Here is a 56,526-nt window from a genome sequence, read left to right as displayed (position 1 = left end):
TAATTACTTCTACCACCGACTTCCACGAATTTTTATAGTGAATTTAACACTGTAGCTTTAGAAACTTTAGAAATGCTCTGTGAAAGATTTTGGCTAATAATTAGACATGCACAGGAAATGTAATGCAACGATGTAGCCACAATGGCTGATCAAAATAGCCTACTCAGACCGAAAAGGGCCTTACAAAGACTTTGCAGTTCTGTTGGGATTCAAAGTAACAATTGGAACTTTGAACAGGTGATGACCCTTTAAAGCACAAAGGGAATTATCTAAGTATATATTTTGTTTGGACATAAAACAGATGAAAATAAGAGAAATGATATGAGTGTGAGTGATTTACAGTACAAATAAAAATGCTGATGCATGTATGATTGATGGAAACCAACTTCACTGCTGACATGATGTCTTGTAAAGTTAAGATTTTTGTAGAGGATGCTGCTTAGCTTGAGAGTTGGTAGTGATGATGGTTGTATAGTCTGTACATCAAAGCCAACACTTATTAAGCATGCCCATATCCCATAGCTCTGTGAGTCGGTGTTTAGGAACAACAGTGTTAACATGTTGATGTCAGTAACATAATACCGTGTTCCTTGTGATTTTTCATGTTTGCTAACGTGCTAAATAGTAAAACACACAGAGTACAGCAGCAACTGATGAGAATTTTAGAACTTAGAGAAATATTTGGTTATAAACCTGGTTGATAACCAAGAGAGCACTGCAATATTAAAAGTTAAGGGGTCACCAGAGTTATAACAGTTATCCTGAGAGGGACATCTCTCAGGATAACTTTTGTGCAGACCTTCAAAAAGATGTTAAAATATTTCATAGCATTAATGATGTGTGCAGTACAACTCCACAATAGGGAGCCATGAATTGTTCCAAAGGTAAAATATTTCATGGGACCCCCTGGTGGTGCTCAAAGAAACTTCAAGGGAACTGCGAAATTAGAAATATTCATCCTTTGGGCACCATCGGCATGTTTAGAATCCCAGGGCAATCCATCTAATAGCTGTTGAGGTAGTTCAGTCAGAACCAAAGCGGTGGGCTGACTAATTGACCGGCCGACCAATACCACCAAAATTGGCATCCCTGGGGCAAAAATAAAAAAAAAAAAAAAAAAAAAACTTCAGCGAAATTTAAGTTTGATAAAATATTTCCAACATCCCTGAACAGAGTGGAAAAATTGGATGGGCCTGATTTACATGAAGCAGTTACTCAGATACTCATCAGAGACTGGTGTAATATTAGGCTTCCTGTCAGGCCCACTGCTCATTTGGAGCCTAATAAACTTTTAGAAAGTCCTGCTTTTCCATATTTTAGTCCTTGAATCATTCAGGGATCTTCCTATCTCAGATGGCACCACTGTTTTTGCTACTGACATATGTGTACATTCACCACATGTTGCCTATTAGCATTCTATTAGCACCACGTGTGTGTTATGTGTGTTCCCTTGTGTCTGGTGATCTGCAGCACAAGGACAGAGGTATAGGCACGACATTCATTTGTTTTCTTTTTATTAAAGACTAATGCAGAGAATCAGATTTTACAGGGCCATATCATAACCAAAAGAAACAAAAGAAAACATTTACAGAAGGTTCACCATTTCTTCTACATCCATCAGAACCCTTTGTCAGTATCCTGGAACTACCAACATATGTACTGTATGTGGGTATGTGAGCTTGTGTGCGTTTTGTAAGTCCGTGTCGTCGTTTTTTTTCGTGTCCATATGTATACAGTCTCTCTAATTTCTCTTACCCTAATCAACGTTTGTGCTTTAGAAAATTAGTTTTTTTTTTACATTTCAGTGAAAATCAGAACATATTTTGCTTGATAAAAATACAAGAAAAACTCCAGTAGGTATCTAGGAATAACCAAAGACTCAATGTTGAAAAGCAAGTGCTGCTGAGAACTGCAATGGACCTTGCATCAAACATAATGAAAGAAATGACTGATGTGCCTACAAATGTGATATTTACATGTATGCTCTGCTTATGAGTGTGAAGGTAAAAGTTGGAAGCTCATGATTGCACTGTGCCTCATATTTTTTTATTCACATTCTCTCTCTGGAGCATTAAATGTAGCAAAATCAGACCCAGCTCCAAAATGTTTGTAAATGCTCTACAGCGTTTGTTTTATCCGGCTTGGAGTACAAGATTGGGGCTTTAGCAAAGATACTTGAAACAGAAAAGTAGAAAATTCACGTTTACTCTGTCAAAGTCAAAACTACGCCTGGTGCTCCCTGTAATATCGCTGAGCTTTGGAGAGCGAAAGATAAACAAAATTATCCATTTAACAAAGTAACACTGTCACCTCTTTTCATTCTTGTAATGACAAACAAGCTCAAGAACTGAACGGAAATATTATTAACAAGGTGATCTTGTTACAGTTTTGCTCCTGGTATTTTCAGCTCAATCACTTTATTGCATGTCTCTGGAGAAAAAGTGCAATCAACAACGAAAGCCATTTTCCCTTCAACCACCGACAAATCCAAAGCGCAAACAAAAGAGATAATCCACTGTTTTCTTTGATGTCACCCTGTATAGCCATGGTTGGGGGGGGGAAGCTAATGGGTGCACAGCTGATAGAAAAGCTAAGCTTTTTTTCATTCTTTTTTTTATAATAACTTGTAAATCTGAAGCACAATGGTCAGGGAGAGAAGGTCAATGATGTGGTTCAAAGCTGTCCTTGCATAGCACGAAGCTGACTACATAAATGTAATGTTATTGTTCTTCTAAATGTGCAAAATGCATAACAATAGGTTGATAATACAAACAATATTCATCATCATCTTAGCTAATATCTTCATTAATAGAATCAAATACTGTATGCATTATGTATTTTACATATGTATATATATTTTTCTTCATGATAATAAACATACATACAATAGTTTAGAGTTCAAATATCTTTATACAACTCTTCACCCTGAACTTTGCAGTTCCTTGACCCTCTGCTTGTAGGTTAAGTGGCTGTGAACAGTTGACTGCTTGCATATGCTTGAAAAGATGTCTGCCATTAGGGGGTAAATTCAGTATTGGTCATTATGGTATGCAAATAATAACAATAGCAACAACCACCAGTCTCTTTTTCAGTTCCCTCTGGTAATAGCACAATCCATTCACCCCAGCGCACAAACATGCAGAGTACTGTATGGTTCTAGTATGCCTTTTGGCCTGTTCAGTGCCCTGTAAAACATATTCAACAAAGCACACTGAGAATCAATAATGCGATGCAGTGCACCCTCACTCTTGAATCTTTGCCAAGCAAGGTTAGAGTGGGAGCCAGAGGCTTCAGAACCCAGGGTGGACACACAATGCAATGCCTGTTGTCTTTAACCAAATCTAAACAGAAGAGGTTAAATTTCCATGTACAGCATACAGATGAAACTACAAGTAGAGAGGGGTCAGTGTAAAGCTACAATGGATGTCACCCCCAGACTGAGTGCCAGGTTCAGGTCCTAAGAAAAGCCCTTGCTAATTAATATTGCTACATTAACATAATTTAAAATGGACTGTTTAGAAACTTAACATGCCACGTCAGAGAAGAAGCAATTTTCCCTAATGTTTGTGTGTTTTTCTAAGAAGAAAACTAAAAAGAAAGAAGCAAGCAATGTTTAAGACAAAAAACAAAACAAAAGCATACTTTTCACATTTGCGTTAGTTTCTGTTGTTTTTTCTCGGAAGAGGGATTGACATCATGCTACAAAAATATATTCATCTTCATCACTATCATAGAACTACAAGACAAGTCCTCTGTGCGAAACACAGCGCCGGCTAAAGTAAGATTACAGTGCCACTTCAACTCAACATCTCCTTTCTCTTTGTCTCTTTCTGTCTCTGTCCCTGTCTTTCGCTGTTGCTCACCAACAAGCAGCAACAAATGAGTCCAAACGGGCATGTGATACTGAAGGCAGTGTAGCTGGTACTTTCTGAGTGTTATGTCTCAATTTTCAACTGAATGGAGATGGGGTACTATGGTAAACACGGTCAGGGGACACAGTGGGATGGAAAATACAGATGCGCCGTCAATCAACAAAGTAATAGCCATCACAGCTTCAACTCTGAAAATGGAAAAGGCACTTCTCCTCCGTCTCAGTGTGCCCCAACCCCTTTACTTTTAACTGACGCTAACTGAACTTTCCTGTAAATGGTGTTTTTGGCAACTGAAGGCCCCACCATAAATACTCGAAAATGCCAAAAGACCAAACAAAACTAAGTAAACAATGAGTGTTTTAATTCTAAATGTAAAATGCACTCCAGGATTTGAGATGATTTGTACATTCTTGCTCGTAACTAGCCAATCTCAGTTTATACCATTGATTTTGTTGTTGCTGTTGTTGCCGTCGGTGTGTGCACGAACACACGATTGAATAATATTTTACTTCATTGTGAAAGCAGCTTTGAATGGAACGTTAACTTGGCGAGAAACAGTCACTTAAGCATGAGTTAGACCATTATATACTCTTTTTTTTTGTAGAAAGTATCATAAAGAGAACAAAAATAATTTAAATAAAAAAGTTTACCTTTCCATGTATTCAATTAACATACCCTTTAGTTACACTTTGCAAAGCTTAAACATAATATTGACATCTCTAACACCTGATAATATTTACAATGCTGTGAAAGGAAATTAATACATTTTCAATGTTGAGCACAGAGATGATTGGATTTTTGTATTTTTTTTGTCAATCCCTAAATAAATAGTGTGTCCACTGAGACATGTTTTATTGCTATTGCAGAAACCCTAACATATTTTGAAGAATGACATAATTAATCTCATAAAACATCTACAGAGAATGGAAGATATTTTTCGAAAGAGACTGAGTGTAGCATTTTGCTGCTGATTTCAAATAAACTAAGCCACCAGTCAATGTTGATCTGTATTTTGAATAAATAAACATAAATAATAAGATGCCCTGCCCATGCATATACACAAGTGCCTTTTACTGTGATTCTATGTTCAAATGAAATCAAAAAAAAAGAAAAGAAAATGAAAGAAACATAGAAACAAAAGCCCCTTAACAAGTTTGGGCTATGTGCAGTTGTAGAATAGCATTCTCTTGGCTATATATTTATAGTAGCATTTTCTTAGTAGCATCAACCCAGACCTGAACAACACCCTCTCAAAAGTTTGTATTGTTATCATCCTTTTTTTTTCTGTATTTTGTTTTTTCAAAATCTTCCAAATTTAGGTAAACATAGAAGCAATGCAACAACTGGGAATTCAAACCTGCATGGACACCATGTTTGTCTGAAAATAAACACAGTTTTTTTTTTAAAGAGGAATAAGAAAGAAAATGAAATAATTACAGGTATATATTTTTTTAAAAGGAATGAAACATGGATTAGTGTGGCATCCCCTGCAATTTGGGCTTCTTATTCAAGTAGGTCGCCCAGTAGACCAAGTTAAAGGTTCCAAAGAGCAGAGGGAAGGCTATTCTGGCAATCCTGTCTATCTTGCTCACACTGTTAAAGGTCTTCTTGGCCTCTGGAGGCTTGGGCTTTGGCTCCTCCTTGGGCTCAGTTGGGGGTGGCGGGGGCGCTTTTGGCGATTGTGGCCAATCCAGGGTCCTGGCAATATTGGGGGCGAAGGCTGTAGCAGTGGCAGCTGGGTAGGCTGTGGTGTTGTTCTTCTTGAGGAGGGACTCCTTCTTCTTCTTTTGCTGGTTGTATTTGTTGGAGAAAGAATTGGGAAAAGCAAAAGTGTCAAAGCTTGAACTGGGACTTGCATGCCTGTTTTCAGTGCTTGTTTGAGGCTACATATTGTGTGTTATTGCACAGATACTGATGCTAATGTGTCATACATTAATATTAGGGTGTTTTTTTTTTCAAAAATAGCTGGGTATAGTTTGCTGCTGCTAACTGCAGCACAGAGACAAGTAGAGCAGAAAGCACAAGATGAACACTAAACTATTAATGCTCATGTCATGTTACTCAAATTGCATTTTCTGTTAGATGAGCTGGCGACAACAACTAAATGCTCCCTGCCTGATCCAGTGCCATCAGAAGCAAAGTGCTGTCCTAATGCCAAAAAGAGGCTGTTGGAAAGAAAAATCTATATATGTAATTCTATGTTATCCTCAGTGACTGGTGTGATGAAGGTTCCTTCTACCCCTGGAAACACAGATTTGCCTTCATACTGACAGCAATCATCGCAGTCATGTTCCATATCATCGCCTAACAAACCATATTATGTCAAACTGAGGGCCTCCTTAGGAATAAGACAAGAATACTAAGGGGTTTCAAATACCTTCTCTGGCACCACACTTTTTCCGTCCCAGGCATAACCCCTCTTGGTGAAGTAGTTGACCGTGGCAAACTCAATGAGGGCCGAGAAGACGAAGGCGTAGCAGACGGCGATGAACCAGTCCATAGCTGTGGCATAGGCCACTTTAGGGAGAGAGTTCCTGGCACTGATACTGAGTGTGGTCATGGTCAGGACAGTGGTCACTCCTGCAGGGACATACACAGACAAGATGGATTATGTGAAGTCAGATCAATTCTCAGATGGTTCAGGTGCTGTCAGGATTAATTATTATTCTTAGTTTCTTCAATCAACATTTTAACAAGCAAGTCATTAAGAACAAATTCTGATTCATGATGAAGCCCTGGTAAAGTCATTTGTCATGTATGTGTGTGCCATGCATGAATAGACATTATGTGAAGTATCCTGGTATTATTAATGATATCGACGAAGAAGAATGAAACCTTAAGTATAGTGCTGAGCAATGAAAGTATTCTGGTATAACCATAAGCTTACTCTAGATATGATGCCAGAGTACACAATAGTATTACTGCATGGCGAGTTCCTTTTTTCTTAGATCAAATGAGCAAGCATTTCATTCACATTAATCTATGTGAGCAGCTGATGCAGTCTTGCAGGTTGTGCTTTTAATAGTCTCAGAAAGGCGGAGGTTTCTACAGATGCAGCTGGTAGATGCAGCCCTCGGAGATACTGCTGACGAGTAATAGCTGGAAAAAATAGATTTTCGCTCTAAATTCGACCTGCACACCAGTGCACAAGCAGTTACAAGAAATGAGCCATGCAAAAACTGTAAATTAAGACAGCTGTTGCATATTTTTAATCCAAAATTCCTCATACTAAGGAGTGTACTACTACTGAAGCCTGTGATGAGACACTGTGGAGAGAGAGAGGAACTGGGTCAGAGCAGATCTAACAGTGTGGTGCTCATCACAGAACAGGCTACTGCAGATGTTTACACACCGAATAACATCAGCCCAAGCAGCAGAAAGAATCCACTGATTCAGTTTATCAGCTGGCTTGTAGAGGGACTATAAAATATGCAGTAAGGACCCTCCCACACACATGCTCTGTGTGGAGGGATGTTTATGTACAAACATGTACTGTACATACACACTTTGATGTATAAGACATCCACAGAAATGTGTTGTCATTGATTTTTTTCTCTGTAGGTGTCATCATAAACTGCAAAAAACCATTAAAAAAAACAGTAATCAGTGCTCTCTGATCTTGATGGCTGTAATCTGTTATGTTGAATTTTCATCACTATGCAATATGTTAATTAATAACCACAGCCCAGACAAACTAAGGAATATCAAGGAAAGTGAAGTAAAATCTTGTCTTTAAATGACAAACGAAGTCCAGGGTTAGATAATGGAGCCATGCTTTGTCTTTCAATGCAAACGTGCAGTTAGCATCTTTTACTCGGCACCAGTGGGGTCTGTTTAGGCCAACCTGAAGCTTTGTGTGTGTTCTGACCACAAGAACTGCCCCCAAAACTCTGTCAGGGCTGTTTTAGAAAATGCAATTACTTCAGGGTAGATATTTCAGAGCAACCCTCTAAAAAACTATGAACAGTGATTGGCTAAACTTGGAGGAGACAATGCTGACTGGTTTACACAAGAGGACAACAAATGCCTTTGTTTTGCCCTCTGATGTACTCTTGAGTAGCAGTCTTCTCACCTCGGACATGACAATCCACAAAGTAAATTCGCCGTATACGCTAAGGTAACAAAATAAAAATCTATTGAGTTAACAACTAATTTTGAATGCAGTCTACAAAAAGTTCCATTAAAGTAGTGTTTATTTGTATATTTAAAATATATTTAATTGTGATATATTGCATAGTGTCGCTGTTGTGTCCACCAGCTCCACAATGGAAAAACAGCTGGTGCTGAGTTATTGCATGTGTCCTGAAATGATACTGTTTCCCTTCACAATTATAAATTATTTTTTTACTTCCTCCTCAGTCTTGATGAAGTGTTAGGCGATGAATCACGGACTGCTCATCCTCCCACTCGCTTTTCACATGCTTTTGCCATTGCTGACTGGGTGCTGTGACATGAACCATAAAGGATGATTGTTATGTTCTCATTACTCATAGCCAAATAAATGACTGGTCATTAGCCATAACTGAACAAGACACCTCTGATGGATCTACTAGATCTGCATAGAACGCGACGTGCACGGTCATACATTTCTAGGGTTCATTATGGCGCTAAAGGGAATAACAAATAAGTAGGTCATACTTATTTATTCTGAGATAATTTATTGTTCAGATTTGTTCCTTTGCCCCAGATAGATCAATAATTTGTTTCATTGGATTAGTACGGGCACGAATGATCAAGAGTAACCTCCTCATCCTACATGATGTAACTGCAGTCATGCTGTCCAAACAAAAAACAAATAATGGCTTCATGTAAAAGTGGCGATATTCTATTCCAATTTTGTGTAGGAACACAACTCAGCCGCCCACGTGGGATGGATTCAGATGGAGAGGGAGAACATGATTAAAGGTAGCTACAGTTGAATGCAGGCGCTGAGATGTACTGTATTATAGCAATATTTATGCTAGAGTAATTATATTAATACGGGATTGTACAGAATTTACATATGGCCATATTCAGCACTGCTAACTAGGCCATCATATGTTGTGTTGATTCTGCATGGCAACAGGAGATCTGAAAATAATTAGTGATGGAATATTAATTCCAGATTTTCATGTCCTCCCATTTCAAAACCGAATTGTGTTCAAATATAGATAATTTTTTGTGAGCAAAGTAACATTTCTATAAAATACATGCGCTATTTTAGCATCTACGTTTACTTGTTGTTACTCAAGAACTGAGGAAAAATACCCTGCAACAAATGAGATCAAGTAAAGGATGATAGTGCTCTAATGTAGAAAACTGTTGTTCTGCATAATTAATGTGAATTAATGTATTAAAGACTATGTTAAGCCAGCTACAAACCCATAAATTAATAAATGGTAAAAGAGATTGTTCTGTTTCTTTAAAGGGAGGTTTGTCAGTGTATTAAATGCAGTACATGGTGGCTGGCCCCAAATTTTAAGAATCACAAATGCAATGAGGACTTTCATAAAACGAACCAATACACTACTGTGGTCAGTAGTAGCAAGAATTGTATCTTAGCTGTCTTCAAAAAAAAAGCCCACCTAAAAACTAAGTATCACTTTGAGTACATGCAGTATTTAGAATATTTCCACCTCTTAACCGTGCCTTTAGACAGCCTTTTCTGTTGAGGACCTCCGGCCGTTTTATTGCTTTTTCATAGTTACCAAATTGTCCACAGTCCCAACAGTAATTTTAGCTCACAGTACACAAAAATTGTCTTTTCTTGGTCTACCATACTCCAAAGTCAGATCCAAAAAAACACATTAAATCATCAGTGTTGCACAGTGGCACAAATGCACTAAACAGTGTAGGCAGCAGTGGACCAGAAACACCAGTACTCTGTAAGATAAAGTTACTGTTTTTGTCAACGGAGTCTGGTGGCTTTGAAGGAGAGCACAGATCGATTCAGTTCCTTGTTGAAAAGGGCTGCCTGACAGCAAGGTAAAGCAGTGAAATATTTTAGATATAGCACGATATAGATTTTTTTTTTTTTGGTAGGCCATTTATTTTAGACGGCTAAAAACATTTTGCCGCTGACCCTGTTCACTGAGGTTTTTGCTTTACTTCTATACTTGTACTGCTGTCTTTCACCCAACTGGGGGGTGTCATCCACCATGTAATGTACTGAATGCATTGATGATGCATATGTACCACATGCAACACGACTTGCATGAAACTGAACTGTCACTTAGAGAAGCTTTCTAAGACCCCCTCCCTGCAACATTTTACTCGGCTATAAAACCCTTACAACATTGGATTTAAACACCGCCAGTATATGTAAATTGTTGGTTCGAATTAGATAATAATTCAAATGCAAATACAAACGCGAAGAATCAACACATGCGGCGCGTTACATGAATGTTTAATCTGACTGGAAGCAGCGGCTCGGTGTCACAGTTGAAATTGTTTCAAGTTTGAGAACGAGCGTCTTGAAATTTGCAGCAGAGTGTAACTCTTACATCAAGGTGTCATTGCTTATCTGGTGGGTGCCAGAACATTCTCCACTGGAGGACAGCCAGTGCAAAGTGATTTTGCCAGCAATCATGTGTACTTATGGACACAGCAGGTGCTTGAGCACAAAAGAGCAGCACCTCACATCCACTGCGTCTGAACTGAGAGTACAGAGGCAAAATGGAGGGAAGGAATATAAATGAGTGTTTAAAGGGACAAGGGAATGGCAAGATGACACAGATACATGTGTAGGGGGAAGCATGGAGGGCTATATACATGCCTGAAGTTATGCAGAAAGGAACTGAGGAAGGTGAGGGGATATAGATGAAATGGATGGCAACAGTATGGTGTCGATCTGTCCTCTACTTTGTTTGCCAGGAAATCAGTTAATTTTGTGGGGGAGGACGAAGGCAGCACCACTGGGTATTACACAAGTCCTCACAAAAGCGCCCTGATGCTCAGTATCATATACTTTACTGTGTTTGACAAGCTCTGTTGTCATGGAAACAAGTCTTCCTCCAATGTCTTAATACAGCGGGAGATGCAGGCGAAAGAAAAGCAAACCATTTGTTATTAAAATGACGGGTGATGCATGGATTTGACCAGCATAAACTGATGGTTTGTGTGCATAAACTAATGCATTGTTTACAATCATCTGCATTTATGTGCAAAGGCGTGTGTGTGAGATTACACTAACAAGGTCGACTAGGTGTTTCCTACCTCCAAGAGAGAAAAAAACAAGACTCCCTTTTGAGTCAGTGATGGGCCTACTTAGGAATCATTTAGAACACTAGCAAGTTGATTCATTAGAACATGACTCCAGAGCTGGTTTTAAATGACTCTATTTGACATGTTGTAACTAATAGACTTGAGGCTTTGAAGGCTGTTAATGAACAAAGTCACTGATCTGGAAAGTTCTAACTGGATTAATAGTGGTGTAACTCAGTTGTTGAGAGTTCCTTCCACTCAATTTAGCTCAGTGTGCACAAGCGCTGACACTTGATTTATATGATACATATCTTCTAACAAGCTTTTCGCCTTTGTTTGGGACTCACTTCCAAATACTCACACACACATAGAGAGTACTGGTGAAAAATGACAAGCTAGAGGAAGATGTGAAAGAAAATTTGGGGAAAGTCAATTAGAGATTTAAGGTGATGAATCACAAAGTTAGGAGGTGGGAGGGCTGTCACCGCTCCCTCATGCATAGAAAAGTTTGATATAACTACACACAAAGGCAAACAGTTCAAAAGAACATTTTTTGGAAAATGTGGGGCCGATAATGTCCACTTGGTTAATAGCTTTCTGCCAGAACAAGGTAACGCTTATAGAAATTTGATTTAATGTCTATCAGAGTAATCAGCCTGATAGACTTTCAGCTCTGTTGCCTGTAAGTGGCTGCAAATCAGAAAATAAATTGTTCCAGGCATGGCTAAAAATAAATTAATAGGCGCTTTGAGCTCAAGTTTTTCTTTGTGCCAAAGGTCAAACGATTTTTCAGCATGAGGTGCAACGTCATTGCTTATCATTATTATTGATCCCTCTGTCAATTTATTATTTGCTCTTTTCCAACTTTCACCCTTGATTGACAACCCTTGAATGGCAGGCTTCGGCTAATCGGGCCGATCTCAAGCGAGTGAGTATGATGTACTGCTCAGCCGCTGCAGCAGAGCCAAGCCACAGACAAATCTCTGTAGGGGAGAGTGAACCTTCAGGAAAATATCGCTCGCTCTACTGTCATGCTCCCTGGTTCAAGGCAGAAATTTGCCTCTAACAATGTTTTGACTGAGTAGGCAACCAATCAAACATGACAATCAAAATGTGGGACAAGGTCAAAAATCCATTGTGAAGTGGGACGCCTGCTCACTCAAAGAACACACAGCCCTTTGTGTGCCACTCACACCCTATTTCTAGGCCGGGTCCTGAGGAGACCTTGCAGCAAAGTTGGTTTTAACGAACTGTTTTATGAGCCATTCATTTGCATGCACAACTACACCTCAACAAGGACAGTACAGACAACGCTCGTCACACATTTGCAAAGTTTGAAAATGCAAGCCTTAAAAGACTTCTAAAACCCCTCCAGTGTAACATTTAGAAAATTGGAAAAAGACAGCATTCGTGAACTTACAATGTCATGGCAGTTTGCTATAATTTTACTGCACTGACATCACAGGAAGACGAGAAGGTGGAAGGGTTGGAGTACAACCACAGATAGCCGACATAAGAGACAAATGCTTGGTTGAGGTTGGGGGGGAAGGACATTAAAGTAATATTGATATATTGAATGTCAACGTGTCCCAGATTGAGTTTTGTTGACTTCATCAGTGTTTCATTTGGTTCTGTATTTAACCATGACCACTGTTTTCTATTGCAAATTGTAACCAAATATATTGAATTATTTAGAGGACAATTAATCTAAATATTTTGTCAAATTGTGTGTATGTTTGTGTCCATGCATGTTCAGCTCATGCAGTGGGAGCAACTAGGATGGTAAATCTGGCACATGCTAACTATCAGACTGGGTAAATATCAACACTCCTTCTTTAGATACTACATTTAAAAAGGAAGCAAATAAAATGCACTTGATTAACATTTTGCTGTTGTATTGATTTTTAGCATTCCAAGATCATAATGTTCAGAGCAACAGTCTGACTTTTGGTTTAGAAACTATTTGCTGATCCAACTAAGTTGCATGTAAATTAAATATTTTAAGGCTTCATGCTTATTAATTAGTATTTTAGTCACAATAGTTCTGTTTCTAACTCATTACGAGGATCAGTTGTATCTTTTTATTAATAGACTGAAGAATGCACCAGTATTGAATCTTGTAAATCTGATGAATGAGATTGATTGCAGTGTTGGGAGTTGTCAAACAACTTTTTATTTTCACATTCCTTCAACCAGTCCCAGGGGTGAAGCTGTCTGTGTGTGATGTCTATCCCCACAGTGCTGCAGTTCCTCATTTATTCATGCCTTATCAATAACTGAAGCCTCAGGGAAGCCTGACTCAGAAACACATTACGTTCAGCATCACTATGTCACCTCTCATTTACATAAATGAAGAAATAAATTGACATGTTGATTGGCGGCTGAGTTAAATGACTGTGCCAGCACCGCAGCTGTGAGATTTGTGCCACACACACACTCAGACACACATGCATACAGTCCGTAGCACCACTGCCTACAATGTTGTCAGCTAGTAATCATGAATTTATGAGCACCCACTGGCACACAACCAGCATGTGCATGTATAGCAAACAAACCGCATGCACCGTGCGAGCCTGTGTACGCACACACTCAAACTCCAGTGCACACACCCACTCGCACACAAGGTGTTATTCCTTAATGAGCAGATACATTAAACAGCATCATGGGAAAACCAATAAATACCCAGCCAATCGCTCTTAAAGAGGAGCAAAGGAAGCAAGCTAATCTTCTGAGCACTGCTGTCCCTGACAGCTTAGAAACAGCGAAAGAGAGGAAGGGAGGGAGGAAGTGAGGGAGAGAAACACCATATCAACGCCATCAGTGGCTCTTTCCTTTTGGTTTTCATTTGGACGGCAAATAAATAAATTGCCAACAGTTTTCCACTACACCGAACTAGCTATAAACTAATCAGGCTCTTAATCGGCACAGTGATAAATAAGATAACTCTACCCACTGCTGTGTTTTTAAATTGCCTATTCATCTACAGGGCAGGCTTTAGGAAAAAGATTTAGTGCAGAGGCTGTGCTTCATAGACACATAATGTAATTTAAACGGGGCTTTCAATGCTGCATTTGCTCATGTTTATGTTGTTTCTGTGTCAGCTTTGGACATCTGTGTTGGAAACATAAACCTGATCACATCTGCAGTAATAAGAACACACACAGTATTACAGTAGCTGCTTCCTGGTGTTGGTGTGGCATTTGATGGATTGTGTTGCTGTTCTGAAATGAAACCAAGCTGTGAATGGGTGTCTGCAGGAGCAATGACTAAAGTGCATTTGCACAGTTTAGTCATTTCTCCTACAGTAAATAAAATACCGAAAAACAAATGTTGTACTCTGAAACCCTTATCAGACACGGAATATGTAACCTTACAGACTTTGTACTGTCTTTAGTGCAAATGCACCTTCTAGCTTTGTTCCAATATAACCTAAAACAAGACTGCAGAGAGAGCTGTCATGCTCACATAATATTTGGCGCCTGGTGCATGGGAGGGAATAGTGGTACAGTCGGAGTGGGAATTAAAATGTGTTGAAATGAAGGAAGATAAAAGCTTTCTGTGCATCACTGCTAAAAAATTATTTTCCCTTTGGATATTCTTTTATGATGAAAATTCAATTAATTGCCAATGTGGGCACAACTCTCATTCTTGTTTCTTACAGTGAAGCTGCTAAATAAAAATTCTCATTAATTTCCTAATTAAAATTGAATTTACTTTGTAATGGCTGACATATGACTAATTGACATTTTCGCACATGTGGCATCAGAAGAATTTTGCTGAAAAACATCATGCATTCATCCATGGCATTATTGAAGATCAAAAATATATGGAGGCGGTGCTTGTAAGAAAGTCATTTGGGTTGTGTGGTTTGTTGGACTTTGTTTTTTTTATATTAAATATGAGCGTTAGAGGTTCAGTGATGCATTTATTTGTACTCTTTTTTTCCCTAATTTGTCTGCATTTATTCTCATTGTTTAACTCCACAAAAGGGGTGTCAACATTTTATGAGATAGATGCATATTTTAGTCTTGCAGCCAAATATTTTAATATTTATTGATTTGTACTCTTAATCTTACAACAGAACAACATGTGCAGTCAATTTAAGAGTACTCGGGTGTGTAAATGATAAATTACATTTAATTCAGACTTGTCCCTTATTACACATTTCATGACATTTGGTGTAGCAATGTCACCGTTGTGACTCTTAGATGCTTATTCAGACAGACTGCAATGTACATAATCAGGTATACTACCAACACTGTCTCAGAAAAATTATGTTTCTATACCACCAAATTGCAATCTCATTTACATTTTGGAATCGGCATATTTTTCCAGTTGAAGGTGTAAGCGTGATGGAATTGTTTCCAGATTCAAAGACCCACAAAGTCCATGTCAGGAGTTTAAAATAAAGGATAAGGTGTTCATCCAATACAGAACTTTAACCAAGGAGACTGGTGTTTGCTGTTGGTGAGATACAGGCTCCAAAATAACATTGTTAGATTGAGGAAAATGTCATGGATTGGGTTAGAAATGGGCCTGATTACAACATATTTAAAGCTTCTCCTCTATTTCCTGAGTTACCGTGGTAACAAGCCCTGCTCCATCTAATCTATAATTTGTTGAGTGAAAATGAGCAAAAGTAAAGCAGTAAAATAAATGGCAAAGATATGTTGATAGACACATATTTGTCATACACCACAAACAAACTTAATGTGGGCTAAAATATGCTTCCCTTACAACATAATTGAGTCAAATATTTGAGTTGCATAGCGTTCTGAAACTGTACCTAACAAACACGGAGATGCTTGTGTCAAAAGTGCCTTCTATATGCATCTCATGTTAACTGAATGTATGAAGCACATTACAAGCACTAGCTGAAAATAATCAGTAATCAGCATTATAAAGACACAAAAAGACATATGACAACAGAAATGCTGAAAAAAACAATTTCCCAATGCAAAGCAAACATTTTGAGCACTGCGTCCACAGAAGACATTAGCCTCTAACATGAACACACAACATGTTATTCCTGAGCTCACACTACCAGGTGCCTTCCTATTTAGCCTGGATTTTCCCTATGAATCACCGACAGCTTCTGTGTCGTGACACTTTTCATCTTCACGGCACAAAACGCGTGTTAGCGTCGTGATATACCATTTAATTTTTGCCTTACATGATGGTCAAAGGATTAGGATGTCAAGGAAAGCTCTTTATTGTCTGCTATGTCTTTTTAATGATTCATTTATGGCGATATTGACAGTGTAACCCCTTCGAAGAACGGGCTTATTCATCCGCTGTCTCTGATGATTAATCACATGAATGGGCATTCTAGTACTCCGAGGCGCTGCGGCCACCCCGTGCCTTCAAGAAAATATGTACGTGTTTATTCACCTGCGTATGTGTGCCCACGCTACATACATGAAATATCACAGAGCAGACACAGAAATGATAGTGTGAGACACACACACACACACACACACACATGTCCTAGATAGTTGTTTGAATCTAATCTAGGCCATCCTCATTTCCCCTCGACACGTGACGAGCACCGCAGGTAGCAAGCTGTGGCACGTACACAACACAAACACACATTGCAGGAAGAGTCTAAAAAACCCGCTGAAGACTGCAGAGCTGAAAAATCGGGTGCCCGTATAATGATTCTGGGAAAGCTCTTTAAGTAGTGGGCCAGGGGAGACACTGACATCCATGAGAACAAGATCAAGAGAGAAAGAGAGAGTGAGGAAGAAGGAAGAATAGAAGAAGAAGAAAGTGTGTAGGGGTGAGGTAACTCAAGGACATTCTGCCTGCTGCTGTGCTATGCTGCTACGGAGCATGCTGCAGACTAGCAAGAGCTTTCCTTTTGGGCGGTATTATGTAAGACCTTAGTGTGACAGACAGACAGATACACACCAGACACACACACATGCACATAACACACACATGCCGATGCGCGCACGCACACACGCATTAATGAACACTTACATCACACACAGGAAAGCACAAACACACACACATGCGCTTGTAGTCTAATATTCAGAGCACGTAAATCTAAATTCACACTGAGGTTTGGGCTTAAAATTCCACTGCAGCTAGCCACAGCTGATTAAAGCTCTTGTTCACGTCATTGGTGCAAAGGCAGAACATGACAGTATGGAAATGGCAAAGAGCAAATGTTCAATCTGTCTGTTTTTAACATTTAATGTCCTTTAAAGGAATAATGTGACATTTTAGGAAACATCCCTTGCTGTGTGATAGATGAGAAGATTGATGCCGCTATTTGTCATAACTGTGAGGTTTCCAGGCAATCAGCAGAGACTCCAGGAAGTCCCTGTGTCCAGCCAATGATGGAGAATTTGTTAAAGGATGCAAAAACCACAGCCTGTCCCTTTTTTTCCCCATTTCTGTTTGTGCACAAATTCAACAAATGAGATACCACATCTTAATTTGTGAGCTTTAGCCGTTAATCCTCTGAACCCCAAAAGCCGCCGGCAGGATTTAAAAGCATGTTATCTTTAAAAAAAATCACCAAAATGACGCCATTAATCAGAGCCAGAAACAGTAAAAAAAAAAAGAAAGGCTTTCAACTTTCTGAGGATTGTTTAACTACTTGTCTCCCATTGGGATAATTAACCAAATTTAAGCTTAAAATCAGGTGCATTACATCAGAGTATTTTTTTCCATTACGCCTCACTTAACAAATCACCCAAAATGAAGTGTTTGTGATAAACGGATGTAGTAAAAACCAAAAAATTCTCCACTCCTCAGTGCAGCCAGGAACTAATGGCTGCCTCAGCTGGGACCAGCAGTCATGTGACAAAAATTCAGAGAACTGAGCTGAACTGCAGGCTGTGTTTGCAAAGACCAGTTGTAAATGCCAATTTTACATTTTTCCCAGTATTGGTTACACCTGTTGGTAGTTGCAAAAATGCTGTACATGTTGATTAAAACTTTTATCATTCAGCAAAGTAAAAAAATCAAAAAACTTCTACTTTCTTTTTTATGTGATATGGCATTACAACTGTGTCATATTGCAGAAAGACATTTCTGAGTTCTCTGTACTTCAAGCCATAGTTGTGCTGTTTCCATAGAGGTGCAGGACTTCATATTGTCGTGAAAAATTAACCCATAGTGAGTAAAAATTTGACATCGACAAAAAAAAAGAAAAACCGGTGTGCTAACTGTTTCCCCATGCTTGCAGTTTCTATTCTAGGCTAGGCTAATGGACTCCAGGTCTGATTAAACTTTCAGTGAGAAAGCAAATATGTATATTTCCCAAATGTTAACCTGTCCCTTGAAATTATTGTTTACTTATCTTTATGGCCCAAAACAGAATCAAAAAGGAATTTAGCTCAGTACTGTGTAGCAATAGCTCCCGTTTTCTCGAAAGCAGTCTCTCTCACACTGAGGTCATGTAAAATTAAACTGTGTTGTAGCAAACCCTGACAATCTTTCAGCAGAACTAAATAAAGCTACACTCAGGGTCATTGATGGGTGTACGCGTAGAAGCTGTATGTTGTTTACACTGACTCCAAAACCACGTTACCAACACAAACCTAAACCCAAAAGGCTATTTCTGCTTCATGATTTTGCTGGATGTTGATTGTCTTATATTAAAACAAGAACCAAGTTTTAATGCAGTAATTTGAGTATTTTCATTGGAATACATTCCAATATCCCGTGTAATGAATATTACTGATAATAATAATGTATTGTCTAGTGTGATAGATTGTCACACAGTGTAATATTACTTAATTATAGTATTTTTTGTACTTATCAAGTTAGAAATGAATACTATGCTTAATCATTAGACCAAATTACCTTAAAAATTGGAATTGTCAGTCATTTTATATCATATCATTGCCATATTAAGCATTTATTACTTTACCAGGGACTTCTGTCTTTTTATTATACTTTTTAGGCAACCTAGTGGGTTTCGTGCCTTGCTCTAAGCTACTATGGTTTTGAGTAAGTGCCTAATGTGTCATCCTTGTATCTTTCACATTGATTCTCCAAGAACAGATTTAAAACCTTCTGGTGATGGGCTCATTTCTCTAACCACAGATGTTTAGAAGAGAAAGGAGCAGACAACTCACCAAAGACAGTCCTGGCAGGGACGGACTCTCTGTTAAGCCAGAAAGACACTTGGGAGAGGATGACTGTCATGATGCAGGGTAGATATGTCTGGATCACAAAGTAACCAATTTTCCTCTTCAGGTGGAAGTGGGTTGTCATCACAACGTACTCTCCTGTTGTCCACAGATAAAAGAGCAGTGGAAGGTTACAAGAAATGCACAGACAAACTTTGTTGCCTTATAGTAGACCTATCAGCTTTAATTTCTACAATTCTACAATTTCATTTAGCAGACGCTTTTGTCCAAAGCGATGTACAACACAAGCAAGAATTAAGACATAAGGAAAAACCTTTAGTAAGTGCTTCAAGTGCGAATGGTCAAAGGTGTTGCCATCAAGTTGCAGAATAAGCTTAGATTAATATAGATGCAACTGTGTGATCGATACAGTTTAACACAAAGTGCATTAATCACAGATACATATCAAGGTTTTATGACTATGTAGATTCACCTGAAGATGCAAAGCTCAAAAATAAAGCCCAGTTTTGAGCTTTGCAACCTCTGTACAGGAACTGGTAGAGTAGTGGAACAAAGTTCGGTAGACTGATGAATGATAGAGTAAATGTGGAGAAATGGATGAACAGCTCATGAACAAAAGCATGTCAACATATCAGTCCATCACACGCTGCTGTTGTGGCTTGGCCATGTATGGCTGTCAGATGAAACTGCCACATTTATGTTAACTGATCATTTCACTGCTGACAGAGCCAACGGGATGTATACAGACACTTTTTCATCCAGTAGAATGATGACCCTAAACATAGAGTCACAGCAGACAAAGAGCTTTTCAGGGAGAAGAGATGGAACATCTTTGACTGGCAGAGTCAGTCATCTGATTGGGCATTAACTGCACTTGCTGAAGGTTGGCCTAAAGGCAGAAGCCACACAATAATCCAGAGCTAAAGGCAGCTGTAGTCAAGGCCCAGCTGGGAGAGCATCACCAAAGAAGATGCAAAATGTCTGGTGAAGACTTCAGACAATCACTGACTGCAACGGGTTTCCCCTTTTTTTTTCTTTTAGCTTCCTAAACTTAGGACTCTGTGTTAAAACAGCTACATGTCCTCCACTATTCTTTCTTTATTGATAAACCTACTGATAAATCTACTCAAATTAAAGCTGAGACCTGGCACTTTAATGCAGTATCAATTAATTAGTTTCAAATTGAACATGGCGCTGAAGCACAGAACTTTAAGAACAGCAACAAAAACAAAAAAAAATCTCACTTAGTCTATGCTATCTGTACATATAGTCTAAAGTGTTTATTTTCCAAATAGTTTGTGGTGTTTTGCCCTTCAGTTTTATTGCAGTTGCAATTTATTGGCACAGTTATAGGCGCCATTTGTCAACAAACTCAATATCCAGGCATGATCCATTTCATCAGCGCATTCAGAGCCAGTCACAGAGAGAACAGAACAGTCACAAGAACAGAGCAGCAGCGGGGCTTAAACTGGTTACAACCATATGTTGGTTCTGAGATTTCCAAGAAGCATAAATAACAAATAAAGAAATAATAATAAAATGCATTTTCCTGACTTGGGCGGCCCATTGCCAGCTGTCTTGAACGTTACTTTCTGCCTGCCACTTGCATCACTGCAAACAGGTCACCCATTTTATGCTGTGACTAATTTTTGCCAGTATCAATTGACCAAAATGAGGTGGAAGAAAAAAAAAAGATGTAATGGCCAGTAGGGAAATAATGAATCTGGGACATGGTCTGTCATTTATAAGTGAGATGCAGATGCACATGAAGTGATGCAGTTTTCAAAATTTGGAGGTTCGCATAACCATTTGAGCAGTGATGGATGAGCAATGAAAAGGTCTGCGTGACTGTTTATGTATTGAACTTCATCAGCATCTTTGATTAATGCCACATGAATATTAAAAATGTCATCTACTTAATTCAGAATAAAAAAGCTTGCCTCTAAACATTCATTCATTTTGCATTAAATCACAAACTGAAACCTACCTGTGCTCGACTGCACCACACCAGAATCCACGCTCTGCCCCATCAGATCGTACTGGTTTAATCTGGATCCATCCTCTGCCACCACCACAGACTGGGCAGCCCCTCTGGTCCACACATACACCACCTCTGCTTTAGTGTACGCATCTGCCAAGGAAGAACAGAGTTATAAATTATTTTGCTGCTGGGAGTCTGTCCTCACATGATGCCTCGCACGTTGTATTTTTGGAGCTGCTAGGGATGCCAGGTGGAAGAAAAAAAAATACGACAAATGTGAAATGAGGTCACCCGCTCAAATCCTGTAGTTTAGTCTTACCTCATCTCAGTTTTTTTTCTCCTCTTGGCTACTTTTGTCTCATCTCAGTGTTGCCTGATTGGCTATTCAAGCATAGCACCCCATTCTTTCACCCTTTTAGCATCTGCACACCTCGCCCCCAATGTTTTATCTAAAGTGTTTTTGTCATTATTATTAATAATATCTAAACTCACCCTGTCGGTGTTTTATTATGCCTTCTCAAACTTTCTATCCCGTGGTATGATGTTGTGTCACATCATGCCACGGCACATCATGTCATCCCTCGACTTATAAGAAAACAAGCGAACAACATCCCAACAGGACAACATGACCTTAAAACAGTCAAGTCAGTCTATTCTTCCCTCCAGCCACCCAACCTGTCAAAGCTGCAGTGTGGCTCGACCACTGCAGAGGAAAGGATGGCTCAACTGCAGACTGCAGCATAAGGAAGAGAGCTCATCACTAAAATATTTAAAGAGTGAGTTCAGTTTGAAGGCGGTTAAGGCTTGGTCCTCTCACTCATGCTGTGCAGCTGACTGGCACGAAGACAGTGCAACATTAACTTGTCTCTTGGTTTAGCCTTGCTGTGTTTTTTTGCTGCTGATTTCTTGCCCTCCTCTTCGATCGCCCATCCCGTTTTTACTCCCTCCGGTTTTTTCTCTCATTTTCTATTCTTGTCTCCAACCTCCATCATTCTATCTCTTGTTGTGTCTTGTCAAGGATTATGCAGGGCAGGGCTAGCTGTCAGCAGTGAGCAGCTGGTGTGATGCTTTGGCGATATTACGGCAGACAGTGCATTGGATAAACACAGGTTTGCACGCTGCATGCCTGCCAGGGTCTTACAGCTTCTTGGAAGGTCCGTTGGGTTGCATGGGGGAGGCTGCCACCACTACGGCATCCCTTATCGGGGGACTGTTGCTGGGGTCATGCTTCCAGTTGGATGAGGTAGTGTCAGAATGGATTTATGTGTGTCTGAGTGATGTGTTTATGAAAATGTATGTTGAATTTTACGTGAAACAAAGGGTACTTACAGCTGCCAAACTTCAGTGGACAAGCATGGGCATCCATAGGAAAGTCTTCCAGGTGCATTGGGCATTCTGCTCTTACTGTAAGCCTAGAAAGATTCATATAAACACAGATAATGAATTAGCGAAAAAAAAAAGTAGCATGTGAAATGAGGAAATCAGAGCACGTGACAAAGTCAGGGAAAAAATAACAAAGCGTGGCAACAGTGCTGGAGGAGGGCTAGAAGAATTAAGGCGGAATGACAAATCGGTACAGTTAGGCACCAGGAACATGTGCTGGACTATTTTTTTTTCCTCGGCACCAGTCACTGTGTTGAATGTCGCTGCACTATTTTTTTTTTTCCCTCAAACCAACACAAATGCTCCAGCTCCCTGACCTGTGGGTTTCTATTTCCTGACAGCTTGGTGAAAAACAGCATGTCAGGCTACCAGTGACACACTAATCTCCCATCTATCCCTCATCTCACTCATCTGTGACAGCAACACGGGCTCCGCCTCTCGTCCCTCCACCCCCTTCCCTCTCCCTGCTAGTAAACATGTGGAAACAAATGTTTTACGATTCCTGCTTTAGACATCTCACATTAGCATCAGTCTGTGGTGCGCATCAAGGTTTGAACTGTCGCAAAGGGTTTATTTTCTCCACTGAAGGCCACTGAGGTGCCATGACTAGGTCTGAACTCAGCTCGGCTGGTTGTACACCTTATCTTCTTGCTTGCAACTGTCGGGTAGCATCCCCAAGGTAATAAATCACCAGGCAAAGCAGCTTTATTTGTTCTGGTGAACACCACTATGGAAAGATAACAATTTATTATGAAATTTTATGTTGTTTAAGATAAAAATAAATAAATACTAGAAATGAAGAGAAAAAATTTAGCAGGGTAGTGAATCATTTTTCTGTACTACACATGCAGTCAAACACTGTATAATCTGAAACATTGCTTGCATGTCAGAAAATTAATTTACAAAATATGCACCATAAATGGGCTTTTATTTAATACAGCAGCTTACAAGATGAGTCAATTAAGAGCACATACCAGAATCCAAACCAAACCACTAACAAGTATTTCCTCTTTAGCTACAACCCTTATATATCATATTCCTCTGCACCACAGACCACAAAAAAACTATTAAAAATCGCATTGATAAACTGCTCCACTGGGTGACATGTTTCTTTGTTCCATCATGTGCATGGGAGTTACAGTTTATTTTGAGTCATTCCCACGGTACTCTCTAGTTTGCCAAATGCGTGTTGCTCATCAACCAAACATAGTCTCCCTCAAGTGGACTATTCAGTTTGCTAGAAAAATAAGTTCCCAATAAATTGCAGCCAACTGTTTTAGACCCGTTTTCACACATTTAGGAGTAAATGATTTTAGAGCTGAGTGCTACAAATAGAATAGAAGGAGCAGTGGAAGTATTGAAAGACAGACTAAGTCACTGTTTTCTGGAGATATTTCTTTGAATTTGTTGAAAAGTGGAATTATACAGATTAAATCTCAAACTGTTACCGTCTGTGTTTCCATGATTTCTTTATAGCTTAGTCATTAAGTTACACCAATCACCCCCTTCAGAAAGCAGAATATGTCTTTTTTTAAATTAAACTTCTACCACATCTTTGCTTCTCTGTCCATCCCAAAACATTTTATTCTTGCACCAAAGTAGAAAAACCTCCAGCAGCCTACCTCATGGTGTACAGTAGCGTCCCTTCCTCTGTGATTCGCAGCAGCTTGTTGGGCATGGTCATGTTGTGGGCCACTGACTTCTTGCCATTGTGGAAGAAAGTATCGGGGGTCCAGATCTTGCTGGCCATCAGGTTATTGAGACGCAGCACGGCCATGGGCCCTTTGAACTTTAATCTTTCATCTATCCAGCTCTGTCTGAAGAAGACATCAATGGTGTACTCCTACAGGTGGACGGTGAGAGGTAGACAAAGAAGAAGTCAACAAAACAAAAAAGCCAGGCTCCCCACCCTGTTGCAGCTTCACCTACAACTGGTTTGGAGAAGACACTGAGTCCTCCAACCATATCTTTTCTCCTTTACCCCCTTTTTTTATGCTCTTTTTTTTTCCTTCTTCGTGTCACTTTGACTTTCTTATGCTAGTCTTGGCCTAGTTTCCCTGCTGGTAACTGTCTCTTCATGTTAAAGGCTTTGGCAAACAGAGTGGATCTAGTGGATGGAGGTGCATGGTTTTCTGGCTGGTATCTTTTTCTTAAAGAATGCCTCCATTGTTGTGAAGTAATTGCTCTCTGTTTTACACAGCAATGTGTGCGGTTGCCTTTCCATTTTCTTTCCTTCCATTATTTGCATAATTATGGTCTGGTCAGTTTAATGCGCTACATGCAAACAGAAGCTCATTTGGTATCTGGTCATTTGGTATTGCATTGTTAGGTAAGTGCCAAAATGATTATTGTTAGCATTTATCTTTGGGGAAACTTCTTTGCTCAGTAATCTAAATTACACTGGACACAAAAAGGAAGCAGTGGACACAGAATTAGGAGGACATTTCATTTTCAAGCCAACTAATGACTATAGCTGAGAGCAGATTTTAATGGTTCCACATGACTGCCTGGCAGAGTAAAAAGAGCCTGTAAAAATTACAGTGCAGCCTGTTTTCTTTTTTGTTCTCTCTCCCCTCTGTTTCCACTCGTTTCTCCTAAGATAATTAGTATGAACTGAAACAGAGCTTCAAGGTAATACAGGCGGATAGGGAAACGGTAGAGATGGAGAAAATGTTCCTCAGCTCTTCCTTCTGGCCTTAACAGAACAGCAGAATAGTCCTGACCCGCATGCCAGCGAGTGCAATTAACTGAGATTATGTCAAATAGAGTAGACACACTTCACGTGCACAAAACAGGACTCTTTATTTCAGGAGGGGTAGTAAATCATTTGATTGAGATTAATTGCCAGTGCATGGGGCAAAGATCAGAGCAGATTTCCTTTAAGGTAGAACGTTAAAGAAGACTAAGTGATTATTCATTATTTGGATTAAATTTTGCTGTTTATTTCCACCTACTGTCAAATCATCTGATCACAGCGTAGCATTTTCCAAGACGGATTTGACAACAACTCGACCTTTCAAATCACAGCGGCATATAAGGCGTAGCTGTGGTTATATCTGTGTCAGAAGTGAAAGAGAGGTCAGCTGCTTAATCTGGTGCTTTTCTAAAGCTACGCTGCATATGCTACAAAGCCTATTTTGATATTTGTTTATTCATCTATCGTACACTTCAGTCCTTTAACCTCAATTTTCATATTTTGCAGCAGAGGCTAACTTCAATATTAAGAATTTTGATTCTACAGGCTAGTAGAAGAAGAATATTTTAGGTTAGTTATAATACTCCAAAGCAAATAAATTAACTCTAAGAGCAGAATTCACGGCATATTTGCACAAGTCACATTCATCCATGTTTACAAGCCGGGTTGGCTTTTATGTAGAGTGCGATGACAGACCGTGCTCCAGAAAATACATTTCACCACTGACAGGTTTATTAACACATCACGAGTTAATGGAAAGAATCATCAGATCAATAAATATTTTACTATTTCCAGACCACTGTGTCCAGAGAGGTTGGAAGACAGGGTGGAGAAAGCGAACATAAGGGGAAACTAGTGACATTTATAGAGGCAAAAAGAGTCTTACCATGTCATGGTCCGAAACTGGCCCAATACTAGTCACGAAAATGTCAGTCTTGACTTCAGTTACACGCTCTGTTGAAGCAGGAAATTGCCAGAGTGAGTGACTATCAGTGGCATTCATTAGCCCCTAACTACCTGTTAATACAAGACCACCTGGTTATAGCTCCTGATCCATTCAATATATTCAGCAATATTTTAAAAATTAGGCAAACACACACACATGCACACATATGAGAAGAAAAAGACAATCATAAAAATGCCCATTTTGGATGTCGATAGCCATTTCTGCTGTTATTGGTCTCAGTGTTGCCTCCATTACCCGGACAGAGGTTCAATCTCTTAATAAATTTCTGCATTGCTGTATTACTGAAAATGTGCCACTCCCATCCTATAACACTGATAGCCAAATGGGTCCACTGGGGATTCATTCGGATAGCGTGGTTACAGGGGAGTGTGAGTGTGAGAGGATTCACTCCTTGTGATCCTGAAACTGAAATGTGACAGCATGATTTATGAATGATACCCATCATAATCCATAATTTCATCCCCTTGGCTGGTGAACTTCCAGCAGGCCTGCTTTTATTCGCCTGTCTGTTTGATGCCTGCTGCATCACACTGCACGATCCTTAGTGTCCTTCACACACCAATTCTCACATTATCTCTCCCCTCCGTTCTCTTTTACTTGCCGCTTCTTTTTCTTTATCTATTTCTCTCATTTTCCGTTACCCAGATTTGTCTCTCAGTCTCTCTGCAATTTTGCTTCTTTCTCTAACAATGGATATTTGACAATGGGGCGAATAAAAGCCCATACACACACAAAAGACAGTCATTCTGTGAATTTACAAGTGCTGGTTTTATGACAATTCACCATTTCACAAAGAGTAGCAGGTGTAGAATGAGTCTTCAATTCTTGTTTTAAATTACCACACCTCCATAAGCCCCCCCAGTCGTGGATATGATTCTCTATAGTCATGTAGATAGTATAGCTACTTGTAAGATGATGTTTGCCTATTTCCAAAAATAAATGAACCCAAAAAAAAAGACAAAATGATGCGAACGGCTATCATGACGGACAGAATGTATTCAATAACTTGGGTATACTGACCTCCCAGTCCTGGCCTGAGGCGATTGTCATAGCCATCCAGAAGGCTGTCTAAGATCTTGGTGAACACTGTAGTGTTATCTGTCGGTTCATGTGGAGCGCCGTTCTGCCCAGAGCTGGCAAATCAAAGAATTAAATTTAAAGTCACAGCCAGAGTCCAAAACCACAGTCAAAACTGCCAACAGAGTAAGAACAAACTCTGAAAATGAATCATAAATCAAAGACAAGAAAGAGGTTGTAGTTTCTCTTTGCGGCTAGTTAGCAAAGCACACAGGCAGGACAAAATGCATTGCAAATCCCATTGTGAAAACATGAACAAGAAAAATCTTGTGTGACTCTGACTAATTTCAGTGCTAATTTGCAATTCACAGTGTGTGACCGTGTGGTTTTAGATCACATCGATATGAGATTGTTCAGATTTGTACTGGAAAGGAAAATATCCCATGAGGCCAAGTTTTGCTGCATTATCGCTTTGAAGAAGACGGGTTTGTTAGTTTATTTTTATCAGCGGAATGAAAAACTAGGCTTGAAGAGCACATATGCGCTTTATGTATGCATCCTTATGTAGGCACGATAGGAAAGCTAAGGAGTAAAATAGAGAGTAGGCATAGCGAAATCATAATACATTATTTATACCATAATATGGTATTTTAGACCAGAAAAGCCTTGCTGAATCTGCTCTTTGAGCAACATGAAACAAAATGCTTAGAGCAATGCTGAAAACACTCACAATCAGGAATTGTGAGAGCAGCATCTTCACACATAAATATTTCAACACACTCATATTCATGAATACATCCCCTAATTACGTTATGTATCATAAAGACAGGATATGGCAGTAATGAAAAAGTGTGTGTGTTTGCATGCCTGGATCGATGCATGCATCTACCATACGCTCACATATGTTTGCATGTGTGTTAGTCCTGATAATAATCTCTAACAGTGTACTGTACGCTGCACTCATCCTCCCCCTCTTTGTCATGCCAATAGCATTTTGTTTGATTGCATGTAAAATAAATACCAAGTGTTTGGAAACAAGCTCTGGTTGCTGAGCAGCTCCAAGGAGAGGGAGAGGTCATCAAGATTAGTTAGCAATGGGAGGGAATGAAAAGTAAGAGAAATAGTGGGAGGGGGAGTGGTGGCTGGAGAAACATGGGAGCTAAAGCTTTAAAGAAAAGAGAAAAAATGTAGAGATAAAAGAGATGGAGGAGGAGCACACGAGGTGGAAAAGCAAGGTTGAGAAAGGTGAGGATAATGTTTAGACTGTCACCGTTTAGAGAGACAGCTCACATTAAAATCTGCAGGGTTGAGGCTGATCCTGCAGCTCTGAATGTGAGCAGCTAAACAGTTTCACCCTCTAAATAAGGATGCAGAATCCACGTCACACATGGATTTGTATAAAAGGGTTAATGCTAACTCTGTGCCTCCAATTTCCCCTTTTAATTAACAAGCATCTCCCCTCTCTGCCAAAAAAGAAGAAAACAAACTCTCTGAAGCCAGCATTAAAACTGTGGAAATTGTGATGAGCAATTTTGTTTTGCGTCAACCCCAGAGGTAACTGCTTTGAAAAAAGTCAAATTCACAACAATAATTAATCTTTTTTGTTCAGGTCTGGGAAGCCAATTATTTATAAATACAGACAACATAAATTGCATCCGTGGGACGTCAGCTGAGACTAAAACAAAGCACAATGTCCTCTTTCCACCTTTTGTAATATTCCCACTTTTTACATTTTGGGAATTTCTGATTTACTGAAACAAAGCAAGACACCAAAATAAATTTTCTTCTTCCCAAAAGGTTGCAGCCCTTTTGTCATCGTATTCACCAATACAGAATGTAAGCCAGGGTGCTCCTTAGGGCATCCACTAACTAAAATGTATCTGATAGCGGCAAAAACAGTGGAAAAAAATTGCTACGCTGTTAGTAATTGGTGGATGTAGGGATCAAACTATGCTTTTTTTATTAAAATAAAAAACGAAAACCATCAAAGAAGCTCACAATTTACATGCTTTGAAAGACAATCAGCCTTTTTTTACTTTAACTTAAGAATCTGGCATGGCAAATTAGCCATTTTTCCAAATCAAGAATGAAGGCAATAATAGGATGCGCATGCTTTTTTGTAAGACAGGCATTTTTTTACAGTGTATATGGCATATGTGGATGTTGGAGGTTAGGGTTGTATGTCAAGGATAAGAAAAGAAAATGGAGAGAAAGGTGCTGTGGAAGAATACACATGTTTATCAGCCAGGGGCTACTTCCTCCTAAAACATTGTACACCATCCCCATCTACAGGTCATCTGAACAGCAACAGTGCCTTTCACACTCACTCTGCCAGTGTCTCTCTCTCTCTCCATTTTACTGTATCTCTCTCCCTCTCTCTCTCTTTTTTCTCTCTTGTTCCCTCACGTCAGCCGGATATCTAATTATAAGGCAATTTCTTTCGTTGGCAACATACTGTAGCAGAGTGCTAGGTCTTCCTGATTACCGTGTCTTGTTGAAATCCCCCAAGGTGTGTATGTGTGTGTGTGTGTCGTGTGTGTGTCAGTGGCTCTGTACTTGACTTCAAAAACGGGACTAGATTATAAAGTAAATCTTTGGGTGATAATTGCTCTGCAGTGACAGTTACTCAGTAAGGTAATCAGTACTTTTTACATTTTCTCTAATGCACAGCTCATCAAGCCCAGTAAATCAGAGCCTCCATTTGCAGTGCATCTCAAACCGACGCTACAGCCGAGATTGATCACTTGCATCGAATCAGCGTGCAATAATGACGTATCGCAGCGCATCATATATTCAACACAGGACGCATTTCAACTGTCTTCTTCGTGTGCTCAGGGTGTGCAAGCTGAAACTCCTATCCACGTACTGAACGGATGTGTTTTTGTGGTGAAGCAGAAAGCAAGCTGGACCGTCTCAAGACGTGGCCAGATAAGTGAACGGCCTGTGACAGTTCTACTGAATTATTCAAGTCTGAAGAAAATCCTGATCCCTTCAGTCTCTCCAGGGTACTCCACAAGAACCACAATGGGATGAGAGTTTTGCATGATCTCATGCATTTGAGCTTGATGAATGGCACTTTTTAATTGGTTTGTTTGTGAATGTTTAACCGGGTCGCACTCTTAGTGTCCAATGTCAAAATCATCCACTCTAATCCGAGCAGTGGAGTGAGGGTGTGCTATTTTGAAACGTGCTGCTCGTGAATGACTGCCCAATATTTGAATCATGTGGGAATTAATGCAGTAGCAGTCACATGACAGTAGATCTTATTACTGTCACATCTTATCCAATTCCCTCGCTTTCTCTGCTTCTAGTGAGCTGACATCCAACGCTTCAGTTTTGACACTGAGAAGAAGCGTCTGTACATCGACCCTGCTGTCCCTGCAGCCACTGTCAAAAACACATGTACGGTAATTTGTGCCAGATATCTCAGTGCAGCACGTCATCTACTGTACACGGCCCACGTTTGAAAGCTGAGAACATAGATGTTGTCTGAACTCAAACACTTAAACACCAAACGAAAGTGGATGGCAGATATTTCCCAACTCCTCTCTCTCGGTTGCACTTCTTATTACCTCCAGTGCAATCATAAGTGTGCAGGTGTCCTGTAGGGATGCCCCAGTTACAGCTCCAGTGAATATGCTCTTCGAGACTGTCACCCAATAAACTAAGCAATTGGCAGGGAGACAGAATATCAGCCTGGCAGGTGTACGACTGGTCGCCTCCTTGGCTGGCTGACAGATTTACTGACACATTTACTAGCCAGTTCACCATTTGGCAAAGCTCCGAAACCAGCATTGAAAGGTAATTGTCATTTTTAGCAAATTACATACAATATTTTGCCCAATGCAGTCTTGTTTACATGTGTGCAATTAGAATGGCAGCATGTAGACAATTACCGCCCTCCTGACCTTTGCTCCACTGTGGAGCAAAACCAAGTCATGCATCTGTGGTGCAGGTTAGTCGTGTATTTTGAATTGTCCAGCGCTCCAGCGTAACACACAGCACATTCATGAGTTAAAGTTTGTTCTTACCTTTTCCCGCTGTTGGTGACAATCAAGGCAGCCCACAGACAAAGAAAGGCCGCCCTGCTCCGTCCACACATAGTTGCAGTATGAGGACCTTTCACTGCTGGAGGTCAAAGGAAGAGAAAGAGACAGAGAATGAGCATCATTACCAAGTCATATGAGCCAGTGGTTCACCATTATCTCCAATGTTTTATCACGTCAACAGCAAACATGGACCGTGGAGGCTGCGTTGGGGGAGAGCATGTTCCTAGACAGATGCTTTCTGTGAGATTCCTGCTCCTGGTTCTTTACCATCTCCCTCTGACAGCACATGAATCAAAGCAAATGGTCCCCTGCCACATGCATTGGGCCATCACATGCCACTTGACACACAAAGAGTCTACATCATCGTTCTGAATTAGATGTCACACTGACAGAGAAGTATATTCATACACCATCTAACCACGAGGGGAGGCCGGATTTAAATAGCTATTTTTTCGATGATGACAAAAAAAAAAAAAAACCCAGCCAGTGGAAATGCACTTATTTCATAACTGACGCTCAGCGCATATGGCTGCATCTGGTAGCGCATGATAATTAAGAGGGAATAACAAGGAAACACATCATCGAGCACATAACACTCACTGTGTGTGAGAAGAGCTTGTAGCACCTGTACACAGCCTCGTCTAATACCCTGCAATGTGAAACGGCGCTACCGCAATATCAACCCCCCCTCCAAAAAAATCCTCCCCCTTCACTAAAATAAGACCATTTTGCTTTTCCTCCTCAATCATTTAGCAATGATGTCAGCCGGGTCACAAAGTATGGAAGCAATCGGCTGCGCAATGCTCAAATCCACAGTGCATTCTCACGAAAGCATAATCAATGTGTCCACGAGAGGGCCAATTACTTACTTATTTGCAAAAGCGCACCAAATTCTCGCAAACGTGCCCCAAAAATCCTGCCACTGAAGACGCAGCCCACGTAGAAAGACAATGCCCCTGATACTTGCTCGCCTCCAAGGTGCACCCGTGAGCGAGATATAGACGAGAGTCGACGGAACATGCAATGCACAGTTTTAAAAAAATGAAAATAAAAAAATAAATCCTCCGGTTGACAAGGATTTGATAAAGCGAGGATGATACAGATTAACAAATGGAGGAGAAAATCCCGCACAAGCACACTTTCTAAGTTATTCAGAGAGGAGGGAGAGAATGTCACCCTTCTCTCCCCCTCCTTAACAATATCTGTTTGAGGATATTTTTTTAGCATGCAACTGGCATCCCTGCAAGGGTGCTCTAAATACATGCCTGACGATCCAATCCGTGCGTGGCAGAGTAATTAAGCAAATGTGCGTTGATGCTGTTTTATTCGGAGCGCTGTCCGCGGTGCTGAAACCAGGCTGTGGGGTGGTGAGAGGGAAAAAAACATCAAACGCGTCTTGTTTGCCGTAAAATACGCCTTAAACGGTCCTAATTTCGACGGCAAACTCCCCCCTCCTCCTTCTCTCCTCAATAAAACTCGATTCTAGCGGTGTCCAGCATCATAAACCATCCCTTTTCCTCTAAATCCTTCCCCTTCTCCCTCTCCCTGTTTCAGAAAAAAAGCGAGGAAAAATGCAGAAAAAAATCACTTACAGTAGATGCGTCTGGCTATATTCAGTAGTCCGCTGCCTATATCCTCAAACTTTTTTGCGAATATCTTTTTCCTAGCCGGGACTGAATGAGGAAAAAATCCCCCTCTGTGATCTCAGATCTGACGAATTCTAGCTTGAGGCTGGAGAAGCGGCTGCTGACGATATGCGCAGGTCTCTCTCACTGTTCATTGGTGGTGCTGTAGTGAGTTCAACTCTCAGTCCGTCAGCAACAAAATTGTTCTTCTCAACTAACACATCTGGCGTGTGTGTGCATGTGTGCGTGTGCGCCGAGGTTCCCTGTCCAAAATAAAGCCCATCGATCGTTGCCTCTTATCCTAAAATAAAGTGCAGACTGTGTCCAAGCGCAGACTATTTAATTTTAGAATCGCCTGTGCCAACCTAATATAAAGACAAGCCCGCCCATTTTATATGCAGCACAATTTAACTTCCACTGCTGTCGCCCTAATCTCTTTTCAGTGGCTGCTAAATAAAAATCCTCTTACAATTTCAGCTGGGATTCCTTGTTTTTTCCCCAACATCTGATCGCGTGTTTTCTCTCTCTCTCTTTCCCCCCTCTGACTCCTACGTGATGATTTTCCAAGGAGATAAGATTGACATTTATCACACGACTCGTCTCGCTATACACCAAGACAGGCATCAAAATGGACAAGAGTAGCATACATTTAGGAAGAAAAATACACAGTAAGTAGGCCTACTTACGATGGAGCATGAAATAAAAATTAACCACGAACGGGTACGCGTGCACCAGCCGAGGAAGGGGAAGCAAAGACGCATCCAAAAAATAAAAAATAAAAGAAAAAATCGTGTTCTCTCACCAGCTTTGCACCGATGAGACGAGCCTCTCTCCTCTCTCTCTCCCTCCCTCTCTCTCTCTCTCTCTCTCTCTCTCTCTGCAATAATGAAAAAAAACCCTCCTCGAATCACTCACCGTCTCCTAAAAGCCCACGTTTCGCATCGAGACAACAGCGCTGTGTCTCTGTTTACAGCCAAATATTCTTGCTGCTTGCAGCCGCGTCGCTCCAGACTGTGAGAGAGAGAAGCACAGGACGAGGCGAGGAGCGCTGAGCTGCGTGCATCTGCGAGGAAGGAAGGAAGGAAGGAAAGGAGAGAGAAAGAGGGGGGAAAAACTGGGCTTATAATACCCGGCGTATATTTTTGTAGTCATATGCGTATTTCATGTTACACTACAAATCAGAGGACATTTGCATCACGGAAGAGAAGGCAGGGGGGTGGGAGGAAGCAAGGGCATTCTTATGGGCAGTTTTGTGGCATTATCGGTGCAAAAAAAAAAATCATTATCGAGGGAGCCTCCTGTGAATGCAGAATGCTTTCTGACATGAGAGGGAACAACTCATTTTTTCGCCTTCAGTTTTGAACTAGAGGGGGGTTTTTATTTTCATCAGAACAGACAGAGTGAGCTGGCAGTGGAGTCACGTCAGTCTGGTCTGCAGTGCAACGTTTCTTGTGTGTGAGAGAGAGAGTGTGTGTGTGTGTTGACTCCTCACGCGTGGTTAAAGTAGTGCATGTGCGTGATTACTTATGAGAGACGTCATGGTCTCGTTTTCAATAATAAGAGATCTATCTATCTATCTATCTATCTATCTATCTATCTATCTTTCATCTATCTATCTATCTTTCATCTATCTATCTATCTATCTATCGTAAAAAAAAAACTAACAAAACAATCCAAATAAGCCCCCCTCTCCTCTCTTTTTTGCCCTCTTCACACATTTTTTCGCCTCTTAACCTGATGCTGCAGGTGCATGCGCATGTTTTAGTGTTTTAATAATAATAATAATAACACGGGGTTTAAAAAAAGAAAAGAAAAATCCCCTCCAACCAACAAACCCCACCCCAGCTCGTTTCCCCTCCCGTAGAATTAATGCCATTGTAATGCAAGCGGAGTATCGTTTCAAGCTGCCTCCCTTCTCTCTCATTCTCTCTCTCATTCTCTCTCTCTCTCTCTCTCTCTCTCTCTCTCTCTCTCTCTCTCTCTCAAAGCCAGACGCCACCGCTGCATGTGACTCGATTTTTTATTTATTTATTTATTTGGCTCGCGCGTGCACGTGCGGGCATGCATAACCAACACGTGCCCGTGTGCGCGTGGCGGGGCTTTTTTTCTCTTTCTTTTTTTTTTTTGACGACGCGCACGCCCGACGGATAGTGGAGAGAGGAGAGGAAAGTGCAGCGACTGTCGCTGTGTTTTTCTCCAACAAAGAGGAGGATTTGTATTATTCTTTTTTAATTTCCAATACCCAACAATGGAAAGCTTCTGTCCCCCAAAACAGTGCAAGTGATCAGTTAAGCCGAAGTATCCAGCTGAAACAAATGACACACGCGCATGCACACAGAGGAGACTGGAATCCTCACAGCTCCATCTCTGGGCAGGTGATGGGAATGGATAGCTCTGTGTGTGTGTGTGTGTGTGTGTGTGTGTGTGTGTGTGTGTGTGTGTGTGTGTGTGTGTGTGTGTGTGTGTGTGTGTGTGTGTGTGTGTGTGTGTGTGTGTGCGCGCGCGCAGGGCTAAACGGAGAGAGATGGATGACAGTAATTTAGGTGAGAGATGTGCAGGTTATGGGGAAATAATCACTCGCTGTGAACAGTGCTTTTGAATTTTAAAAGAAGGAATATTGACTAACTACCCCCCCCCCCTTCTCCGTTCTGTTTGTGCATCTATCAGGTGCTATATGTGGTGATTATTTGTCTGATTTCACACAAACCTAAGGTACCAACTGTGGTGAGTTCAGGTGCAATGTGTTGCACAACCTGATGCCACCTCTGTGTGTTTGCTCAGGTGCATGTGGGGTTTATGCATTGTGTGATGCACGTGTGCACTTCTAAGGCTGTCAATCTCCAACATGTCGTTGTGTTTTAGTATTTGCTTCTCCTGTGTTTGTCCGTTTGACCTTTAAAAGTTATATCATTCAGGCATCGCTGTGCTCATGTGAGAGGATGTGAGTAGCCACACGTGCAAGTCCACATCTGTTTGTTGTTTGGAACATTTGTCCAGCGCTTTAACCAGCAGCATTGTTGTCTCTTCTTAAAAAATAAAATAGGGGCCATGACCCTGAAAGGTTTCTGCTGAACTCTTCTTAGTTTAGTCAACGCCTGCCTTTTGACACGATCTCAACACCTCCACATTCTTTTTCAGGCCTGCTCTATGAACACGCAGACAACAGCAGTTGAAGTCTCATTTTGGTGTGTTTGTAGGCAGTGAAGAGCATTTTAAAAGGGATAAAGGCAGCACAGGTTGAAGAGGGCTTTGTTGTTTTTTGGAGTGGACCACTGTGCTGCTCACAGGGGAGGAATGTCTTAATTTGGCATGTGATGTCACCCGACTGGAGATTCCCAAGGCTCTCTGAGTGTTTACACTCATGGACTGTTGTAGCCAGTGGCGTGTTTTAGCTTTGGCTGGGTCACTCCAAACCACACCTGACCAGCAGGCAGCAGCAGGCAGGACTGTCCCCTGGCTGCCTTCAGCCCAATCCAGAGCAGGAGACAGAGTGAGAGATAAACCGAAGTGCAGGACCTCAGTTCAATTACTGCAGTAAAGCTTTATTTGCTCTTGCCTTTTCCACCTCCTTGGTTGGTGCATTTCAGTGCCAGTGCATTGAAACTCGGCTGCTGCTGCTGAGGCTCTTGAACATGGATTTAGTGCTTAACAGTGTCTCATTTTTTTCTTCATCCAGCCAAACAGGTCCGAGCAAGAGTTTCTACAGGTGTGGATGAATCAGTGCACATATTTTCTCTGCTTTGGTATCCACATGTGGGTGCTGAGAAGCAGAGAAGCACTTAGTGAATCAAAGTGTTGCTGTCCATAGAGGTCGTCCAGGATATGAGGATGAAGAAAGCAGGAGAGCAGACCAGAGTGCATGGTCAGAAGTTGCTGTTGCCAAATTGCTGGGTGCCTGTCATTCTAGCAGTTTTACAAGTGGACACGAAGCCACTGTGACTGCAGCCTGTAGAAGCCATTCTGCAGAGCATTAAGAGTGACTTGCCTCAATCAGCCGTTCTGTGGAATAAATCAAGCTGTTGTAGAAGACAAAAGAGTGCTTCCCCTCTGTGAGCTGCTTTCTGCAATCAGCCATAAGCTGGCGTCTTCTCTGACTCACTGTTTCAGGCCGAGTCCAGTATGACATGCGCGTGCACAAATAAACATTTATGCCTACTCATACATACTTAGTCATATAGGCAGACGTGCACGCTGATCTACATACACATTCTTATATCAGGGTGTGTGTGCATACTTGCATGCATGCAGAAATGCGTATGATGCACACTCAGACGACATGAAAAATTCGGCTGAACGTAGTGCACGTGCACACAAACGCTGACATACATGCTTACAACATCTGTTTAGAAAATAGCTCTGTGGTTTGATTTGTGGTGTCTTAAATGTAAAAAGTCACGAAAATGATAATGCTGTGAGTTTTGTTTGAGCACAATGAAAACACAACCAGACGTTCATTTTATAGGGCATTTAAAGGATTGCTGTAGTTACTAACTAAAACATCTCGGTATCATTTTAGAAGCCAAGCATAGTTCTAAGAAACATGTTAAAGGGATTAAAGAGCACTGAAATACAGCTTTGCATATTTTAGACAAATGAGAAATTCTTTTCCTATCAGTGCTGCCAACATGCACCATTTATGAATTCCTTGATTCTTCACCACATTTGTTGTGCTACAGAATGTCAGCAGGCTGAAGAAACCAGTTAGGATTGATAGCAATTGGCATTTAACAACAGTGGAACATTTATATATTCTAGATTTAGATGTTATTTACTTGTACATTGTGCTTTTAAATTCCACTACAGTGTCAAAAAGATCTATTGAGTTTCAACTATTATAGATTGTATTCATATGTAGGTCTGCTACATAAAATTTTGTTTAATTTTGTATAACCCGATCTCTTAAGTGACTCTTATCTCCCAAGCCTGAAAATTTCAATAATTTCTGTAGAATGTGTTCCATAACAGATTGTGCTGTACTTTTTTTTTGTCATACTGCATTTGTGCATTCCAGTCTTTCTGTTTCTGCCCACTTGATTTGCCAGTAAGAAACAGAGGAAGTCACATCAAAGTCTTTAATTCTACTGTAGGACTTGTTACACCTGCTATTGTTAGACTCACAGCTGTCCCTGAAAACAATGGAAGTTAAGAACAAAAACTATTCAAAGGCAAGGAGGCATAAACAATAGTAAGTGATAATAAAATAGCTACTAGAAAAATAAGAATACAACTTGGCCCTGCAAAATATTATCTCAAATAAAAATACGGCTATATAGCAGAACATTAATGAATAACACAAAATTAGTGCTTAATTCAATTAAATTAGGATTAATGAACATGATGATTGCTCATTCAAAGTGCAGGTTACACAATAACAGACATACAAATGCAAATGTCTACATAAAGATAGCATATAATATGATTGTATATACCCACATGTAAACACTGAGTTAAATGCTCTTAAATTACTACCAAGTATACACACTCATAGACACATACAAACATTCACAACCCAATGCAGGAGAAAATAAGCAGTTAAAGTAAGAGATGGTCTGCAAATCTCTGTGGACAATATGTGAATGGATACCAAGAAATACACTGTTCACCTCCATGTTTAGAATGCATGCTATGCTAACCCAAGATAAGGATTTATTTTCTGTCACTCAACGCACTAATTTTCCTTGTAGGCACCAATGTGCATTTGTGGAGACAACGTGGTAGCTAACATAAATGCAAATATAGTTTAAATAATAAATAGGGAAGCTAGATAAATAAATGCTATGCTTTGAGAGATTTCAGTACGTTTTTAAACTTGAAGGTACACTCAGTAGTTTTCCTGCACCGTTTTTTCATGTTGCAAATCAGTTAGTTGTATCTCAGTGTCACATGATGCTTTGATAGTACAAATATGGTTTGTCTTGAATCTTTTCTTTAACTCTTTGATGCACAAAAATAGTTAAAAGTGACCCATATTCAGTGGAAAATGGGTGTCTCTTGACCCATGTTGTGCATCAAAGGGTTAATTTTCATACTTAGACACCGACTCACATTAATCCATGTACCACCTGCTTTTAACCACGTCCCTACTATACACTGTCATCTGTATGTAAAGTTTAAAACATATCTTACGTATCATTATGATGAGTTTGTTCCCAGTTGCTTCAATACAGCTTCAAGAAAGCAGCCTCTAGTGACCATTAGGGGAAGTGCATCCTCAGAATCTTCTGCAGTAGCAGCAGCACAGACATCCTCTTAAGACTTAAACATGTCATTCAAATATAACTGCTACTATAAGTGTATTTGAATTCCACATTACTTTTATTCATTTCTCTGTGCTTCCTATTGCTACCCTCATCACTCTCTCGTTTCCTCCATCTCAGCTTGATTGGTTTATCTTTGTATCAGCTCTTGTCTCCTCATTCCATCACGAAAAACACAGACGTCTGCCCATGAGCACACTCTAAACTTAAACACACAAACAGTGCGGTGGAAATTAAGCAAGTAGGGCCACGGAGCGGAGGCAGACCACACAGCAGCAGCAGCACTCTCACTCGTCAGTTTACATAACACTGATTATAACCCTGAGATTTAGCCAACCAACGCGCAACAGTTTAGTTTGGCCTGGGCATTAAAATCTCACTGACCATCTGTTCAACTGCTTAGTTGCTTTCCTTCAAATACTTTTCCTGGGCGCTGATTCTACCTAGTGCAACGGTGCACTGCTGCCACTCATGTCTCAGAGAGCAGTTTTACTCAAAATCAGCAGAAGTAACAAGCAATTTCAGGCATAGTTTGGTCCTTTAATCATAGTGTATTTTCATATTACTGCTCGTGTTTTTCTATTAATATTAATGATGTGACTGTACCTGTTTTGTTCTGTAAGTGTTTTCTTGATGGCTACACAAACTTGTCCTTGTTGGAAAGCAACCAGGCTAGTTAACTGCATGAAAACCACAAAAGCTTTGTCATTTAAAAAATTCAAAGTGGCACTTAATCAACTGCGGCTTGACCGAGTACTAGGTCTTTATCTTTGTCATCGGTGTGGAGATGTGAGTCTTGACTTCTTGCTTTGAATACTAGAGTAAAACAATCTGTAGTCTTATGTGTAGTTGCATGCTTGAGTAAATACTTCTCTGCTCTTTTGCAATTGGTAACTTATAGACATATCATTGTGAAATGCATGAATGTGTTGCTATGTTATTGCATGTTATGTTTCTGTTGCAGAATGAATGATGGATTTTCAATAAAATATTCATGTTTGCAAAAGAAAATTGGAAACCAGATTGCAACAAGCTGTCTTTGTGACATGGAATATTTGCCATACTGATTAACTGTTCTGAAGTCAAAGTGGGTTTTTGCAGGACAGATATTCAATATATCAGGAGTTCTACGAGAGGAGGTGACAAAACGCAGCTTTCTGTTTTCAATATTATACTTCTTTTCTCTTTCTCTTGTCTTTGTGTTCTCTTTCTCTTTATCTTCTCTTCTCTTCATCATGTTTGCATAAATGCAGTGCAGATGTTTGGCTTTGCTGTCTTCATGCACTACATGATGTTAATTACTACACTGCACAACAGGTATCATTGAGAATTTATCAGAATGACAGTTGGGTATTCATTCCATTCAACGGGACTTGTTTATTATATTCAGAGAGGTTATTGCTCCGTATATTCTTACAAAGTTTTCTTGGCAACACACCTCACACCGATGAACGTTATCCCAGCCAGCTGCTGGATGCAGCCAAACAGAACTGCAGATCATAGAAAATGCCATTCCAGCATTAACCTATTAGTGGCTCATTGCTTTGCAGCTTGCCTTTTTTTCCCCCTGCGTTTGTTACCTGCCTTCTGTAAGCGTTTATCTTCCTGATGTCTCTGATATTAATTTAAATTATAGTTACATTAGCAGACACTTTTATCCGACACAAGGTAGGTAGGTGGGCAGCACTGAGGACTTTGCCTCAGGGTCGTCACTGATCGGGATTTAAACCACAGATCTCCCTTGACCGTGGATGCAAGCACACGCAAACCCATACACATTCAGTTTATCTGCCTTTTAATGTTTTCTAATGGCATGTGCTGGTATCAGTGTTTATGATATCAAATTGTTGCTATGCCGAACCTTCTGCACTGTGTTTCTCTGAGAACTGATATGTGGTTGCGTCAGTGTTCATTTGTGTTACGAAGGTCAACTGAATGTTATAGTTGAGGAGCCTCCTGTCTCTGTAATTGCAACTGAACCACCTCAACGATATACTTCGCTTTCACACTGCTGTCCCTTCGTCCAGTATTTCCTCCGAGTGCAGTTTACAAGTTAGAGTAATGGCATTAATGGATCATAAACTCTCTTCCCTCTCCAGATGCGATAGAGAAATTAGAGTGTAGCACTGTTAACTATGACAATTATATGGAATGACAGTTCTCCTCAAACATCCCACTGATCCCAAAATAAGGACAGAGTGAGAGAGATACAGGAGATAAATGAGAGAGAGATGTTCTCTGATTGTTAGCACAAGGTAATGAAACACTGAAAAGGTGACATTATCAACATGTGGGCTGAGAGATTCAGTAAGACTGTTGCTGCCTCTATTTCTAGAGGTGTAGGAGTGTTTGTGTATGCAAGTGTGTGTGCGATCGAGAATGGTGTCGGAGTGCGAGAGTGTGTGTGTGTGTGTGTGAAAGAGAGAAAGTGACAAAATAAAAACAGAGATAGAGAGACGGAACAGAGAAAAAGAGATTTTTTTTTCACACATCTCCCGACTCATTAGCGCCTATCATTCAGTCATTCAGTAAAACTGTGAATTTGTATGGGGAGTGCTATTCTGGGTTACAGCCACGAAAAGAAAAAAAGAAAAAAAAAGTCGCTCTTGAATTCCCACCATGTAGCCAAGCTGAGAATATTTCTTTTTGACTCGGATCCTTATGATTAATGCCTGAAGCGTTATTGTTAGCATATCTCCAAATGTCAAACAGTGAACAAAGCAGAACAATAGCCCGCTGTACACACTCAAGAACGCATTCACTACAAAAACATCACTTCCCACAATTAATGTACATGCTTGTGTCTGAAGATCACTGTACTGTGAAAATGCTTTGAAACAAGCTCAGATTCCTTTTGCTATTGTTAAAACATGTGGAAGCCGTGATTGTGCTTTTGCTGCTGCAGGATGCTTTGAAGCTACCCTTGCCATTAGGTCTCTGCAGAAAACGGGGAAAAAAAACTCCCGTTTATGTCTGTTAACTCATGAGACACTCTTTTTAACATTTAAACTTTTTGCAAAATCAGTTGCATATCGCATCTTCCAAAATATGTCTCAAAACAGCTTTAAAATCTGCTAACAGAACAACTGTGCTAAAAGTTAGAGTATTTAATTTAATGCAATGGTTGCTAAATAGGGCCTGAGGCAATCTGAAATTGACTCAGAGTTACACATATAACTGGAAAATAGAGCTTGGCGAAACCCCTTAAAATCAATATCATGGTTTATTGTCACTTTTACCTCATTAACAGTATTTTATGACTTGTGCACAAATTATGCCCACAAAGTAGACCTGCTGTGTGTGCTTATTTGTGCTGTGCAGTAAGCAAACAAATACAAAAAATATGGATTTGATACTCAACAGAATAGTTTCACATTCAGTAACAGTAGAGCTCCCAGGTAAGATATGCATTTATTTTTTTTGCTGTTACCTTTCCTAAGACATGCACGTGGCATTTTCTGTGACAAGTTGAAACACACCGGCTTGGTTTCCCTTCAGAGTGGCAGGACTGTAAATAGCTTTGTTTCGCTCTGTATTGTGTTTACTCAAGCCAAAGTGGGCCCACACGACCGGCACAGCTTCTTTTTACCTGCACCATCTCTTCCTCACCTGCTTCAGTTTCCTCCAAAACTGAGCTGGTTTCCACTGTCCTCGTGAGTTACACCAATTAAAACACCTAACTGCTAGCAAAGGAGGGAGTTTGCCAATCATATCTGTATGTTTGCAGATATGGATGAGAACATAAACACTGTGCATGAATGTGCACCTTAGTGGTTTGTTTAGTTGTTATGGGCAAATTAGCTCCGGAGCATTAAAGGTAAAGCTGTTGAAGAAGGCAGGAACAGAAGCAGGACACAGAGGCAGAAGGAGTTAAATGATGTTGACGTCATAATCGCAAGATAAAAATCCAGATATCTGATTAATTGGTTTCTGTTTTGAAGTGCGTCAGACATTGGGGCTTTCATCCTCGCGCTGCTGGCATGGGTAAATCCAACAGACCTACGTTTAACCCCCCTTGATCAGTGGAACAGCAGTGTAAGTGGAAAAAAACGTGAGGCTTACTTTTGTTTTTTGCTTTTTTAACTCTCATTCAGCATAAGCTGCTGCCACTCAAAATTCATGAGCAGGAAAGCGACGGAAACAAGATAGACAGAGGGGGAGAAGGAGTCATATTTGGAATAACGGCAAAGCAGCCTTTAAGCTCGTCACTGTCAAAAACAGCTGCTGGCCCTTAGCGGTCCTATTTACATCTTGTTAACATGAGGCTACACTGTGCTAAGTAGAGAGTGAAAAATGAACACATAGAATATAAAACAGTTTTCTTTCAGTCATAGTACACCACAAAACAACAGGATTGACAGATTGCTGTGCACAATTGTTACATTCTTTTTAGTTTGTTTCAGACTCACGAATGTATGAAATTAAGCACTGCTCTCCGGAAATGACAGTGGCAGCGATACTGCAATCATCCGTGTTGCTGTAGTTCCGATAACATTTCAAAAGCATCCCCAGGATCCACCTGTCAACATTCCCCTAAGGTAAAAGTTATTATTGTTGCTCCGCACTCCTTGGTGTGACATTTCCTTTGGGGGAATGATGAGGTCAGAGCGGAGATGTCAGCGCTGTGCATACTCCACAGTCGCAAAATCATCCACCCTACTGGAATTTCCTCGCTGAACTAAAGTGTAGCAACAATTGGAATTAAGAAGCAATTCATGAAACTGACATGTGTGACTGGACGGCTTTCAACTAACTCCAATTACAGCATGACTAAAATGGTGAAATGTTGTCATTTCCGGTCAGCGAATAACCAAAAGCAAAGGTTCACATTTAAGAAGTCTCAGAGCTCTTTCAACCCCCCACCCTCACCCCACCCCCACCCCCACCGAATCGATAGCAAAGAGGGCAGCCTGTGATTCGAGGGGAAATGAGAACCAAACTCAGGCTTTTTTTTTTTTCATTTGCTCCAAGCTGCCTCTCTAAACCCCAGTGGACAAAAAGCTCAGCAGTTGGCATGAGCATCGCTGCTTCCTGTCAGAAAACGCTGCCTTCATCCATGACCTTCAGCCATGCAACTGTTTTGAAGAGCAGGAGGAAGAGGGAGTGATGTAGCGTTTCGAAAAAGCAGCTTGAGGGATCCGCTCTGTACTGAGGAGGTGCACTACAGTATCTCGAACTGTGGAGAGATCAATAACAAGAGAGATGTGTTGCATATAGTGAGCATTCTTATGGATTTTTTAAGATGAACAGCATACCCCCTTTGCACTCATATGAAGAACACCTCTGACTCTTTGATTTAAATTTATGAGAAAGACATGGCAAACCTGCTCCTGACCCAGTGGCTGCTCGTCTGAATCATAATATTAAAACATCCTCACAAGTGCCTCTCCTTAAGGCATTTATGTAGAGGAATCAAAATTAAGCTATCAGCTATAAATTATTTTGAGATTGTAGGCACACAGTGCAGCCCTTAGAGACGCCTAGCAATGCACACAACCACAACCAAGAACACAATGGCCCTCTAATGGCTTGGTGCTAGGTGCTATCTTCCATGGTTCGGTGGTAGCCTGCAAGGTCAAGCACTTAATGAAGATTGATGTCGGCTGTGATTTGAACTAGAATGGACAGCACTGACAGTTGTGTAATCTTGTGGGTATATATGTTGTTTTTGTGTACTCATGCATGATGAGGAAAGTAAAATGGAAAGACTTGTCACTAAAACAGGCCTTACAAGTGTTGAGATTATACAGAAAGTGTCGGAAAATTAAATGAAATTGAGGTCAGCTGTCACATTTTTGTAAATAGTGGCCGCACCCCGCGTGTTTAGGCCACATTAGGCCTCGTCCCAAATGCTTTTCAACCCCCACCAAGCCTCCATTCAGCCTCCATAGCTAGTTGACCATGATTGATGGAAGCCGCTGGACCACAATGGTGAGGGAGAGGTGACCACTGGAGCTTGCCGAGGTAATAAGGTGTGATGGCGGTTGAGGTGGCTGCAGTGGATGTATTAGTGCCACATACAGTAGAATGTAGGTTCACATTCTCTTAAGCATCAATCCCATTTTAGATAAAGCACTCCAGCTGAAATGCAGCACAGATGATAATATTTTTAAAAGCAGGCTTGTGTTTTTATGCATTCAGAGAGCTCGCCCCACTGTTTGAAGATATGAATGAAAAGGAGCTACTCTGCAGGCTCTCAATGCATAGAGATCCTAGCTTTTCAAAATAAGGAGAGGTGTATAAAATATACAACAAGGTTCTCTCACTGAGACTGTTACTTTAAGGTTCCATGTGAGCTGCATTTGTAACATGTTGTCAAACCAAAACAGACAGATCTTAAAGACCTCCGCTGGTGGGAAATCAACTTCTTTGCATTTTTAACAAGCCCATGTATTTTTTGATATTCTAGAAGAGAAATCACAAGTGAAACAAATGGTCAAAACAATGGCTGTAAGAACCAATGCATGTCACTTTCCAAGTTTTTTTTTTATATTCAATTTACAGTTTTAATATGCATGGCTGAATTACTCCAATATTCCAACTTGTCATTATGTAGAGTAGTTTTATAGTGTCTGAGCAGAGGCTATAGATCTGCACATTCTGGAGGAGACAAAAGTGGGAACATTTTAAAACTTGAAGCGATTAGTGTCATGGGAAAGAAATTTAAACATCAGAAATACTTTATTGATCCCAGAGGGGATATTGCTTATGATAGAGCTGCTCCCATTCAAAGTCTTAGAAAATTAAGCAAAACAAAAAATATATAGATAAACATAAAAAGTGTCCTAAAAATACAAACATAACTAGAGAAATTATAAACATAAAATGTACATTGTTAAAAGAAAACTAAAAAATGTAAGAACACAGTGTGGTAAATAGTAAAGGAGTAGCATTTGTGTTTTTGCTCAGAGAAGTAGTTATTGTCATTATTGCACATTATCAAGTAAAGTGTTAACTCAAGAAGTGAAGAGAAAATTACTGAACTGCTAGTCAGACTATTGACTCAGACTGTCTGACACTGATGGCAACAGGCAGGAATGATTTCCCATGATGCTCTGTGGTGCATTATTGGTGGAATAATTCAAATATGTAACACTGATATCACAGAGATGAGGTCTAAGAGGTTTAATCAGTGACAAAGAATGGACTTACGAGGAGGAGGAGTTAATGATATGGCCCAAGCGATTTTTTAAGCATCAGCTCTTGCAGTCTGACTCATTAAGCAAAATGAGGTTGCTTGATTACTGGAACAAAGGAACACCATGGAAATTGATCAAATTGTTGCATGAAGATACACTCATATTTAATGGAGGAGTTGTGTAGCGAGCTGTGCAGTGCATGGGCGTCTGTCAGTTGTTTTGTTTTTTATTATTTTGACCATCAAATGAGGTGTAAGTGAGGACATTGTTCAAGACGAGGTCGAGCACGGGAAGCACATGGATTAGCCTCAAGGTTAGGGTTAAGAAATGAGCTCCAATTAAGTCTGTGTTTTTGTATGTATGTTGTAATGAATGTTTGGGGGTCAGGTGAAATCAGGGCTTCAGGTGTACAGCAGCATTATGTGGTTCACATTGAAAGAAGAACAAGAAGCGTGTGTGTGTTTGTGTGTACACAGTTATTTTGCTATAGGATATAACATAATTAAACTGCTTTGCTCTTTGTTTTTCAGTGCTTTCTGTTTGTTGCTATTTGTACAGGACCAAACATCGCGCGTCTTTGAAGTATGCATATACTATGAATTGAAAAAGATAAAATGCTAACGGCTAGAGCAGGAGATAAATACTTCTTTCCCTTTCTCATACTTTCAAACAATCAACACAGGGATCCTCGGGACATTAAATTGGTTATACTGGAAGCGAAATACCTTGTATCTGGTTACTTGTTTGAAAATGAAGAATAAAGGGACGAGGAATGAAAGAGAACGAAATTTCCTTCATGTTCCGTTCTGGTTTGTTAATTGATCATCGGTAGAAATGATGTGGCATTAAGTTCAGTGTGTGTTTTAGTGAACAAATCACACTCACGTATCATCCGTTCTTTCATGTTATTCCAATGGACTTTAAAACACTTGACCTCATAACTTTTGTGTTATTGGCATTTTTGAGGGCAGCAATATGGAAAATGTGGGGTTTTCTATAATTAAATAACCTGAAAAGTGAACATTTTCTTCTTTCTTTTTTTTATTATTCACATAATAATGATATCTTTGAACCTTATTGTTCTTTTTGCTCTTTTTTTCCTAGAAACAAGTAATCTCATTGTTTTTTTGTTTGTTTATTTGTTTGTTTGTTTGTTTGTTTGTTTAAATCAAAACCGGTCACTGAATGCCTGCTGGTATGTGAAGTTGAAACTGTTGCTGCTTTTGTCAGTTCCACTTGAGGAAAATATGCAACTGTAATAAAAAAAATATAAAAACAAACTCCCTTTTCAGATGGTGATTGTCTTGCCATAGATCGTATAGGCCCTGAAGCTACCGCTGTAATCCTCCTCAGTTGTATCCCCTGTGTCATGTGTGCTCCTGCACCTGAGGCATTTCTCAAACTATGATGTGGAATTCTCATAATAATGCTTTTTTTTCTGACCCCCAGGGCTAAGACATCAATCTCTGAACGGGGAATAGATTTGTGCTGGACGCCTGGAGCCATTCACTTGGCTAAGATGACCTGTCCACTTTATGATCATGGCACTTGTGTCAAAGTGGGTGGTAAATTTCTTGGACGTGGGGTCTAGCTTAGCTTACCAGTTGATGGTTAATGCTTCTCTTGAGGCGGTGTTGCTGGGATTTCTCATTGCGCCTGGATGAATACAGTTATTGCAATGTGATGCGCTTTGCATTATTTGGTGTCTGACTTTTCTTTTTAAAGCAAAAGTGGACTTTAAGATGGAAAATAGGCCACAGATTGGAATCAGATCAGATATTTTTTCTGCCTCCCACGCCATTGACAGTGCTGCAACAAGGTGGGATTGATCTATTACTGAAAGGACATCGCCGGAGAGGTTGTGTCACCCATATTTATTTACATGTTGGTGTGGAGCTGATGCTCTCACCTGGAAGGCTTTACAATGGCTTCAGTGTCTTTCTCAGTCACAGTACAACTGAGCGAGCAACTTACGAGTGATGCATTACGGCACAGCTACATTTACTGACATGGAAAACACTGATTTAAGTGAAGAGGAGAGATTTGTGGCTCAAGAGAGAGTCTGATCGGGGTTGCTGCAGTGTTGCCATGGTGATAGTAAAACAAAATGGCATGGACACAGGGACCTGAGCAGCCATGGATGCACTTTGTAATGTAAAAAGTCACTCTAATGATAAAAATAATAAGAATAAAGCAACATGGAATGGTACCCAGCAGAAAAATGTAATCATTGTGTTACAGCTGTCTTGTTTGTTTTGATTGTGAATAGGAAAAGGCTCTTTTTGACCTGTTCCTGTTCAAAGTGGCACCAAAAAAATCAACAACTGACTGACAAATCACTGATGAAACTCTTTTTTTTAATCAAGTTATCTCATCATGTCTGTGTCTACTAAGCTTAATCTCTAAAAAAACCTAACTGGAGTACCACTTAATGCCGAATATATCCGACCTCTTACCTTTGTGTCCCCAGGTCTGTATTGTATTGCAGAGAAGTTAGACTCCATCGTTGTTTTGTGGGATGACAGGGGGAATGCTTTCTTTTGTTTGGGCTGAATGTCAGGCCTAAAATGATATATGCTGATGTGAAATATGTCAACTCAACACTGGCCTGAAGGTTCTCCTTGGAGCAGGTATTTACTTGAGCACTGTCAGCATATTGGACCGACCTGTAAATTGGTTGATGTAGAATACGGCTGCCCAAGTCCCGATGTGTATTTCTCCGGGAAAGCAATCTCTGACAAGCAGGCATAGGATGGAGAGGGTTGGACTTTATGAGGCATGGCGTCTTCATCATCCTCATCATTATTGTTGTTTATCAATAAGTGCACTACATCTTTATAGTCAGTTCCGTCACGCGTCTCTGCCCTAATCAGTCGTTTAATGCTCTTGCATTCTCGCATATATGTTCAGCAGCTCACCATGTTCAGATGCCTGCCTTCTCATATCCTTTCTCCAGTGACTCCCTCTTCTCATTTACAAGCTTCATTCATCTGTTTATCCATTCATACGCCATCCATCCATCCATTTATTCGCCCCATGACAGTCATCTGTACATCCACCCAGTGCCTTATCTTCCCACTACAGTGTCCATTACACTTATCCATTATCCTGAGTTCACCTGTCCTCTTGTAAGTCTCTCATCCTTCTGCTTCCTCCTTCAACCCCTGTGCTAATTTATCTTTCTCCAGTTCACTCTTTGCTCACTTCTCTGCCTTACAAAATTACTCTGGGTCCATTATTTGTATCCTATCCTTCACCCCCTTTGTGTCCTCTTTGCCCAATTCTTCAGTCTCTTCCTGCTTTCTTTCTTTCTTTTCATTTCACAGAACATGATTTTTTTTTCCCCCGTTCCATTTCTTACCCCCCTACAAAAAGACAGATGTTCCAGTTTCCTTTCTCCCTCTTGGTTTCGGTCTCTTGCCACTCTTTCACACGCTTTCTAATGACGTCTCCTCTGCTCTTCCTCCTCGTCAGTTCCTCCTTAACCCCACTAACCTCTGTGCCTGCCTGGATACCTTTCTGTCCCCACATTCCCTTGCCTCATTGCAGGCTTGATTTAGCCTCTCCCACACATCTGTTACTGGCGTCTACAGTATCTGCTCAATTTTTATTTACTTTCATATCCTTCTTTGTCCTCGTCCTTTTTCTTCTTTTAATAATTTCACTTTTAAAATTTGCCCAAAGATTATTCTTATCCTCCAGTATCACCCCTTATTGCCCCTCTCTCTTGTCTTTTCCATTACACTGCCAGCCTCTCTCTTAATTTTTTAATGGACATGTACCTCTCGTTCATTTCCCCTCTCCTCCTTGTTTTTATTTTTCTTTAATCCAACATGCCCCCTAGTGTGCATTCTATAGCCTATTCTGATTTAGATTATTTCCAGATTTCATAACCCTGCAATATTAGTAGGGCTACAAATAACATCTACAAGTAAATTAAGACTACAGCTAGATGTATTTAGTGAGGTTCTGCTTTGCATGCTCATCATTATCAAATGACCTTAAGCAATCCTTTTCAGTTACCCAGTTGGAGAATGATTCATAAATTATCACATGAAAAAGCCTGTTATGAAACTGCTGTTGATTATTGCAAAAAGTCTGTCTAACGGTGTTCTTTTTTTTTCCTTTTTATTGCCTGCATATGAATTTGTATTGTAGCCTGTTACACAGGCAGAAAAGATTACGACACAGGCAATGTTTTGCCAGGAAAAATGAGTTTAATTAATATGAAAAAAAAATCAGTCTCTCATACAGTAAGCTCAACAGGGATTATTTAGGTTTTGCATTCAGCTTGGTCATGGAAAACCACCCACCAGTGGGAAACACACAGCTTTTACATAAGATCGACTGCGATGCCTGCAACTAAAAATCAGGAATCACTGATGCTACTGATTGAGTTTCGCTCACTGGAATAACCTCGAATAACATTCTTTGTGCATAAACTTTCATTCCACACTCTCCCAACTTCTGTTAATTCAAAATATCACAGACTTCTCACTAATTTCAACAAAAGAGCACATATTACTTCAAATGTAGTGTTATTAGCTTGGTTACCAGTACATTTCAGAACCAATTTTAATATTTTAATTATCACTTTTTAAGGCCCAGATGGGACTAAATCCTAAGAAAATCAATGCATGTTTAATCCCATATAAACCTAAATACATCCCGAGGATCCTCCAGTAAATGACCAGATCTTTTTATTCAAATTTCAGTTAGTCATAAGAAGTCTAAAAGTCTTTACGACTAGTTGCCAAGAACAAAACTTTAAAAATCATTCATTAAATCCCTGTGATCTTCGACGCTTCTATAAAATGAAAGCTTTGTAAAGGAAGTCATAAAAAGTGAGATTTATTTTTGCATAAACAGAACACTTGCTATAACTGAGAGCAGTGCCCCCCCTACGTCAATGCTCTGGTGCCCAAAGCTTGTTTACAAGTGTCAGCACAAATGGCAATATCTGTGGGTGGAAAATCAGGGAACGGGCCAGTACCAGATTCGCAAGTTTACTAAGAAACAGACATTCCAAATACAGAGTAAATGAAGTAAAAGCTGATAACAAACAAACTTAAGCGATACTGTTTAATTACTTGTATCTAGACAGGAAACCTATAATTAGCCTGTTCCACAACACCGCTGAGGTCTAGCATTTTTAAAGCTGCGTTTGCAGGTGTGCAGCTTAATAAAGGTTGAAGACAGGATGGTTTTTGAGGTTTTACTAGAAGCAATTGTTAAACTATGAACGTGTTTGCCAGTAAATTCAATGGCAAGAATTTCAAAACAGAAAATGTGGGGAATTTGACCAACAGACCAATTGTAAAAATTGGTGCAGTAATTTAAAGTTTTCAGTCGTCATGGGTGGAACCAGAATATTTTCTTGTTGCTCCTTCATTAAGAGTCATGACTTGTAAGAGAGCCTATGTTTCAAATTGTCCTCTTGTTTATTTTCAGTGAAAAACCTTTGCTTATATTTTGATACATCCTCACCCACTGGCAATATGTATTTTCCTGGAAGTGTCACGGCTGAGAATATAGGACCCAGAAGCGTGACACAAAATATAGCAAGCAAAAGGCCTGAGTCAGATGTTTTCCTACAAGGATTCACAAAAACAAGTAAAAAGGCAAAGGTATGGCATCTTGCAGGTGAGCTCAAACACGAGCAAGGTAATATATATGAAGAACGGAAAGGTGAAAAGCTAAGGTGGAGAAGACAATCTGGCAAAGAGCTTGTGGTGGACCAATGGTATGAAGGCAGCTCATGTTGGAAGTGGATGCAAATGAGCAGGGAAAAAAATCATTTGGTAGCTCATTTTAATTCAATATATTTACATAGTTGACAAAAGGAAAAACACAACAGTCAATTCATCAGTTACTTTGAATGGCAGCAGCTCACTAGCTTCAGTTTAGCGGCTAGCTTTGTGAGCAGGAACATGACAATAGAACAAATAAATTCTCCGAAATCACACATCAACAATAACAAAGCTGTGTTATAAAAGCCTGCCCACACATAAAGCTCTAACAGCAGCATTTGGGGAGTAAAGCAAATGATGACTGTCAGTATTTGCCTGGTCTGGCTCGATGATGCTTCCAAGGATGTGTAGGACTGTGTCACCAGCAACAGAAAGCCCAACTGAAGCCAACTGCAGGTGGCAGAATAGCCAGCACAGCACCATGTGAATCTCATAACCCTCCTATATGAGATTCTACAATATGTTGTGACTTCTCATTTTTCAAAGAGACGAATGTGACAGCTTTGCATATTTAATAAACGTGTTGAAAGGTGGCATCGATTGCAGCTAAAGTTCTTTCTCTCAGAATGCCCAAGAGGGTAACGGCATGCAGTTTTTCTCCACTTTGAAAAATAAAGGGAATAGTTTAAATTGTAAAACCAGATTTGGTATTATTACTATGGAGATGTGCTTAAAAAGAAACTGTTCAAGCAGCTGATGGGTTAAGAAATGTTTATTTGGTCCATTTCCTGCATATTCATCTGCTTAGACAGATGGCAGCATCCATGAAAGTCTATGTATATAATTAGCCATTGCTATTACGACTTAGGGCAATTTATTTACATTAACATATACTTTCAGCAGATTCAGTTTCTTTCCATAGCGTTGTACATTATCTTTACCTCTGCATGATGTAAATCTCTAGGCGTTGGTATACAGTTTACAAATTGGTGTACAGTTTCATAAAAAAAGACAGAAACTTCGAAGCACTTGCCAGTTTTTGACAAATGTTTCAAAAGGAGTAAATACTGCATATTGTGGAGGAATATTTTCATTTTCTGATTATTTTGTGCTCACTGGATCACCACACTACGCCTTTAAGAGCCATAATAAATAGTGTGAGTGAGACAACCATAATTAGATTCGCAAAGAAAAGCTGTCTGGTTATTGATCATCGTTCACTTGAAGATTTGCTGTATAATTTTCCGGCTGGTTGCCATCTTAGTCTCATTCTGTCGTTATTTTGAGACGCTGAAATGATTGTGGCGACAAGAAATTGTTTTAGTTTTTATATTTCAGAGATCTCTGAGCTAAAACCATTCAACCGTACATCTAAGAATGTTTAAATCCAACCAGCCATCCACTCATCTCTCCCCCGCTCATCCTCTCATCCATCCATCCACCCACCCAGCCAGTCAGCGACAGTATAGCTTGCCATCTGTTATTTTCTCAACTTTTTCCCTTGCTCCCTGCTCTCCCTGTTTCTACCTTCTCTCATCTGTTTTCCCTTTCTCACTCTCTCCTCTTCTCTTGTTTGCTTTCTCTGCCTTCCAAAAGCCCGTCCATGTTATGAATGCCCCGCTCCAGTGAGCAGTGAGGTTTTTTTCTCAGACATCCTGACAGAGAAAGACAACCTTGGCAGAAGACTTTATGTAAGCAATTCATTAGCTTCTCAGTTCTGGAACCCCCACACTCACATGATAATCAGAGTGGCTGCCGCGGTGAGAAATTATCCAGAAAAATATCCATTTGACATACAGACTGAAAACACTCCAGCCGGACATGTTATGCAACTGTGACCCTGATCTCTTTGCGCTGCAGGAGTGGAAGAATTTTGGGATGGAAAAGGTCAGTGCATGGATTAAAAGGACATCTTGATAGGACTTCATTTCAGGGTCACCTTTTGCACAAAACAGACCTTCTGAACTCAAACCATAGTTATGTTATGATATTATTTAATTCCACAACAGGAGCTAGTTCCTTAAACCTCATCTGGTACTTGCAATGGTATGAAATTGAGCAGTTGTGGTTGAGTAGAGTTTATACTTTTCCTTTGTGAGAACCACTTGAAGACTAAAGCAGACCAAGGAGTGCTGACTGACATGCACTTTACTTCACAGTCATCAGACCTCAACCTAACTGGGGCATTTGAAGACTGAAAAAAGGCAACTAGTCTTGACATCACAAGAAGCTCTTTGGAACACTGTGGGGTCATGCTGGGATAACATTGGTTATTAAAGGTCTCATATTGTGCCTCTTTTATGCAAGTTAATGCGGGTCTCCAATGCCCCCACAGTGTGTCTTTCAAATCTTCAGCTTGAAATATATCAAAGAACTAGCAGGAGTGTATAACAGCTGGTTTAAGGGCTTTTCTAAATAGGCTGCTTCACTCTAAAAACCAGTGAGCTGCTGCTGTCCCCGCCCCCTTCAGGAAGAAAGCTCTCTCTGCGTCTATGATTGACGCTTAGGAGAAAAACGGCTGACCACGCAACTGCTGATGCTGGGACTTTCTATCACCTCTAACCTTTTCTCTAAGAGATCATTTGACATGGAATATTGCTGAAATCACAGCACAGCCTTTGTTTTTACCTCGTGTATGATGAGTTTGTCGGTCAAAGTTGCACCGCTATTAGTATTTCAGCAGCACTGAGCCACAGTTTGGGACAGAGGTTAATGCTGGTTTACATGTAGTCTTCATGGCTGCCTTTCTGTTGCTATCTCAAGCTCGTTCTGTCATCTAGCAAAAAAAAATGAAAAAGACATGAAAATAAGGCTTTAAAATGCAGTTTGTGTGAGCACAGAGAGCAGGAGAGAAGCAAACAGATCTGCACTGTATTTGTTTGTTGGTTTCAAAACTTCCTTAAAATTTCCACCATATCTTAGCGTCCTTTAGCTTTACAATTTTTGCATAGTTGTGATCTGTGGGCATACAATCCAAGCTCTGTAAAAAATGTATAAATTCTGATATATTATTCTAGCTTTTTGATATTTTGCTGTCTATAACATGGGTACTATTACAATAGATTTTTCAGTGCAGTACTTGAAAGGTATGTTATTCTTAACATCTTGGAGAGCTTGTCATGCTAAAAAGAGCTAGTCTTTATGACTTCGATTAATTGCGAACATTTCTGTGATAAGATGCACTTTCAAATTCTGGCCGAGTAGATTAGTAAAAACAGCCGAAAAATGGGTGCTTGGACATTATTCAGATGCTAATTTGAGCCCTGTATGTTTCATAAAATGAACATATCAGTCCTTGTAACTGAGAAAAATGAATTCTTGATAGACAGGATTGTTGACCTTTATGACCCACCGTATCAAAATACCTTCTCTGCTCTCCCAAAAAGTCACACTCTTCTCCTCTCTGCAAAAATGAAAAATACAATACCGTTATTTTGTCTGACCTTTTGTTTCACCACAAAAGTATGCAGGCAAGGAATATTTTCTTTTGCTCTTTTTGTATGTTATGAATGCATTCCTTGGAATTATACCCCAGAGAAACTGCATAGCGCAGGATGTTGCTGCTTGAGTGAACACGCAGATCCTGTATGAGTATAACAGCAGCAGCTGGTATGAGGTGTGGGAGAAACCGACTCAAAGTTAGCTGAGGAACAGATGGACCAGCTGGTCTCTTCTGGTGGGTTACCATGGTAATGTGGCTTTGACCTTATTTGTGTCTAATATTTCTACTGCCCCCACCACCACCACCACCACACCAAATCCTTACTTTAATAAGATGGGAGGATATGTCTGTGTTTATACACACGTACCAAAATGGACATCCACTCAAACGTGCATCAGCGGCTTAGCCATCGCCAAAACACAGGCACGTTTATACCCGTCAGTCCTCACACGCATATGTATACACCTATTTCCAGCAGAATCAGGCAGCACCCGTTGTGCTTGAAGTCACTCTTTCCTCCTCTCATTCAATTTGCTGTCTAAACCCAGGGGAGGTCTCCTGTGTTCCTCATTAGCATAGGTTCTGTCCACAGAACGCAGCCTGTCATCAATCTTCCACTTAAAATATGTAAACGTGGAGTAAGAAAAATGGAAATCATGGGAGTGTAGGTCAGATTTACAGTTGTTTTACAGTGTGTACACTTTTTATTTTTAATGTCTACTTTGTCTTTTTTACAGTTCATTTGATTTTGAGGCTACATGTAAATTTAAAAGAAAAGAAAAGAGAGGAGCTGCTGGTAATGAATATTGGTTACACCTCTGTCTGTAGCTCCAGTATTTATGGCCACAATGGATGTTAACACTTCATAAAATCATAAAAGACCCATTAAATACTTTTCTTTACACACATTTAAAAAAATCTCTACTACAGCTTGTGATTTAAGTTGATAAAGTGAATGTATTTACATAGCTTGTACTAAAGTTGCTGTTGTACCGTGAACCTTCAGCCACTTTGAATTCAAGCTACTCCCTGGCTACTGAACACTCTCATTAGTCTGCTCTTTGCTCCTCCTAGATTCAGTCTGCCTTCTTTATGGCTTCTACTGAAATGCCAAAAAAT

At 40.2% G+C, this 56,526-nt stretch overlaps 1 protein-coding gene across 9 annotated transcripts; it reads right to left on the bottom strand.

The window, feature by feature from the left end:
* Positions 1-1,497: 1,497 nt before the first annotated feature.
* Positions 1,498-33,946, bottom strand: gabra1 (gamma-aminobutyric acid type A receptor subunit alpha1). Of its 9 annotated transcripts, none has more exons than XM_022206140.2 (10): positions 33,795-33,946; positions 31,237-31,333; positions 27,209-27,321; positions 26,108-26,175; positions 24,149-24,369; positions 22,473-22,555; positions 21,150-21,293; positions 19,148-19,300; positions 6,250-6,452; positions 1,498-5,662 (listed from the first exon to the last, which is right to left on the bottom strand). In XM_022206140.2, the coding sequence occupies exons 2-10, from the start codon at positions 31,305-31,307 to the stop codon at positions 5,345-5,347; spliced, it is 1,374 nt and encodes a 457-aa protein (XP_022061832.2). In that variant the 5' UTR covers positions 31,308-31,333; positions 33,795-33,946; the 3' UTR covers positions 1,498-5,344. The 9 variants fall into 9 exon arrangements, with proteins under 9 accessions (XP_022061832.2, XP_051793891.1, XP_022061834.2 ...); XM_051937931.1 differs by having other exon boundaries at positions 31,237-31,330; XM_022206142.2 differs by lacking the exon at positions 33,795-33,946 and adding an exon at positions 33,682-33,788.
* Between the last annotated feature and the right edge of the window lie 22,580 nt (positions 33,947-56,526).

The sequence above is a fragment of the Acanthochromis polyacanthus genome, chromosome 17 (genome assembly GCF_021347895.1).
Source record: "Acanthochromis polyacanthus isolate Apoly-LR-REF ecotype Palm Island chromosome 17, KAUST_Apoly_ChrSc, whole genome shotgun sequence".
NCBI classification, from domain to species: domain Eukaryota; kingdom Metazoa; phylum Chordata; class Actinopteri; family Pomacentridae; genus Acanthochromis; species Acanthochromis polyacanthus.
Note: the sequence above shows the minus strand (reverse complement) of the source record. Positions and strands in the feature narration are given on the sequence as shown.

What these genes read in the sequence shown, in the direction of transcription:
- gabra1 (XM_022206138.2), bottom strand. An exon ending in CCTCAGGCCAGGACTGGGAG is followed by an intron (nt 26,176 to 27,208) that starts GTCAGTATACCC and finishes CTGCTTCAACAG; the next exon opens with AGCGTGTAACTGAAGTCAAG. An exon ending in ACGCTACTGTACACCATGAG is followed by an intron (nt 22,556 to 24,148) that starts GTAGGCTGCTGG and finishes GAATCTTTCTAG; the next exon opens with GCTTACAGTAAGAGCAGAAT.